General features: G+C 38.6%; 1 protein-coding gene across 1 annotated transcript; it reads right to left on the bottom strand.

Moving 5' to 3' along the window:
* Positions 1–29,063: 29,063 nt before the first annotated feature.
* CDX4 (caudal type homeobox 4) lies at positions 29,064–36,919 on the bottom strand. The gene is made up of 3 exons (XM_017642795.1): positions 36,421–36,919; positions 30,418–30,563; positions 29,064–29,252 (listed from the first exon to the last, which is right to left on the bottom strand). The coding sequence occupies exons 1-3, from the start codon at positions 36,917–36,919 to the stop codon at positions 29,064–29,066; spliced, it is 834 nt and encodes a 277-aa protein (XP_017498284.1).
* Positions 36,920–72,089: the final 35,170 nt, after the last annotated feature.

The following is a 72,089-nucleotide window of genomic DNA, read 5'->3' as shown; positions in this document are numbered from 1 at the left end:
CGCTCGCCAAAAAGAGAAAAAAAAGGGGGAAAACGCACGATTTCCTCCGTCCTCAGGCGCCGGTCTCAGGCACCCGCCCGCCGGTCCCGCAGGGAGAAATGCGGGATATTCTTTGTCCTCAGGCGCCGGTCCCAGGCACCTGCTCACCGGTCCCGCCACCCTGCCTCCCTAGGAACGGGGGCCCGTCCCTTTAAGGCTTCCAAAAAGCACTCGCCAAATAAAACCCGCTCCGGTTTCTTTCCACCCGCCGGGACCCGGGGGGATTGGCGTTTGGGTCCCGCCGGGCCGGGGCTTGTATCTTACCCCCTTCGCAAGGCGCTGGGTTCTTGCAGGTGTGGATGTGGTCTGGATGTTGTCCTGTGTCCTGTGGTCTCTATTTTAGGAAGATTTTTCTTTGTTATATTTTCATAGCTCTATGTGTTTTTGGGAGGAGATTTCCACTGCTCTACTCACGCCGCCATCCTGGCTCCGACCCCCACATTGTTTTTTCACGTGTAATTGTCAAAGGAGTGTATATCAATAATACCTTAATAAGAAGTTTTTAAAAAGTAATAATAATGTCCTTCCTTCTGCTAGCTTTCTTTCTTTCTTTCTTTCTTTCTTTCTTTCTTTCTTTCTTTCTTTCTTTCTTTCTTTCTTTCTTTCTTTCTTTTTTTCTTTCTTTCTTTTTTTCTTTCTTTCTTTCTTTCTTTCTTTCTTTCTTTCTTTCTTTCTTTCTTTCTTTCTTTCTTTCTTCTTTCTTTCTTTCCTTTCTTTCTTTCTTTCAACACTGCCTGTGTTCATTACCTAAAGAAAAGTTAGGTTATTGATTTGAGGTATTTTTTCTTAATGTGGGTATTTCAAAGTGTACATTTCCATTGAGCATTGCTTTTATTGCATGCCATTAGTTTTGGCATGTTGTGTTTTTGTTTTAATGTTTTTCAAAGTGTTTATTTACAAAAACACAGCTTTGACTTTATTTACTCATGTTTTTAAGAGTACGTTGACTAATATAATACATTCGTGACATTTACAGTTTTTCTCTTATTAATCTCTAATTTTTTTCCATTGTACTTAAGAAGATACTTTTACTTCAACATTTAAGTTTTACTGAAACTTGTTTTATGCCCTAACATACAGTCATACTGGAAACAGTTCTACGTATGTTTGAAAAGCATGTGTATTCTATTTTGTGGTGGTCTGTCTATTTCTGTTAGGTCTCATTGGTTTGTAGTTCCTTTCAAGTCCTCTGTTTCCTTAATGATCTATTTACTGGTTGTTCCAACTATTATTGTAAGCATATTGTTGAAGTCACCAACTGTTATTGTAGGACTTTTTATTTCTCCCTTAATTCTGTTAACTTTTGTATATTTTTGGCACACTATTATTAGGTGTGTATATAGTTATGTTATATCCTCTTGAGGATAGCGTTACAAATCAAAGTACATTGATACTGGCTTTTATATTTATCTATGTAGTTACTTTCACCAATCTTCTTTATTTACTTGTGTGGCTTCAAGTTACTGTCTAGTGTCCTTTCATTTCAGTCTGAAAGACTTACTTTAGCACTTTTTGTAAGACAGTTCTACTAGAGGTGAATTCCTTTAGTCCTTGTTTATTTGGAAATCTTTATTTCCTCTATGTTTTTAAAACATATTTTTGGTAGATATAAAATTCTTGGTTGATAGTTTTTTTTCCCTTTCAGTACTTTATGCCATCCCACTTCCTTCTGCCCTCTATGGTTTCTGAAGAAAAATTGACTTCTATCTAACTGAGGATACTTTATATGTGAAAAGTCTCCTTTTTTGTTGCTTTCAAGGTTCTCTTTGTGTTAGGCTTTCAGTAGTTTAATTATAATATGTCTCTGTGCACCTCTGATTTTATCATGCTTGGAGATTCATCTATTTCATTAAGTTTGGGAAATTTTCAGCCATTATTTCATAAAATATTATTTCTACCCCTTCTATCCTTCTGGAATTTCAATTATGAGAATTTTGGTATGCTTTATAATGGACCATAGTTCTCTGAGGTTCTGTTCATTTTTCTTCATTATCTTTGTTTCTCCTCAGTGAATAATCTCAATTGAGCTACCTTCAAGTTTCCTGATTCTCTCTCCTTTCTGGTCAAATTTGAAGTTGAACACATCCAGTGAAATTTTCATTTCTGTTTTTATGCTTTTTATCTCTGGAATTTCTATTTCATTTATTTAATAATTTCTATCTTTTAATTAATATTCTGTATTTTTTGAGATGTCATTCTCCTGATTCTTTAGTTCTTTGTCCATGGTTTCTTTAGCTTTTTGAACATACTTAATTTAACATCTTTGTCTAGTGTAGCCAACACTATGCTTTAGTCTGCAATGATTTCTATTAGCTTATTTTTCTCTGTGAATGGGGCTTATTTTCTTGTTTTTATGCATGTCTCATAATTTTTTATTGAAATGACATTTTGAAGATTTTAATGTTGTAAATCTGGAAATGAGACCACCCTCCCTGAGGTTTGTTGCTGATGTCTGTCATGTTTTGTAGTTTGTATAGTGACAATTATAAAATATTTTTATAAGACCCTGTACTTTGTTTTGTGTGGTTACTGACATCCCTGTTTTGTTGCTTTGTGGTTGCCTAGTGATTTGACAGATTTACTTAAATGACTGGAGTCTATAAAAATATCCTTCTCTGCTCATTTCATTTTGGCTCTGTGTCTAGGTATTCCTCTATTTAGCCAGGCCATTCAAAACTCTTCCTTCGCTTTAAAATACTAATTTGGAGCCCAAAGATCAATTGGATGTGATAACTTAGGGTCATCTAATATCTTTTTCTTTTTTGAGAAATAATGCATCCCTTGGCATGACCTGGCCTTGTAGATTCCCCAGTGAATTCAGGAACTTAAACTCTTATTCCACTATGTGTCTCCTTCCTTAGCCTCTTTCTTCCTAGCTTTTTCCATCTATTTTCTGCTTGCCTTATCTATTATACCTTTCTCCAGGTGGCTGAAGCTGGCAGAGTTGCTTTTAAGAGATTTAGAAAATACCACTCAGGAGGCCACTCTAGTCCTGAGAAATTTATGAGATGGGAAAAACAAAGGCAAGCCTGAGTTAATCCCTCAGGGAACCACCAGACAAGTAAAACATGCAATCAAAATTCTTTGACAAGTTCCATATCACCTAGTTTGGCATCAGTAAGTCAGGAAAGGAACACAAGACACCATCTTCAAGGCCCCCACCAAGCTGGGGTGTGGATGTGCTAGGTAGGTTTCTTATAATATCATAATACTCTCTTACTGAAAATTGGGAGCTTCTTTATTCACTAACCATTTTCTTAACTATTTTAAGGTTTTGGTTAGTTTCCAAAATGCCAAAAACTTGATTTTGACAGACTTTTGTCAATATAATCATTACTTTCATGGAGAAATGGGAGTTTTGGAGTTCCCTATTCCACCATTTTTGATGACATCATTTTGAAAAATAGTTATGCTAGATATGAGATTCTTAGTTAACAAATTTTCTTTCAGCACTTTGAATGTATCATTTATTACCAACTGTTTTCAATTATTTGTAATAAGGCAGCTTTTAATCTTACTTAGATTTCTTTCTTGATGAGTCATTGTTCTTTTACTACTTCAAAGGTTTTCTCTTTGTCTTTGGCATTCAACATGTTCACTAGGTGTGTCTAGGTGTGGATCTCTTAGTGTTTATTTTGCTTGGAGTTTATAGAGCCTCTTGGTGTGTTGATTAATGCTTTTAATCAAATTTAGGAAGTTTTTAATCATTAATTTTTCACATACTGCTTTTGCTCCTTTTTCTCTCTCCTCTCCTTCTGGTACTCTTAATGTGTTTGGTGCACTTTATGGTATCCCACATCTCCCTGAGACTGTTTATTTTCATAATTTTTTTCTGTTCTTAAAGTTGCATTATCTCTATTGATCTCTCTTCAAGTTTTCTGATTATTTCTTCTGATCTCAAATCTACTGTTGAGCCACTTTAGTAAATTTTCATTCTGGTTATTATATTTTTCAAATTCAAAATTTTATTTGATTTTTTAAAAAAATCATTTCTGTCTTTTTATTAGTTTTCTCTGTTTCATAAGGTATTGTCATGATGCCTTCCTTTAAGTCTTTAAACATGGTTTCTTGCAATTCTTTGACTATATTTATAATAGTTGCTTTTTAGTCCTGTCTACTCAGTCTAGAATAAGGGTTTGATAAAAGGAAATTTCTATTGTCTTCTTTTTCTTGTGTATGGGTCATATTTCTCTTTTTCTTTGCATGTTTTCTAATATTTTTTGATACCTGGCTTTTTGGACAGTTCATTTTAGCTAATCTGATACTGATTTTTATAGTTAATTCACTTGACTCTCTAAGAGATGCATAGATAGGTAGTAAAATATTATTTCTAGGTGTGTCTGTGAGTGTGTTTCCAGAAGAGATTAGCATTTTAATTGGTGAACTTAATAAAGCAGATGACCCTTTACAGTGAGGGTGGGTATCACTTATATACTGAGGACAAATGTATGGTTCAAAAAGCTAGAGGAAAAGAAAATTCACTCTCTTTCTGCTTTTGCTAAGGTATCCATCTTCTGCTGTCCTCAGATATCACTGTTTTTAATGTTTTTGGACCTAGATCTTGATTTGCACATCAGACCCTTGATTCTCAGGCCTTTGAACTTGGACTGAATTATACTACTAGCTTTCCTGTTTCTCTAGTTTGCAGATGGCACATTATGGGACTTCTCAACATCCATACCATGTGATCCAGTTCCTAAAACAAATCTCCCATCTCTCTCTCTCTATCCATCCTATTCATTCTCTTTCTCTAGAGAACCCTACTATATTGATTGAACAACCCCCATGCTTGTTATTGTTTCAATATGTCTATTTGTTAGAGACTTGGCTGAACTTAATCTCTGAATTCTTTTTCCTCCTGAATTGTCCAGCTTCTTATTTCCATGCTTACTTTTTTTCCTTGTAATTTTCATTTAGTCTTGGTACCTAGGGGGTCTCCATTAGTTTTTTTTTTCTCAAATGTTATGTTTATGATCCCTTTGCTAGTTAAATTTACCTTTATTATTAATTATGTCTGTGGCTTAAAGACGGCTTTTATAGTTCATAGAGTTTGCACTTTTGCCCATTATTTATTTACTGTCCAATTACTCCTGAGAGTGTGCTTGCAAGTAGTCTTCTAGTATTCCAGGAATGAGTGTGATTTAAGTTTGGATTTCTGTGAGTTAACACTGTGTCATAGTAGCTTATTTTTCAGCCAATGATTGGTCAGAGTTTGTGCTTAAGCACTTTGAGCTAGTATTGCTTCTGGCTTCCATCCTTTGCTAATGAATCTAAGTCTAAGACAAAGCTCTAAAGTGTTTCCTATGTCCCACTCTGATTCCTTTTGTGTGGGTGAAGCCTACCACATGTGCACAGCCTTCATAACCCCTAGATTTAAGCGCAATCCCTACAGTGATTTTATAAGTTCTTACTATTTCTGTTTCCATTAAACTTCTGGTTTCTCTTCCATTTTCAATTGTTACAAGTATTACAGAGACGTCAGTTTCCTCTTAATCACTCTCCTCCAAAATTTCCACTGTTTTTGAAAAAGCCCTAAGGCATGAAATCCCCTTGCTGTGTTCTAAAGTCAGGCAGATCTTCGGTGTTCATCATTAAGGCAGATCCTTCCCTTGGAAAGAAGCTTGTACCACTACACTGGATCTGTGGACATAGACAGTGGCCCACTTCTCACAGAGTGACACTCATTCTCTAAAAGTAGACACTGAGTAGGGATTATGGCCCTTGCATTTGTTGGCCCCTTAGGCTCTTTGATTTCTTCTTCCCAGTATTCTCCACTCCATGATCTAATTAGGTTTAGGAAATCAAAATACCAGTGTACTTGTGTTGCTATACCGGGGGTAAAGTTTTAGACCCACAGGTATGAGTTAGGTGGAGGAAGAAAAGATCTGTACTTTTTTTTTTTTTTTTAGAGGGCATCTCTCATATTTATTGATCAAATGGTTGTTAACAACAATAAAATTCTGTATAGGGGACTCAATGCACAATCATTAATCCACTCCAAACCTAATTCTCAACAGTCTCCAATCTTCTGAAACATAACAAACAAGTTCTTACATGGTGAACAAATTCTTACATAGTGAATAAGTTCTTACATGGCGAACAGTACAAGGGCAGTCATCACAGAAACTTTCGGTTTTGATCACGCATTATGAACTACAGACAATCAGGTCAAATATGAATATTCGTTTGATTTTTATACTTGATTTATATGTGAATCCCACATTTATCCCTTATTATTATTATTATTATAACTTTTATTTTTTATTTTTTTATTTTTATTTTATTTATTTATTTTTTTTTGAGAGGGACTCTCTCATATTTATTGATCAAATGGTTGTTAACAACAATAAAATTCAGTATAGGGGGGTCAACGCTCAATGTACAATCATTAATCCATCTCAAGCCTAATTCTCGTCAGTCTCCAATCTTCTGAAGCATAACGAACAAGTTCTTACATGGTGAACGAATTCTTACATAGTGAATAAATTCTTACATGGTGAACAGTACAAGAGCATTCATCACAGAAACTTTCAGTTTTGATCACGCATTATGAACTATAAACAATCAGGTCAAATATGAATATTCGTTTGATTTTTATACTTGATTTATATGTTGATCCCACATTTCTCCCATTATTATTATTATTATTATTATTATTATTATTATTATTATTTGTAATAAAATGCTGAAGTGGTAGGTAGATGCAAGATAAAGGTAGAAAACTTAGTTTAGTGCTGTAAGAAGGCAAATGTAGATGATCAGATGATCAGGTGTGTGCCTATGGACTAAGTATTAATCCAGGCTAGACAAGGGCAGCAAGACATCCACGGATGCAGAAGATTTCTCTCAAAGCAGGGGCGGTGAGGTTCTGAGCCTCACCTCTGTTGATCCCCAAATTCTCACCTGATGGCCCCCCTGCGACTGTGCCTGTCTTAGGTTGTTCCTCCCTTGAGGAATCTTACCCGTCTCTGGCTAACCAGTCATCTTCTGGGGCCATACAGGGAAATGTAAAGTTGGTAAGTGAGAGAGAAGCCATATTGTTTGCAAAGGTTAGCTTTTTACTTCTTTGCAGATTTATGCCCTGTGGCTTCTATGCCCAGCACTTGTCTCGAGGTATCTTTACCACCTGGAGGAATTATGATACTCGGTAAATTCGAAATGAGGCACGAATTCTATTTAAGGGTTGTAATGAGGGAGGAAGAAGAAAAGCTATAGAGGTAGCATATGAAGGAAACATGGGAGGATTGATTATTTCTTTGACATATCTTCTTGTATAGTACCTTAAGTATGTATAGGTTTTAAACTACTAACTAATTTGCACACACATATTAACATAATAGGAATACGGTGACATAATCAAAGCAAATCTATAATTACCATCCATCTCCAGTGAAGCCAAGAAAACCGTTTAGGCACCCTAGGCATTTGTGAAAATTTATCTATGATATGATGGATATTATCCATCTGTACTTGAACCATCAGACAAATTAAAGCAGCCCATTTCTGGGATCTGTTCACATCCCATATGTTCTTTTAACCATAGATAGTCTATAGTCATGAGATTTTGGAGTGCTACAACTTGCACCCCTCCCAACTCCTGATTGAGTTCCAACAGTACAGATCCAGTCAAATTCGTTGTCTCACTGTATGCACATGCCAGCCTAGACATCTCCCTCCTCATTCCTATGGCAAGTCCAGGAGACGGTGGGCTGGATGCAGCCACAACCACAGCATCGTCCGGATACCTGTGGAGGCTTTTTGATGATCATCCCCCGGCACAAGTCCTCCAGAGAGTGCTGATGCCGGAAGCTCCTCCTCATATCGTATCTTAGTTCATTTTCTGGGTATCCAAGCTAGGCCTTGATCTTCTGCATAGAAACAAACAGACCCTTTGCCCACACTTTGACATGCCCTCTATACCACTGTGCAGAACTCATTGGAGGTCAGCACACAGTAACTGCTTTTTTTTTTTTTAATTAAGAGAAAGGAATATTATCAGAAAGAGTACCTCCATAGCTGATCATCTGACACCCTTTAAGTGATCAACATTAAGGATATTTAAAGCATGCGTTGATCTTTGATTTACCAATAGTTTTATCCTGTCAAGGAGTAATCCTCCTTTTCTTTCTTTCTTTCTTTTTTTTTTTTAATTTTTAATCTACACTTACATGAAGAATACTATGTTTACTATGCTCTCCGCTATATCAGGTCCCCCTAACAACCAGATTACGGTTACTGTCCATCAGCTTAGCAAAATGTTGTAGAGTCACTACTTGTCCTCTCTGTGTTGTGCAGCCCACCCTCCACTTTCTCCCTCCCCCCCATGCATGCTAATCTTAATACCCCCCTTCTTCTCCCCCCCCTCCCTGCCCACCCATCCTCCCCAGTTCCTTTCCCTTTGGTACCTGTTAGTCCATTTTTGGGTTCTGTAATTCCTCTGCTGTTTTGTTCCTTCAGTTTTTCCTTTGTTCCTATACTCCTCAGATGAGTGAAATCATTTGGTATTTCTCTTTCTCCGCTTGGCTTATTTCACTGAGCATAATACTCTCCAGCTCCATCCATGTTGCTGCAAATGGTTGGATTTTTCTACTTCTTATGGCTGAGTAGTATTCCATTGTGTATATGTACCAAATCTTCTTTATCCATTCATCTACCGATGGACATTTAGGTTGCTTCCAATTCTTGGCTATTGTAAATAGTGCTGCGATAAACATAGGGGTGCATCTGTCTTTCTCAAAGTTGATTGCTGCTTTCTTAGGGTAAATTCCTAGGAGTGGAATTTCTGGGTCAAATGGTAGGTCTGCTTTGAGCATTTTGATGAACCTCCATACTGCTTTCCACAATGGTTGAACTAATTTACATTCCCACCAGCAGTGTAGGAGGGTTCCCCTTTCTCCACAGCCTCGCCAACATTTGTTGTTGTTTGTCTTTTGGATGGCAGCTATCCTTACTGGTGTGAGGTGATACCTCATTGTAGTTTTAATTTGCATTTCTCTGATAATTAGCGATGTGGAGCATCTTTTCATGTGTCTGTTGGCCATCTGTATTTCTTTTTTAGAGAACTGTCTGTTCAGTTCCTCTGCCCATTTTTTAATTGGGTTATTTGTTTTTTGTTTGTTGAGGCGTGTGAGCTCTTTATATATTCTGGACGTCAAGCCTTTATCGGATCTGTCATTTTCAAATATATTCTCCCATACTGTAGGGTACCTTTTTGTTCTATTGATGGTGTCTTTCGCTGTACAGAAGCTTTTCAGCTTAATGTAGTCCCACTTGCTCATTTTTGCTGTTGTTTTCCTTGCCCGGGGAGATATGTTCAAGAAGAGGTCACTCATGTTTATGTCTAAGAGGTTTTTGCCTATGTTTTTTTCCAAGAGTTTAATGGTTTCATGACTTACATTCAGGTCTTTGATCCATTTTGAGTTTACCTTTGTATATGGGGTTAGACAATGGTCCAGTTTCATTCTCCTACATGTAGCTGTCCAGTTTTGCCAGCACCATCTGTTGAAGAGACTGTCATTTTGCCATTGTATGTCCATGGCTCCTTTATCAAATATTAATTGACTATATATGTTTGGGTTAATTTCTGGGGTCTCTAATCGGTTCCACTGGTCTGTGGCTCTGTTCTTGTGACAGTACCAAATTGTCTTGATTACTATGGCTTTGTAGTAGAGCTTGAAGTTGGGGAGTGAGATTCCCCCTACTTTATTCTTCTTTTTCAGGATTGCTTTGGCTATTCGGGGACTTTGGTGTTTCCATATGAATTTTTGAATTATTTGTTCCAATTCATTGAAGAATGTTGCTGGTAATTTGAGAGGGATTGCATCAAATCTGTATATTGCTTTGGGCAGGATGGCCATTTTGACGATATTAATTCTTCCTAGCCATGAGCATGGGATGAGTTTCCATTTATTAGTGTCCCCTTTAATTTCTCTTAAGAGTGACTTGTAGTTTTCAGAGTATAAGTCTTTCACTTCTTTGGTTAGGTTTATTCCTAGGTATTTTATTCTTTTTGATGCAATGGTGAATGGAATTGTTTTCCTGATTTCTCTTTCTATTGATTCGTTGTTAGTGTATAGGAAAGCTACAGATTTCTGTGTGTTAATTTTGTGTCCTGCAACTTTGCTGTATTCCGATATCAGTTCTAGTAGTTTTGGAGTGGAGTCTTTGGGGTTTTCTATGTACAGTATCATATCATCTGCAAATAGTGACAGTTTAACTTCTTCTTTACCAGTCTGGATTCCTTGTATTTCTTTGTTTTGTCTGATTGCCGTGGCTAGGACCTCCAGTACTATGTTAAATAACAGTGGGGAGAGTGGGCATCCCTGTCTGGTTCCCGATCTCAGAGGAAATGCTTTCAGCTTCTCGCTGTTCAGTATAATGCTGGCTGTGGGTTTATCATATATGGCCTTTATTATGTTGAGGTACTTGCTCTCTATTCCCATTTTGCTGAGAGTTTTTATCATGAATGGATGTTGAATTTTGTCAAATGCTTTTTCAGCATCTATGGAGATGATCATGTGGTTTTTATCTTTCTTTTTGTTGATGTGGTGGATGATGTTGATGGATTTTCGAATGTTGTACCATCCTTGCATCCCTGGGATGAACCCCACTTGGTCATGGTGTATAATCCTTTTGATATACTGTTGAATTCTGTTTGCTAATATTTTATTGAGTATTTTTGCATCTACATTCATCAGGGATATTGGTCTGTAATTTTCTTTTTTGGTGGGGTCTTTGCCTGGTTTTGGTATTAGGGTGATGTTGGCCTCATAGAATGAGTTTGGGAGTATTCCCTCTTCTTCTATTTTTTGGAACACTTTAAGGAGAATGGGTATTATGTCTTCTGTGTGTGTCTGATAAAATTCTGAGGTAAATCCGTCCGGCCCTGGGGTTTTGTTCTTGGGTAGTTTTTTGATTACTGTTTCAATTTCTTTGCTCGTAATTGGTTTGTTTAACTTTTGTGTTTCTTCCTTAGTCAGTCTTGGGAGGTTGTATTTTTCTAGGAAGTTGTCCATTTCTTCTAGGTTTTCCAGCTTATTGGCATATAGGTTTTCATAGTAGTCTTTAATAATTCTTTGTATTTCTGTGGAGTCTGTCGTGATTTTTCCATTCTCATTTCTGATTATGTTGATTTGTGTTGATTCTCTTTTTCTCTTAATAAGTTGGGCTAGAGGCTTATCTATTTTGTTTATTTTCTCGAAGAACCAGCTCTTGGTTTCGTTGATTTTTGCTATTGTTTTATTCTTCTCAATTTTGTTTATTTCTTCTCTGATCTTTATTATGTCCCTCCTTCTGCTGACTTTAAGCCTCATTTGTTCTTCTTTTTCCAGTTTTGATAATTGTGTTGTTAGACTATTCATTTGGGATTTTTCTTCCTTCTTCAAGTGTGCCTGGATTGCTATATACTTTCTTCTTAAGACTGCTTTCGCTGCATCCCACAGTAGTTGGGGCTTTTTGTTGTTGTTGTCGTTTGTTTCCATATATTGCTGGATCTCCATTTTGATTTGGTCATTGATAAATTGATTATTTAGAGCGTGTTGTTAAGCCTCCATATGTTTGTGAGCCTTTTTGCTTTCTTTGTACAGTTTATTTCTAGTTTTATACCTTTGTGGTCTGAAACGTTGGTTGGTAGAATTTCAATCTTTTGGAATTTACTGAGTTTCTTTTTGTGGCCTAGCATGTGGTCTATTCTGGAGGATGTTCCATGTGCACTTGAGAAGAATGTGTGTCCTGTTGCTTTTGGATGTAGAGTTCTATGGATGTCTATTAGGTCCATCTGTTCTAGTGTGTTGTTCAGTGCCTCTGTGTCCTTACTTATTTTCTGTCTGGTGGATCTGTCCTTTGGAGTGAGTGGTGTGTTGAAGTCTCCTAGAATGAATGCATTGCATTCTATTTCCTCCTTTAGTTCTGTTAGTATTTGTTTCAGATATGTTGGTGCTCCTCTATTGGATGCACATGTATTTATAATGGTTATATCCTCTTGTTGGTCTGATCCCTTTATCATTATGTAATGTCCTTCTTTATCTTTTGTTACTTTCTTTATTTTGAAGTCTGTTTTGTGTGATACCAGAAATGCAACACCTGCTTTCTTCTCTCTGTTGTTTGCATGAAATATCTTTTTCCATCCCTTGACTTTTAGTCTGTGCATGTCTTTAGGTTTGAGGTGAGTCTCTTGTAAGCAGCATATGGATGGATCTTGCTTTTTTATCCGTTCTATTACTCTGTGTGTTTTAATTTGTCTATTCAGTCCATTTACATTTAGGGTGATTATTGAAACGTATGTACTTATTGCCATTGCAGGCTTTAAGTTTGTTGTTACCAAAGGTTCAGGGTTAGCTTCTTTACTATCTTACTGTCTAACTTAACTCACTTGTTGAGCTAGTATAAACACTGTCTGATGATTCTTTATTTCTCTCCCTTCTTACTCCTCCTCCTCCCTTCTTCACATGTTGGGTGTTTTGTTCTGTGCTCTTCTTAGGAGTGCTCCCATCTAGAGCAGTCCCTGTAGTATGCCCTGTAGAGGTGGTTTGTGGGACGCAAATTCCCTCAACTTTTGCTTGTCTGGCAATTGTTTAATCCCTCCTTCATATTTAAATGATATTTGTGCTGGATACAGTAGTCTTGGTTCGAGGCCCTTCTGTTTCATTGCATTAAGTATATCATGCCATTCTCCACTGGCCTGTAGGGTTTCTGTTGAGAAGTCTGATTATAGCCTGATGGGTTTTCCTTTGTAGGTAACTTTTTTTTTTCTCTCTGGCTGCCTTTAATACTTTGTCCTTGTCTTTGATCTTTGTCATTTTAATTATTATGTGTCTTGGTGTTGCCCTCCTTAGAACCCTTGTCATGGGAGTTATGTGTACCTCTGTGTTCTGAGAGGCCATTTCTTCCCCTAGTTTGGGGAAGTTTTTGGCAATTATTTCTTCAAAGACACTTTCTATCCCTTTTTCTCTCTCTTCTTCTTCTGGTACCCCTCTAACGTGGATATTGTTCCATTTCGATTGGTATCTCAGCTCTCAGCATTCTTTCATTCCTGGAGATCCTTTTATCTCTCTCTGCATCAGCTTCTCTGTATTCCTTCCTGTTCTCTGTTTTCTAGTCCATTAATGGTCTCTTGCATGTCGTCCATTCTGTTTTGAAGTCCTTCCAGAGCTTGTTTTGTTTCTGTATTCTCCGTCCTTAGTTCTTGCATATTTCTCTGCAAGTTCATCAGCATGGTTATGACTTTTGTTTTGAATTCTTTTTCAGGAAGACTGGCTAAATCTATCTCCCCAGGTTCCTTCTCAGGGGAAGATGTAGCAGATGCCGAAGCTGTCTGGGTTAGTCTTGTCTGTATCATATTTTTTTGCCTTTTCATGTTGACAGGTGCTATTGACTGTCAGCTGGGAGAGCCAAACTTTTCACTTGCTACTGGCCTTTCTTTACTGGGACAACTGCTACCCCTAGTGGCTTGTGTTGAGTAATTGCGTGTAGTCTGGGTCTTTGTGTCTTGCCCGCTGGTAAGGAGGAAGTTCCCTTCCTGAGGGTGTGGCCTACCTTAGGCTGCTTCTCTCCTTTCGCAGCACCTAGAGGGGCAATGGACGGGGGTCTGTTTGGCTGCTTACCTCCGTGAGGGGTCTCAGAGCTGTTGCCCAGGGGGTTAGTGCACCCGGTTTTCCCTGTAATTTCCAGCCACTGGGCTGTGACCTGTGTTGTTTCCGTCCAGCTGTTACATCCCTGTCCCTTAAAGACTTTCAAAAAGCACTTGCTTTTCTTTGTCACAGGGGCATCAGCTTCGGAACCCGCTCAGAGGTCTTCCTGCCTTGTTTCCCTAGTTTCCAGCCCTCCACGCATGCACTGTGTCTGCGTTCTGGTGCGGGTGGCTGGGGCTGGGTGTTTAGCAGTCCTGGGCTCCCTCTTCCTCCCCGCTCTGACACCTCTCCTCCCACTGGGAGCTGGGGGAAGGCATGCTCGGGTTCCGCCAGGCTGGGGGTTGTATCTTACCCCTTTCACCAGGCGCTGGACTCTCGCTCTTGTGAATGTAGTCTGGCTGTTGTCCTGTGTCTTCTGGTCTCTTTTTTAGGATTAGTTGTATTTGTTGTATTTTCAAAAATATATATGTTTTTTGGAGGAGATTCCCACTGTCCTACTCATGCCGCCTAACAGATGGAACACAGCTCTGCCCCCTGTATCCTCATTTTTAAAATTATTTTCTTTTTGCTGTTCAGCTTGAGTGTTTCCCCTACCCTGTCTTCCAGATTAGATCACTGATTCATTTTTCTGAATCCTCTAAGGTTGTTAATGACCTCTATTGTATTTTTCATTCATATATTGTATTCTTCAACTGTAATTTCTTTCTCTTTTACCATTGTTGAAGTTTTCTCTGAGTTTGCCCACTCTTTTCTCAAGTCCAGTATGTATCTTTATAAGTATTTGAGGTCTTTATCAGGTAGATTGCTTAATCCCTTTTATTTATTTCTTTATCTGGAGTTTTGTCTTGTTCTTTTGTTTGGAACATATTCCTTTTGCCCCCTCATTTTGTTTGCCTTTCTGTGTTTGTTTCTATGAATTAGGAAAGAGAGTTATCTTTCTGTTCCTGAAATAGTGGACTTGTGTAGAAAGGTCACCTGGGTAGAGTGTGCAGCTTTGGATTGCTCACTGGGGTCCACGTGGACATGTACTGGGGTTTCCTGTGGCTTCTCATGCAGGATGCACTCAGGCAGGGGACCAGAGGCTAATAAAATGCAGGCTGTAAGGGGTGTCTTGGTTGTTGCTTACTGGGGGCCTCCTCATCAGTGTGTGCTGGTGCCTGAGCTAGCAGAGGTCTGGGACTTCAGTCTGGTTTCACCTTTGATGGATTGGCCAGATGACAATTGTTTGGGGACTGGTGGGGTGCTGGGGTGCTTGCCACGCTGTTGCCATGTATGGGTAGCTAAAGTCTGAGTGATCATGGTCAAGGTCAAGATCACAGGAAAAAATGATGATTTAAAAGTTAATTAGACTATAAGTGAAGGAAGCCATCTCACTATCTTTAACCTCTGACAAATGGCATGGAAATTGCTGGAACTGTCTGGAATCAGAGGTGGTCATAAGTGCCATTGTTTATGTTTCCCCTCTACCTTTGCAAGCTCCACATCCATAGCCCAAACCAGCTCCAGAAATCCCCCAAGGCACCTGCACCACTGGTGCCATAGGCGTCTGAGTGATATCTGGCAGTTCTGCTATGGACAAACTAGCACTGAGTGCCCCAGGAACCACTGGGCTATGCTGCTTGCAGGTCCATCAGTGATATTCATCCCTATTGCAGGTCACTGTGTTAAGGGTGGGGTTCCCATTGTTACTTTATGTCGATCTCTCTTATCATTTTCTGTGTGGTCTCTGTATACTTTGTTGTATAGAAACTGTTCATTCAGCTCTCAGTTCTTCTTCAGGAGAAATTGCTCTCTATGCAGGTATTTATTCTGTGTGTACATGGGAGGAGGTGAGTTCACGCTATTTTTCTGCTGCCATTTTGCCTCACTCTTAAGCTAAGTTAAAGAAGCCAGTCACAGGAGGACAAATATTGCAGTATTTCATTTATATGATATTTCTGAAATAGTCAAACTCATAAAGGCAGAGAATAGGATGGTGGGTTGCAGGGGTGGAGGAAGGAGAAGTGGGGAGTTATGTTCAATTAACAGAAAGTTTTAATTATGTAAGATGAGCAAGTTCTTGTGATCTTCCATGCAACATAGTACTTACAGTTAACAATACTGTATTGTACACTTAAAATTTTAAGAGGGCAGGTCTCATAACTGTTCTTACAAGTGAAACAGTCAAATAAAACATACAAGGAAAAAACAAGGATAGCAGTTTCCCATTCTGCATGTAAGGATCTTGAAAATTTCCATCTGTCCTAAACTCAACTGAAAAACTAAACAGAGCAGAAAAATCAACAACTCTTCCTGGATCTGTAAGAGACAGGAGGACACAGGAAAAACTGCTACCTCAGAGTTTTGAGAGACAGGTGAATAAATGAATCACAGCTTACAGAAGGAGAGACTCATGAATAGCAACCACCAGAGGGCCAGCGCTGGGATAGGGAAAACAACTATAATTGGTGAATTGCTGGTGTCTCAGTATAGACAAATATAAGAGCTAAGAACTCCAAGGGACCCAGTTATGGGAGGGGCCCACAATATTGCAAGATTTATCTCCAAGAGCTAAACCAGATTCCTACAGCAAATTCCAGAGAAAAATTCCCTCCTGCTTCTGTTGGGAGGGATTTGGAGGATCCATGTAGTAGAAAATTTCAGAGAAAAATTCCCTCTTGCTTCTGTTGGGAGGGGGTTTGGAGGAACCATGTTGAAATACACAACAATGATGTTCTTAACAACTCTTGCCCTCAGGAGAAACTAGTTAATCAGATCCTAACCTGTTGGGGTATTATCAGAACTCAACTGACCTGGGGAAGAGAAATACCCAACTACATCCCACTGTGACCATCCTGTCCTATCTAAGGGGGAAGAACAAGACTGAGAAACACTTGGGAAGTTCATGGTCCAGAGGCACAGAGTCACTAAGGAATGAGACCTATTAATATGACTGTAGAACACTTCCACTTCCCCCTCACCTGGCCAACACATTACAAAAAGTCTATTTGCATCAATTCCTTTCACTCAGTACATCATGTCTAGCTATCAGGAAAAAAAATTGTAAGGCATACCAAAAGCAAAAACACATATTTTGAAGAAACAGAGCAAGCATCAGAACCAAACATGGCAGGAATGTTTGAATTATCAGACTAGGAATTATTTACAACTTTGATTAATATGCTAAGGGCTCTGATGGATGGACAGCACTGAAAAACATTGGCATGGTAAGCAGAGAGGTGGATATCAAACAAAGTAACAAAAATAAATATGAGAGGTAAAAAACACAGAAATAAACAATGCCATTGATGGGCTCATTAACAGATGGAACACAGCTAAGGAAACAGTCTCTGAGCTAGAGGGTATATCAACAGGATCACTGAAAATCAAAAAGCAAAGAGAACAAAGACTAGAAACCAGTACAGAATATCCAAGTACAGACATACCACATTTTATTGCACTTCACTTTACTGTGCTTTGAAGATATTGTATTTTTGTTTCAACAATTTGAAAGTTTGTGGCAACCCTCTATCAGAGTCTATTGGTGCCACTTTTCCAATAGCATTGGCTCACTTCATGCATCTGTGTCACATTTTGGTAATTCTTGAAATAATTCAATCTTTTTATTATATTTGTTATTGTGATCTGTGATTAGTGATTAAGACACTGAAAGTTCACATGATGGTTACAACTTTTCAGCAATAAAGTATTTTTAAATTAAGGTATATATACTCTCTTTTTAGACATTATGCTGTTGCACACAGTGCACTGCAGTGTGTTGTAAATATAACTTTTATATGCAGAAGGAAACCAAAAAATTTATTTGATTCACTGTTGTGGTATTTATGTTATTGTGGTGCTCTGGAACTGAACCCACAATATTTCCAAGGTATGACTGTACTGTCAGACTATAAAAGGTATAACATATGCTAGAAGGAGACAAAAGAGAAAAGGAAGAGAAGACATATTTGAAACCTAAGAATCTGCACTGGGAGCACAGACACACATTGCATGGTGTACTGAATATTAGAGAAAAGTTAAAGTAAAATCCAAGACTGAGACTGCAAGCAGGTCCCTACAGTCGGCTCCCCTGGACAAAGGAAAAGTGGGTGATTTAAAAGTCTTAAAGGGACAAAGGTTTAACAGGTGGACAAAATCATCCTGGCACACTCAACCCAGCAGGCTGGGAATTTTAAGGAACTTCAGGTGCCCTAACCCCCTGGGTGGCAACGTAGCTCTGAAGCCCCTCATGGTGATAAGCAGCCTGCCATTCATTACCCCCCACCAGCACTGTAAGCAAACTGGCTAACCTGCTATTGCTGCAGAGGAGCCGGGGAGCAGCCCACCCACAGCAACCACATAGTTTTCTCCCACCATGCAGCTAACCGGCCAGAACCAGAGGCTGCTCTCAGCACACAGCTGCCTGGCACAGGCAGAGGAAGCTGGTGCAAAATCCAGAAGGCAAGAAGGGGAGCCGTTCTCACAGGAGAACACACGCCACTCATCTGCAATCCCTGCCAGGGACCAACGCTATCCCAAGGACCACCTCACCCATGGCACCTCACGGGATTAACTCAGAGACTGCTCCTTGTGTGCAGTTAACTGGCACAGGCAGTGGAGAAGGGCAAAGAGACCAGCAAGCAGGAAGGGACTTTGTTCTCCAAGCTGACACATGTGCCACTTGCCGGCGATCACTTCTATCACCATTAAAAGGCAGAGGAACCTGCTCCAGTCAAAAATCACACAAACACCAGAGAGAGGGCCTGGTGAGATGATATAATCAATCTTCCTAAGAAAGAATTGAAAATAAAAGTCATAATCATGCTGATGGACATGCAGAAAAATATGTAAGAACTAATGGATGAAGTCTGGAAGGAGATAACAGAAATGAAACAAACAATGGAAGGATTTAAGAGCAGACTGGAAGAGGTGCAAGAGACTGTTACTGTAATAGAAATCAGAGAACAGGAATACAGAGAAGCTGAGGCACAGAGAGATAAAAGAATCTCTAGGAATGAAAGAATATTAAGAGAACTGTTTTACCAATCCAAACAGAACAATATTTGCATTATAGGGCTACCAGAAGAAGAACAGAGAGAAAAAGGGATAGAAAGTGTCTATGAAGAAATAATTGCATGAAACTTCCCCAAGCTGGGGAAGGAAAAAGTCTCTCAGACCATGGAAGCCCACAGATCTCCCAACACAAGGGACCCAAGGAGGACAATAGCAAGACATATAATAATTAAAATGGCAAAGATCAAAGAAAAGGAGAGGATATTAAAAGCAGCCAGAGAGAGAAAAAAGATCACCTACAAAGGAAAATCCATCAGGCTATCATCAGACTTCTCAACAGAAAACTTACAGGCCAAAAGAGAATGGCATGATATATTTAATGCAATGAAACATAAGGGCCTTGAACCAAGAATAAGGAGGGATTTGAAGGAAGGAGGGATTAAACAATTCCCAGATAAATAAAAGTTGACCAAATTTACCTCCCACAAACCATCTCTACAGTGTGTTTTAAAGGGACTGCTCTAGATGGAAGTATACCTAAGGCTAAAAAGATGTCACCAGAGAAAATAAAATGACAGCAAAGAATGCAGACCAACCAAATACTAACTAAAGGCAAAAAATAAAATCAGCTATCCACAAAAGCACTCAAGGGAAACACAAAAGGGTACAGAATAAAACACCTAACATATAAAGAGTGGAGGAGGAAGAATAAGAAGGGAGAGAAGTAAAGAATCATCAGAGTGTATTTATAATAGTGTAATAAGTGAGTTAAAGTTAGATGGTTAGATAGTAAAGAAGCTACCCTTGGACCTTTGGTAACCATGAATCCAAAGCCTACAATTGCAATAAGTACATATCTATCAACAATCACCCTAAATATAAATGGACTGAATGCACCAATCAAAAGACACAGAGTAATACAATCAATAAAAAATCAAGACCCATCTATATGCTGCATACAAGAGACACACCTGAAACCCAAAGACATGCACAGACTAAAAGTGAAGGGATGGAAAAAGATGATTCATGCAAACAATAGGGAGAAAAAAGCATGTGTTGCAGTACTTGTATCAGACAAAATAGACTTCAAAACAAAGAAAGTAACAAGAGATAAAGAAGGGCATTACATAATGATAAATGGGACAGTCAAACAAGAGGATATAACCATTATAAATATCTATGCACTCAACACAGGGCACCGACATATGTGAAACAAATACTAACAGAATTAAAGGAGGAAATAGAGTACAATGCATTCATTTTAGGAGACTTCAATACACCATTCACTCCAAAGGACCAGTCAACCAGACAGAAAATAAGTAAGAACACGGAGGTACTGAACAACACACTAGAACAGATGGACCTAACAGACATCTACAGAACTCTATACCCAAAAGCAGCAGGATACACATGCTTCTCAAGTGCACATGGAACATTTTCCAGAATAGACCACATACTAGACCACAAAAAGAGCCTCAGCAAATTAAAAAAGATTGAAATTCTACCAACCAACTTCTCAGATCACAAAGGTTTAAAACTAGAAATTAACTGTAGAAAGAAAAAAAGAAGGCTCACAAACATGTGGCAGCTTAACAACATGCTCCTAAACCATCAATGGATCAATGAACAAATCAAAAGAGAGATTAAGCAATATATGGAGACAAATGACACTGACAGCATAAAGCCCCAGCTTCTGTGGGACACTGCGAAGGTAGTTCTAAGAGGAAAGTATACAGCAATCCAGGCCTTTTTTAAGAAGGAAGAACAATCCCAAATGTATAGTCTAAAGTCACAATTATTGAAAGTGGAAAAAGTAGAATAAATGATGCCCAAAGTCAGCAGAAGGAGGGAAATAATAAAGATCAGAGAAGAAATAAATAAAATTGAGAAGAATGAAACATTAGGAAAAGATCAGTGAAACCAAGAGCTGGTTCTTTGAGAAAATAAATAAAATAGATAAATCCCTAGCCAGACTTATTAAGAGAAAAAGAGTATCTATACACATAAACAGAATCAGAAATGAGAAAGGAAAAATCATGACAGACACCACAGAAACACAAAGAATTATTAGAGAATACAATGAAAATTTACATGCTAAGAAAGTGGATAATCTAGAAGGAATGGACAACTTCCTAGGAAAATACAACTTCCAAGACTGACCAAGGAAGAAACAGAAAATCTACAGAGACCAATTACCAGCAATGAAATTGAATTGATAATCCAAAACCTACTCAAGAACACAATCCCTGGACCAGAAGGATTCACTGCTGAACTTTATCAGACATATAGAGAAGACATAATACAAATTCTCCTTAAAGTTTTCCAAAAAATAGAAGTGGAGGGAACACTTCCAAATTCACCCTATGAAGCCAGCATCACTCTAATACCAAAACCAAGCAAAGACCCCACAAAAAAAGAAAATTCAGACCAATATCCCTGATGAACATAGATGCAAAGATACACAACAAAATGTTAGGAAACCAAATTCAAAAATACATCAAGAGGATCATACACCGTGATCAAGAGGGATGCATTTCAGGGATGCAAGGATGGTACACCATTCGAAAATCCATCAACATCATCCACCACATCAAAAAGAAGGACAAAAACCACATGATCATCTCCATAGATGCTGAAAAAACATCCAACAAAAATTCAACATCCATTCATGATAAAAACTCTCAACAAAATGGGTATAGAGGGCAAGTACCTCAACATAATAAAGGCCATATATGACAAACTCACAGCCAACATTATGCTTAACAGCAAGAAGCTGAAAATTTTTCAACTAAGATTGGGAACAAAACAGAGATGCCCACTCTCCACACTTTTATTCAATATAGTACTGGAGGTCCTAGCCATGGCAATCAGACAAAACAGAAATACAAGGCATCCAAATGGATAAGGAAGAAGTCAAACTGTCCCTGTTTGCATATGACATCATATTGTACATAAAACCCCTAAAGAATCCACTCCAAAACTACTAGAATTAATATCTAAATTCAGCAAAGTGGCAGTATACTAAATTAATACACTGGAATCAGATGCATTTCTATACACTAACAATGAACTAGTAGAAAGAGAAATCAGGAAAACAATTCCATTCACAATTGCATCAAAAAGAATAAAATACCTAGAAATAAACCTAGCCAAGAAAGGGAAAGACCTATACCCTGAAAACTACAAGACACTCTTAAGAGAAATTAAAGAGGACACTAACAAATGGAAATTTATCACATCCTGTTGGGTAGGAAGAATTAATACTGTCAAAATGGCCATCCTGCCTAAAGCAATCTGCAGATTCAATGCAATTCCTATCAAAACACCAACAACATTCTTCAACGAACTGAAACAAATAGTTTTAAAATTCATACGGATCCACAAAAAAACCCAAATAGCCAAAGCAGTCCTGAGAATGAAGAATAAAGCAGGGGAGATCTCACTTCCCAACTTCCAGCTATATTACAAAGCCACAGTAATCAAGACAATTTGGTACTAGCACAAGAACAGACCCACAGACCAGTGGAACATAATAGAGGGTCCAGATATTAACCCAAATATATATGGTCAATTAATATATGATAAAGGAGCCATGGATATACAATGGGGAAATGACAGCCTCTTCAATAACTGGTGTTGACAAAACTGGACAGCTACATGTAGAGAATGAAACTGGATCATTGTCTAAGTGCATACCAAAAGTAAACTCGAAATGATCAAAGACCTGAAAGTAAGTCATGAAACCTTAAAACTCCTAGAAAAAAACATAGGCAAAAATATCTTGGACATAAACATAAGCAACTTCTTTATGAACATATCTCCCCAGGCAAGGGAAACAAAAGCAAAAATGAACAAATGGGACTATATCAAGTGGAAAAGCTTCTGTACAGCAAAGGACACAGAGACCTAATAATAGAAAGGCATCCTACAGTGTGGGAGAATACATTCATAAATGACAGGTCCAATAAAGGGTTGACATCCAAAATATATACAGAGCTCTCACACCTCAACAAACAAAAAGCACATAATCCAATTAAAAAATGGGCAGAGGATCTAAACAGACACTTCTCCAATGAAGAAATTCAGATGGCCAACAGATACATGAAAAGATGCTCCACATCACTAATCATCAGAGAAATGCAAATTATAATCACAATGAGATATACCTCACACCAGTAAGGATGGCCACCATCCAAAAGACAAACAACAACAAATGTTGGAGAAGATGTGGAGAAAGGGGAACCCTCCTACACTGCTGGTGGGAACATAAGTTAGTTCAACCATTGTGGAAACCAGTATGGAAGTTCCTCAAAAAGCTCAAAATAGAAATACCATTTGACCCAGGAATTCCACTCCTAGGAATTTACCCTAAGAATGCAACAGCCCAGTTTGAAAAAGACATATGCACCCCTATGTTTATCACAGCAATATTTACAATAGCCAAGGAATGGAGACAACCTATGTGCCCATCAGTAGATGAATGGATAAAGAAGACATGGTACATATACACAATGGAATATTATTCAGCCATAAGAAGAAAACAAACCCTACCATTTGCAACAATATGGATGGAGCTAGAGGGTGTTATGCTCAGTGAAATAAGCCAGGTGGAGAAAGACAAGTATCAAATTATTTCACTCATCTGTGGAGTATAAGAACAAAGAAAAAACTGAAGGAGCAAAACAACAGCTGACTCACAGAACCCAGGAATGTACTAACAATTACCAAAGAGAAAGGGACTGGGGAGAATGCGTGGGAAGGGAAGGATAAGGGGGGGGAAAGAAAGGGGGCATTATGGTTAGCATGTATAATGAGTGGGGGCACGTGGAGGGCTGCACAACACAGAGAAGGCAAGTAGTGACTCTATAGCATCTTACTACGCTGATGGACAGAGACTGTAATGCTGTATGTGGGGGTCACTTGGTGATGGGGGGAGTCTAGTAAACGTAATGTTCCTCATGTAATTGCAGATTAATGATACAAAAAAAAATGATACTGAGAAAGCTCCTCTACCCCTTCCATCATGTGAAGACATAGCAAGAAGTCAGGAGTCTGCAACCCTGAAGAGGACCTTCAACAGAAATGAACCACGCTGACAACTTAATTTTGGATTTCCAATTTCAAAAATTGTGAGAAATAAATTTTTGTTATTTAGAAGCCACACAGTCTGTGGTATTTTTTTTATAGCAGCCTGAACAGACTAAGATATATTTGAAATCTCCCTGTTCCTCTTATATGGGAACATTTGATTGCACTTAGGGTCTACACAGATAATCCAAGGTAAGATCTTCCTATGAAGTTCCTTTATTTTATTGCATTTTTTGTCATATAAGAGTTTATTCATTCTTTTGCCATATAAGGTATTATTATTCAGAAAATTTAGGGATTAAAAAGTGAACATACCTTTTGTAGGGGCATTTTATTGCCACTTTTCTTTTTTCAAGGCTAGTAGAGAATCAGAAGTTATGCTGGATGAAGAGAGAGGGGAAATATTTTCCACTTTATTCCTGGAGGCATCTGACTTGCTACTTCTCTCATCCATAGAGGCAAATCAGAAATGTGTGCACAAGCACAACTAAAGACAAATTTATAAAGTCAAAATAATGTCTGTTTATTATTTTGTGCTTTCCTTCTCCTGTTTTAGGGGATTTATTCTGATTTAGGGGATCATTTCTAAGCAATCTATTTTGAGCCAGCCTTTCTAAGGCTTTTCTGGTTGGAAAGGGTTTAGAGCAATGACTGATAGCAGCTTAAATGCCTTCCCTCTTCCAGCAACATTTGAATTTTAATTAGATATTCACAGCCCTAGAATTTCAGAGATTGGTGAGAGTAAGCTCAAAATCTATATTTTATGGGTGGAGACATGAGGACTCTGAAAGGGTAAGTAAAGAGTAAGGTAAATTCTTAAAGACAGAAAAAGTCTTTGAGAGCAAAAAGACTGAATACTGTATCAGTGATACTTTAACCCGTGACAGATTGTGTGTGTGTGTGTGTGTGTGTGTGTGTGTGTGTTATTTTGTGTGAGTAGTGGGGAAGGGGACAAGTATATGGGGTCTTTCTGAGATGTCATGTGGAAATTAGAGCTGGAATAAACCCCTAAAGCCAAGTCAAACCCCTAGATTGTACAAATGAAATTGCAGAGAACCTTATTGGTAAAGTAACTTAACCAAAGATTACACAGCTATTTAGTTGTAGAATTAGGTAAAAGTAGAATGTCATATCTTATTTTCCAGTTCAATGCTTCTTTTTCCATACTATGTGAATATCTACTTTTATTACCAACTCACTATATTGGTCCTGAAAGCACATAGTAGAGTATCTCTTTGCTTTGCATTGGTACTTATACTTGAAGATTGATTCAATGATCACATATACCTGGTTTCCCTTTACCCTCCAAACCCATTCCCATGGTACAAAAGACCCACTGATTATCAATTATTGGTGTTTCTCCTCAGTAGCACATTCAGAACATGAATATACAAGAAAGTAATCCCCACCTGGGGATGCCAAACCTAAATGATCTGAAGTGACTATCTCCATAGACTATATCCTCTAGTGAGTTCCTCCCTTCTGTATTGTTATCAGAGTTGCAAACACTCTGCTGTATTTGTTTGCAGCTTTCTTAAGGTGTAATTGACATACAAGGAACTGCATTATTTAAAGTATAAAAGTTGATTTTTGACATATATATACACTCTGGATATGAAACCATCACCAGAATTAAGATAAGAAACATACTCACCACCCCTCAAATTTCCTCATATCCTGTTGTAATATATTCCTCCTTCTATCCTTCTCCCCCGTTGCTGGCTCCTCCTGCTCTTCTTGACTTGGTTTGGTAGTATTAAAATGTTCCAACCCAAAAAGACAGCCAGACTCTTTGCATCTGAGCCAAGAACAGAAAACTTCCCTTGAGCCTGGTTTGCTTCCTCCTTTGAAAAGAAGTCAGATCCTCCCAAGGACCTTTCTTTGTAGCTGTACAAGAACAATTCCCAGACTACATCAAGGGCCTTAAGAAAGGAACTGGAAGATTGGAACACTTCTGTAAGTTGCAAGGAGGATTTTAAAGTGGGAACGTACTTGAGGATAAACTAAGTATAGATTTTGGGTGAAAACGTGTTCATTATTAGTGTTTCTCCTCAGTACATTCAGTAATCCCCAGGTGGGGATTACTTTCTTAAGGAAACATTTTTTTCTTTTATAGAACAGCATGAATTTGGAAAGTGGTGAATAAAAGAAAATCCCATTACCCTATCTGAACACTGTCAGTTATTTTGCATATTTTCCTTCTGCCTCCTCTCTCATCAGAAAAATGAATTACTTTATTAAAATTTACTTTGAATACAGCTTTGAATTTTGGTGTTTAACCTTTTCTCTACATACCTCCAGCACGCACCACCATAACATAGCAATGAAAACACGGGGTGTACATTTTTCTCAGGCCCCAGAGAAAGAATCAACATGTCTTCCTTTTTTTTCTTTTAGTTTTACTTATTTATTTATTAAAATATCATTGATATACAATCTTAACATGTCTTCTTAGAGAAAGTAGCTATAACATGTTAAGAACAAAAGCTTCATAATGTGGTTCTGTTAGCAGGTTCTAGAGAATTTGAACCTATAAAAATAGAGAAATATTTCTTCTCTGTGGAGCAAAAGTTTACAGCAGAAAAGAACAATCCCTGGGAAAATCCAATGGCTTAGCCAAAGGTATATGTTTGTGTGTGTGTATTGTGGTAGGTGTTAGGGATAAGGAAGCTTGTACTTGTCTATGTACACTCAAGAGTTAGCTTCCTCATTCCTAAAATCCCCACATTACCCTCACTAGATTGGAAGGACTCATTTTAGTGCTGATTTTCTATGTTTAGCACTCTGGCACTCTAGATAGTCACTCTAGGTGGAGAGTCTGCTGGTCAATTAGCATGCTGATATCTGATTAACTTTTGAAGTTGCACACAGTTCCCTTAACACCAACCAGTGAGTAATTACTAGCTAGGAACACAGCCTTAACCCTTTGTTTTCCAGCTCACCTACCCTGCACATCAGTGAATGTGGGCCTTCTACCAATATTCTTAATAATGTCTTACATGTGTGTAATACTTTATGTTTTTCAGTGCCTTTTCACACCTGTTGTATTATTTGACCTAATACTCTCATGATATAAGCAACAATTGCTGTCTCCACTTTGCAGCTTAAGAAACTATAGAAGGGCTTAAGTATCTTTAATTAACCAATTCATTTTTCTTAGACTAGGTCTATATATTGGGGGATGCTGAAAAGGGTATCCACCCCATATTTACTGGAGGCAGTGAGGTGTAATAAAATGTGTACAGTGTTGGGAGTCAACAAACCCTAGCACAGTGCCTGGCACAGAGTAGGCACTCAATAAGGATTCTGGTAAACCTGGGTTCTAGTCCTAAATTTTTCTATTAACTTACTGAAAAGTTGGTAACTTTTGAAGAGAAAGAGAACTTAAATTGATCTATACTTATCACCATCCCCCAATGTATAGACTTAGGCTAAGAGAAAGGAACTGGTTAATTAAACATGCTAAAGCCCCTCTAGTCTCTAGTTTCTTAAGCTACAAAGTGGTGATAACAACTTTTCCTTATATATGAGGGTATTAGGTCAAATAATATAACAGGTGTGAAAGTGCATTGAAAAATATAAAGTATTGTACACATGTAAGGTATTGTTAAGATTATTGGTAAAAGGCCCACATTCACTGATGAGGAAGGTAGGTTAGCTGGAAAACAAAGGGTTAAGGCTGCGTTCCTAGCTAGTAATGACTTACTGGTTGGTGTTTAGGGAGCTGTGTGCAACTTCAATGACTAATCAAATATCAATAGAATAGAGAGAGGTGCTTTCAGTTTGAATCTATCACTAGAGACGGAGGATAATCATTCTTATGTAACTAGGGGTTCTCATCAGCATCGATGGTTGCTCACTGTGTGTCTCTGGAAAATAATCTGATTGCTTACATCTCCAATTCCCTATCAGCAAAATGGGACAGTTGATTTCTTTCTCACAAAAGTGTTGTGAAGATGCATGAAGGAAAGGCAGAATATAATTTCAAGAGGCTGGATCAAAGTTAAAAGGGTTTTTCCCTAAAATCTTTTGAAGACTAAATTGTGTACCCTCAGGAACAGCCATATAAAGTAAACCCTCTTTCTGAGATTTTCACAAGGAAAGGGAGGATAAATTTTTTATTCTCAACCCAAAGGCAGGTAGGTAATTATGCTCAAGATCCTAATTTTTAAAATATGAAGATGTATCTTGAAAAAGAAAGGAAAGTTGTACTCTGATTGCATTCCTATTTTAGTGAAACTTTCTTTTAAACCATTTCAATTTAAAATGATTCAGAGTCCAGCTTTTTAGCCACTTTGATATGCAAACAGTACACTGGACCAACAGTCAGAACTCCAGACAACTCTGCTCATTGCAGTCCAAGTTGCGGGTTTGTAATCTGCAAATTGCAGCTCCTTGGGCCGCACTGCATTGACATGACCTAATGTAGGTAAAATTGAACAGGTTAAAGGTGATGGCAAGGAGAACCTATAGACTAGTAGTACACTATCCGTGTGCTCATCTTAAGTCTGACAGCCATTGAACTATAGCAGCAAATGGAGTAAAAGGACAGAAATGGGGAAGAATTTACTCTGTATGTTGGAGATCTGTCTTCCTAATGACTCCACTAAGATGACCTGTATTGTTCTGGTCTGATTTCATTCTTTGGGCAAGATTTGAAATTGACACTGCAGGCTGGAAGTTCTAAGATAAGATCATTGATGCCAGACAAGTATGATCAAGAGACAAAAATGGTCTTTTTTATTTATTATTTTTATTAGCCAGTGACAATGGATTCAGAATCATCTCCTGCTTATTTTTAAACAACTGTCTTCATTATGAAAATGTTGCTAGCTGTTGAATTCAACACCTGAAAGGGTAGCTAGAAATGGATAAATTTCTTACCTTTTTCCCATTCCCCAAAGACAGTATATAAGAACACACCCAGCATCAAATAACAAACACAAGAACACCTACACAAATGTGCCTCCTGGCAGAACTATTTTTTGTAGTTTGTTCACAAGCAAGTTTCTGAAATTGTGACTAGAGTTGCAAGGGCCTCTGATTTTAGCTTTTAATTATATAGCTTATCACCAAGCTTCCTGAATGACTGACATATAGTTTAGCACATAACAAGAATTTTCTGGGGATGATTTCTAACAGTAAGTGACTCCTGACTTATCTTCAACTGCGCATCCACTTGTTCTAAGTATTGCCTTAGAAGGAATTACATCCTGTCCCAACTCCTCTGCTATTGTCTTAGAGACCAAAAAGACAAAGCTAAAGGAAGGACACTTTCCATTTCTCTTTGCCTTTCTTTCATTCAGATACTATGACCTATTGTATCTCAATAGGCTGAAATCCATGGATAGCAGAAGAGGTGGTGAAAAAAGTGTTAGGTAGTTCCCCAGGGCTGATGGAGCCAGAGTCACTTTGCACCGAGCTTCCACTGTTCTCAAACTGGGAGATTTTCTTTTTGATCATTTTTCTCTCCTTTGCTCTGCGATTCTGAAACCAGATTTTCACCTGAAACACAAAATGCTTTGGATTTAATGGGGCAACATACTGAATTCAATTTTCTAAGTTACTGCTGATATTGTTCAGGGACTTTAAGCATTTACAAAACGTTTTCACATGCATCACTTCATTTGAGCCTCACGATGATGTTGTAAGGTATGCTCATTTAACAGGCTAAAAAAATGCTGAGATTAAGAGAGGGAAAGCATCTTGTATGAGACTAAACTGAGATCATGTCCAGGGCTGCTGATTCTGAATGCAGCACTCTTTGTATTACACCTCACCCACTATATCTGTTGCACAGGTAGAAATAAATAATAATAGAATGACAGATGCTGAGGTGTAGTGATAAAGAGGGAGGGATTTAAATAACAAAGGTGATTACGAACTGTCATTAAAAGAAACTTCCTAACAGTAAGGTTAGAGAAACAGAACTGGGTGAACAAGTTGATGAACTATTTTATCTCTTGCTGTGATAGTGATGTGCCTTCATACATGGTTGAAATACAAGCTGCATGGGATAAGGCAATACATTAATAGGCTTTACAATTCTAGAATTCTATGATTCTAGGGTTACTCCTAGACTTAAGTGAAAAAATATCAGGTAGCTATGAAAGTCAAAGATCAGATGAATGGAAACCAATGATCCTTGCCATGATTTAATCTTCATTGAATACCCAGTCAGCTTAATTTCAGGCAGGCATTGTAGTACTATGCAGACGATAGAAAATTAAATTTTGCTGCCCAGAGTAAAATAAAAACTTGGTTCACTTAGCAACATTGCTGTTCACTTTCTGCTGTAATTTGACTGATAGGAACCAGATAATTGCCGTAATTGCCAATCTCCACTTCATACATTGGTTGTGATTACTTGAGGGAACCAGATCAAGGTTTGACTTGACTGATCAATCCTATAAGAGTTTTTAATCCGCCTGTGCCTCCTATGTCCCCACCCCTTTGCTTCCACACTACACAGTGCCCACCATATTCAATTATTAATAAACCCACCAGCCAATGAAACTAAAGTAGGAGGTCTAGTAGGATGAATGTGGGCTTCAGGAGAGCTTGGAAAATACCTTGGTCTTCTGTTTACCTTCCATTCTTACAGACTTCCCTAAAACTTCGGCCTATTGAGATGACTGTATGAGACATATTGGATGAACTTGTGGTGTACCTGTCTTTCAGAAAGGCCCAAGTTGACTGCCAGCTCTGATTTTCTTCGAATTGTGATGTATCTATTGCAGTGGAATTCCTTCTCCAGCTCCAATCTTTGATGATCGGTGTAAACCACACGATACTTCTCTTTTGTCCTGGTTTTCCCTATTAGGGGAGAAAGCAGTACATTCAGATAGTATTTTGCTTATTTGGAGATTGTTTTGGATGAAGGAATCATAGCCACAGTTCCCATCCTCATCTATTACTTTCAAATATGAAACAAGTACATTTTTTGAACCAAATATGCCATAAGTCCATTTGTCCATTAAATACTTTGTTATTCGTGGCTATTACACACACACACACACACACACACACACACACACACACACACACACACATGTATATATATCCAACTCACCTATCACACCACCAGTGACCTCCTGTAACACCAAAGTTTATTTTATTTTATTTTATTTAACACCAAATTATTTTAAAACAAACACTTAACCCATCATTTTCATTTCTTCCTCACTCACATAGTAGCAACATCCATTACACATGCACTTCCCTTTATATTTTATGCAGTTCATTCATACTGTTTCATATTGAACCTCTCACCTACCCTTTCAAATTATGCAGAACATGTCTTATCCCCACTTACATATAAGGAATCTGAGGCTTAGTGTAAGTAAATGGCCTTATGCTAGTAACCTGAGAAGTGGGGACCCAAACATATACCTTTGACTCCCAGTCCTGTGTACTGTCATTCCCAGTTTAAACATATTGGGAAGTATAAGAATGGCCCAAGTGTGGCAAACTACCTGTGATCCTAACATTTTTAGTTATATGTATTCTAGTTGTATATACATTTCAGAAAGAATTTCATTTGGATAGTAATTTTAAAAGAAAACATTTATTGTCACTTAGATTCAGTTCTAGGATAGCTCAATTACTTATTGGAAAAAACTAGTGTAGTTTTTTTCATGGGATCTTAAACCAATTTTTATTCCAAAGTAGATAATGAATGGGGGAAGGATGAGTTATTGACTTAGAAGAATAAAATAAGTATTCTAGTATCCTTTGAAAGGATATACAAACATTTGCTTTGTGTTACAACATTTAGCTAATTTTTCATGCTCTCCTTCAAATAGAGTTTTATTCCTCTTTCAAATTTTCCAAAGGTGATTTGGAAGTTTCCCCTTCTTTTCAATTTTTCTAACCCCGTCTAGGATCTACCTCCTTTTCCCTATGGCTTTTGGCAAGTTCCTTCTGATCTTCCTTGGTTGTTTTTGATGTAAGGTTTTGGGGAGCGATCTGTAGGACAAAGGTTTCTTTAAAGTAGTTCCCTAAACTCCATTGAGGTGTTAAGATGCAGCACAAGCTTAACAAAGGAGCTACATAGCATAAGATCCCATCCTGAACCCTCTTTACATTCAGGAACACCAGCCAAGTGGCCTGGAATTTACAAGCCCTAAACAAATGTCAGACACCCTTTCATCTCCAAGAAAAAAAAAGTTGGGGGGGGGGACGTGAATGTAGAAACAAATTTTAGATGCGAGGTATAGTTTAGGATTAAACTATATAGCTAAATAACTTATAGACTAACGAACTAACAAAACATTCCACCTTGAAAATGGAAAATGATGAGCCCCAGTCAGTTAACCTATCTCAAAGGCCCAAACTTTGAGCTGGTTTTATGAACCCAAACAGAAACCCAGGAAACCAGGAGTCTGGCATTTGGTATGTTAACAAAGGCCGAATGTAATATTTGAGGTCACAATGAAAACTCTGAGGTTTAGTTTATTTCCAGAACCTCAAATCTTAGGGTCAGAATATATCTTTGAAGAAATGTTTCCTAAAAGCCTTCCTAATCCCAAAGTGGCTGAGCGTTTGGATTCTAACTTGAGGCAGAAGTTAAAATTCAACTAGTGTGTGTCTGTGTTTTCCGCTGTTTGGTAATCAGTAAATATAACCAGACTTCAAGAACTCTGGAAGGATGCAGTCCTTCCCCTCCCCCGTTGGTCATAAATTCCCCTCTTGCAGTTTCTTCTGAGGACAATAAAGTCAAGACCAGGCCTCTTTATTTGCCATGAAAATCCTCACCCTTTCCGGCAATATAACCCCTGAAGAAAGGAGGGATGAGGGAGAGCCCGGCTGCATATCAAAGCCATAAGAAGTGTTAAAAACGGTCTGTTGCCCCAATCTGACAGATAAGACCTTAAACCTCAAGAAGATGTAGCTTAGGGGAAAATATTGACTGCACAGTTTACAAAGAGAAATGAATTCCCATTTGCTGGTGCTCCTCTTGTGTCCTTCCCCCTAAGCTATTTTCTCTCCATCCCAACCCCCACTCCAGTCTCATTGCCTCTCCCCCTTAAATGATGATATTCGATTAAATGGAATTTGGACATTTTCTAATAGAGCATAACGTCCATATTCGCACACCAAAACACCAACAAAGCACTAACAATACTGGCTTTTATTGTTGAAACTGTTCTCTTTTCCTAGAGACTACAACATTTCTGAGGGTGAGGGATTTTCTTCTCTGGTGCTATTCTGGACTAATTTAGCACAGTAACAAAGATTAACATGTATTAAAAGGCTGCTTCTATTCTTCCGTAGTGGGTATTTCATTGCCTTACCTCACCACTCTGCGGCCCCCTCATCCCCCAGCTAAGACTCATACAAACCTCTGTAGTTCAGGATGGATGGACTCCTTCTCATTACCCAGGAGATAGTATTCCCATAGAGTCTGCAAGCCAATGTTATCATATATGATGACTTTTATCACTCTAAGTGTTCTCATTTGAGAGACTGGCTGTGAAAGTGTTGTTAGGCAGAAAAGCACTCTCCAAACCTAGGGGTTATGATAATGATGACAGTAAGGGTAAAGATGGAAACCAATTTCCTTCTATGGGGAGTACAGTGCAGTTGACCTCATCATGATGCCTTTCCATTTTATGGTAATCCTTTGCTGCTTTTAGTTAAAAATTGCATCCAAATTCATTTATAAAAATTATCCAGTGAAATGATCAAAGCTAAGAAGACAATGATAAGCTTCAAGAATTATTAAGCAACTCATTTTTTGAAGTGTCCTAATTGAATAAAACCTTCTAAGTATAAATTTCTGTGTTTTGTCCAGTGGCTTAATCAGAATTACTCAAAGTCACTTCTTTCCCTATTTCCCACCTCTAACCATAAAGCCTCTCTCCAATATTGCTTAGGTTACCACCTTGCCAATACTCATCCAGGGCTACAACTTTGGTTAAAGAAAAGATGAAAAAATAATTCTCAGCTGTAATGCACTGACAATGTTTAAAATATGAAAATACTTAACTTTTCACAACTTTCCTGTTAGGTTCCCTTTCATATAATCTTTAAATTGAATATCTCACCTGATGTGTATTGGAACAGACCATTTAGGGAATGAAATGGAAATAAAACTCTTTTTAATCAATTCACCTAGGGGACAGTCATTTACTCCATATGTCGGTCCCCTTTCTCTCATTAGAAAATCAAATGTGATAATAATCACTATGAAATGTTTTCTGATAGTCATCTAATATGTGTATTTTTCTTCCTATAACTATTTAAAACATTCTTCAGTAATGGAAAAAGCTTAATCAGGGAGGGGTTACTTCAATGTTTTAGTTCATCTATTTTCTTCTCAGCCATAAGCCAAATGTTGTCCCACAATACTACAGAGTGAAGTAGAAAATTTAGGACGCTCTGACTCATTCATTCATTTAATTAATAAGTAAATATTTGTCTAATACTCATTATGAACTAAGCATACAAATGGATGCATTTTCATTTGCAGTGATCCAGTGAGGTAAGCAGCTTAACTTTTTTGTGGCATTTATAATCTGAGATCCCTGGAAGGGCTTCAGTGGGTTCATGAATCTCCTACAATTTTCATTTTTTAAGGGCATGTCTTGTGTGTGTGTGTGTGTGTGTGTGTGCATGTAGGTGGATTTTTGTCCATTTTTCCTGGGTAGAGGGTCCATCCTTTTCATCATATTCTTAAGTTGTTGCTAAAATATGTACCTTGGGCTACAAAAATATAGCAAAGATGTAATTTTAATTTATAAGACATTAAAATGAAACAAAGACGGAATTTAATAAAACCTCATCTATAGGATAGGCCACCAGGAGTCAAAGGTTTCCAAAATCACTCATTTTAAATTTCTCATAGAAGTTGGAGAGAAAAATTTTGTGAAAGTGGCATTGTACAGCCTGGTTTGAAGCCTCAGCTAATGATGAGGATACTACAAACTAAGGAGACCCTTTCTAAACTTCTCCTGGCATGGGGATTATCCAAGAAAGAGACTCTGGTTCATAAAGCAACTGCAGATAGAAGACATTTAAGCAGAGAAACCTGTCATATTTTTTCTTATAAACAAAAATTCATGACTCAGGAAAATTTCTTTTATCTTGTTCATCCCCCACCCTCCCCACTCCCGCACTATTATTTTCTCTTCTGAACAACATACTAGTGATTTTCCTCTTCTAAAGTATTTCAAAACATAATCCTGGACTGTGAGCAGTGACTTTTCTGGCTACTGTATCTTTTGCTAATAGTTAGGGTTTAGTGAATTGATGTTAATTACAACCTGAAGATTAGATGTAATAACAGCCTTGGGAGTACTAACCTCATATTCTATTCTATTGAGCCAGCTGACTCACCCATATTTCAAAAAAAAGAAAAAAGAAAAATGCAGCTTTACTTCCAAAAGCTTTAAAGCCAAGTATCTAAACTCCATTTTAAATCTGGGACTGCTACCCTAGTAATGTCCTAATCAACTGGAACTGCCTCCTGGTTAAGAGTCCTGCTGGTAAAAATTGGTCCCTTCCCACGCTGCTTCCTTTGCTTTTTGGAGGGGAGAAAAAGTGTGGAACTCTGAAAGAAACATAATCATTGTGGACAAACGCTATTGAAATGTCATTTCCTCCCCAGAGGGATGAAAGTGATAGAGTTGAATTTTACTAATTTTCTCTAATGACAGGGAGCGACGGATAGGAATAATAAGAATGTGATAAAAGAACAACTACAGCTGAAAACAAACATCTCCCCGCCTCCCCCAGTCTAAGACTAAAGCGGAGTGCCCACTTCTCCCGCCCTGACTCCCAGTAGTCGCCCACTGGCTTGCTGGTATGAGCGTGGGTGAGAATTAGGCTGAGATTCCCGGGCCTTTCCGCGCGCCGTCACAGACCTGCATCTAGCCACTGCGCCTCGGGACGCCTGCTTGCGTAGTCATAAGGGCTTTAACCACTTACTAGTGCTGGGGCTGATACTTGTAAGAGCTCAGCGGATTTTAGGGTTGAGTAGATTATAATGTCCCAGGGGCGTGCTGTAGCCTTCTCACCTGCCTTAACCCTTCCATTGGAGGAAAGGACATTTGAAGAAGGCAAAGGGTTCTAGTCCAGCTGGCTTATGCCAGCTTGAGTGAAGGAAGCTGGAGCTTCCTTGAGAGGCCAGGTGATGAGGCCACTTTGCCACTGGGGCTAACCTGGAAGGGTCCGTTGCCAGCCAAGCACCGTGAACTTAAATAGAGCATCACAAGTTTTTTGGGGAAGCCGACCCGCCCAGAAAGGGAAAAGGTTTGAAATCAAACGGCAAGCGGCTGTGACTGAGTGAGCATCGGGACACTGTATCTTCTTGACTCATTCAATCATCTGTCTTTCCCATGCATCTATTTTCCCAACCGCAGGGTTGGATCCTGATCCTTGTAGTTCAACATGCCCATTGTACACAGCTGGCTCCTTCGACTGATCCAGCGAATTGTGAAAATCACCCCTAGAGTGGATATAATTCCCTACGCCACACTCTGCGAGCTTTGAGCAGAGGCACATTCGAGGGAGGCCACTAATGGGCGGGGACCCTGGGCAGTCAGCCACGCAGTTTCTTCAGCTAAGCTGTCCCCGGGAGAGGCCTTGAGAAGTAGGAGGGCGGGTGGGCCAAGAAAAGTAGAGAAGTGAAGGAAGGAAAGGTGTGAGGGCATTGGAATCGATTACTCACCCGTCACCTGCACTGTCTTGCGCATCCATGCATAGGGGCTGTGGCGGCTTCTGCTGGGCGAACTGGCTTCAGCTGCGCCGACGTCTATGGGGAACAGCGACCCGCCGGCAGGGGCTGGCAGGCTGCCACCGCTGCTTCCACCGCCCGCGGGACCCAGGTTGCTGTATTCCGGTGAGCCAAAAGCGGTGGGGCTCGAAGTCACGTCGTTCATGGGCACCGCGCCCATTGTACTGGAAGGCCCAGGGTACGCACTCCAGTCTTCCCGAGGGGCACTGTAGTGTGAGCCCCAGGCCCCCAGCGATGACCCGTGAAGATCCATGCTGGGCATATGGGGATACCCCATGTAGTGAGTGTAGGCGGGGGCCACTGAGAAGTTGGAGGCTGGGGGATTCCCACCGTCCCCAGAGCCGCCAGTCCCAGCGGTGCCGCCTCCCACGGGGCTCCTTAGAGTGCCCGGGTACATGCCCGGATCTTTTTCCAAAAGGCAGCTTCTGTACATGGTGGCTTGGGTATGAGGAAGGTGCTCCCTAAGCCATTCTGAAGTCCCTGCAACACCCCAAACCGACTTTGAGAAGCAGCCGGGAATCAGTCAGTCTGGAGTTGTACTGCACGCTCTCCCGTGCACCTCAGACTACATCCAGCGTTTCCTACCCTGACGGTTTCCAGGTGACTGGTAGCCCGGTATAGAAGGGCCACCAATGGCTGGGCTGACGTCAAGGAGCTTCAGGCTTTTACATAACATTTGCATTCAAATGAAGAGCCATTTCACTTTCACAGGGACTTGTTCACTCTACGCTCCCTCTCCCAGAGCTGCCAGGTCTGTCTGTCTCATCTTTCTCACTTTTGTCCATCTGGTCCACATAGCGCTAGTCTTATGCCTTTGAAGGCAGGAAGCTACAGGGGTTTCTGACCAGCTCCCTCCAAAGTGAGATGGAGACATGCAGAAGCAGGGCCAAGTCCTGCTCTTTGGGATTCAGTCCTTACTCTGGGGCCTTTTCTCTTTTGGCTGATCTTGCCTTGCCTGAATCCCTGGTATCCTCTTTTCCCACATTCTCTGGCAGGGGTACTCCACATGGTACTGGTCCATGATACCACCGAAAAGTGCTTTACCTTCTCCTCATTGCCCCTTCCCCCAGGAGGAGGGCTTTGTTTCTAAGGATATTCATTTTACAACTATACATTGTATGCTCACTGTGTGTCAGGCACTGTTGTAGGCACTGGGTATAGAGCAGTGAACAAGAGACAAACATTCCTGCTCTGCCTTCCTAAGGTTATATTCTAGTAGGTGACAGGCTGGATTAAATCGATGTTTTACAAATATGCACAAATTAAAGAGAACTAAAGAGAATAGGTTATGAAAGAGGAGAGGAAAGAGAGAAGAGAACTATGTGGGTAGTGGGCTTTCTTATTTTCATTTCAGTTCACTGATTTCTGGTGTCTCTTTCTGCTAGGTATGGCTTCTGCCTCAAAAAGCTAGTGCTCAAAGGTGCCAATTTCCTGCAATTTTAAATCCAGGGCAGCTGCAGTTTCCAACTTTCTTTCATACTTGAGATTTCCTTTGTAGAGTTCTAATTCTTGAAAAAGACATGGGCTTGCCAGTGGATGCCAAACAACTCAAGATTTTGGGTTAAGATTACCTCCTGACCACAAAATCAATCTGTGACCCAGTGTTCCTTCCCAGCTCCACCCTCTCCCACCCCTTCTTCCTCTCCCCAAACCTACAAACCTACCACAACCTTTAGCCAAGGCTGTGCTCCTACTCAGGGAATGTGCTCCTTTATAAAGTCCAACCTGACTTGGCACCCATATTAACTGATCCCTCTTTGGCTTTGGGAATGTCACTTCATCTCTGGGAGTTTCAAGGTTTTTCACTATGTAAAATAAGGTTCCTAAGAGTGCATTACTAGACAGGATTTACTAAGAATGTGTGCAAACTCCTTAACTTGGTACACAGTATGGGACCATTGTATTCATTAATTCCCTCAACAAATATTTATTGAGTGATAGGTGCTGTACTATGTGTGGAGACATCAATAGTGAACAAAGCCCTTGACCTTATTAAGCTTATATTCTAATGGGGAGACACTAAAAAGTAATTAAATTTTGGGGTATGTCAGATGGTATTAGTGCTGTGAAGGAAAAGAAAGCAGGAAAGAGGATAGGGAATGCAAGGAGGTGTTCCAACTTTAAATGTGGTGATCTGGGAGGACCTTACTTAGAAATGACATTTAAATAAAATAAAGAAGAGGTAATGGTGTGAGCTATGAGGAAAGAATCCAGATAGGGAGAACAAGTGAAAAGAGAATGTCTTCTAAAGGAAGACAATGTGGCTAAAGAGTAGAGGAGGTCCAAGAGTTAAGGGGGTGTGAGACATTGTAAAGATTCTAGTCTTTGCTCTAAGTGAGATAGGGAGACATTGTAGGGGTTTGAGCAGAGGAATGACATGATTTAAGTTTTGAAAGGATCATTCTAGCAGTTGGATTAAGAACAGAATGTAAGTGGGCAAAATAGATCAGGTTAATTAATTAAAGGGTTATTGCAATAATTCAGGTAAATGGTGTTGAGGATGGAGAGAAGTTGGATTCTGGATATATTTTGAAGCCTTCTTTGGAGAAGGAGAAGGAATAGAAGTAATTGTTTAGCAAAGACTAATTAAAGCCTGGCACTGGAGTGAGGGGCTAAGGAGTAGGAAAGTAACATGCCTATAGACACTTTGTACACATGGTCTCAGGTAATCTTCACAGCAGTCCCATGACTTATATATTATCATTCCTGTTTTAAAGATGAAGAAAGTGAGGCTTAGAAAGAGGTGGCATAACTATCTAAATAAACCACTGCTGTGTAGTAAAGCTAGAGTCCCATCCTAGGTTTCCTTGACTGCAAAGTTCATGTTCTTAAATTGGAACCAGGCTAAATGTGCAACCTCAGTGATTAAACCTGGTGCTGGGCTTCTATTTCCTTTCTCTGCTCAGGCTTCCAAGTCTGGCATTCAATACTCTTCATAACACAGATCTAATTACCTTTGCATTATTCTCTTTCACCAATTCTATCCTGAAGTAAAGTGGTCTACTTCATGCTTGAAAAATTATGTCCAGATGGAAGCACATGGAGGATCTTTAAAAGTTAGCTAACCCAATATTATCCTTTCACTTATGAGGAAACTGAGGGCCTGAGAGGGGAAGGTATTCTTTTATTTATATTAATGTTTTAACTGAAATATAGTTGATATACAATATTACATTGGTTTCAAGTATACAACATAGTAAATTCAACAGTTACATACATTATTAAATCCTCACCCCAGCTAGTGTAGTTACTGTCAACACAGAAAGATGTTACAGAATTATTGACTATATTGACTATATTCTGTATGCTGTACTTTCATCCCTATGACAAATTTATATTACGATTGAGATTTTGTGCCTCTTTATCCCTTCACCTACTTCACACTCCCACCCTAACCCCTCCCCCATGGTAACCACAAGTCACTTCTCTGTTGTCTTTGTTCATTAGGTTTGGTTTTGTTTTTAGATTGTACATGTAAGTGAAATAATATGGTATTTGTCTTTCTCTGCCTGGGTTATTTCACTGAGCATAGTACCCTCTAGGTCGATCCATGTTGTGGCAAATGGCAAGATTTCTTTCTTTTTTATGGCTGAATAATATTCCATTGTATATATATATATACAACATCATCTTTATTCATTTCATCTATTGATGGACACTTAGGGTGCTTCCATATCTTGGTAATTGTAAATTGTAAATAATACAGCAATAAACATAGGGGTGCATATATCTTTTTCAATCAGAGACTTTGTTTTCTTCAGGTAAATTTCTAGAAGTGGAGTTACTGGGTTATATGGTATTTGTATTTTTAGTTTTTTTTGGAATTTCCATACCGTTTTCCATAGTGGATGCACCAATTTACAATCCCACCAACAATGTAGGAGACTTCCCTTTTCTCCACATCCTTGCCAACACTTGTTGTTTCTTGTCTTTTGGATAGTGGCCATTCTGACTGGTGTGAGATGATATCTCATTGTGGTTTTGATTTGTGTTTCCCTGATGATTAATGATAGGGAGCATCATTTATGCACCTGTTGGCTGTCTTTGTCTTTGGAAAAATGTCTATTCAGGTACTCTGTCCATTTTTTTAATCAGATTATTTGTTTTTTGGTGCTGAGGCATATAAGTTCTTTATATATTTTGGGTGTTAACCCCTTATTGGATATATCAATTATGAATATATTCTCTAGTAATGTAGGTTGCCTTCCTTTTTCTTTTGTTGATGGTGTCCTTTGCTGTACAGAAGCTTTTCAGTTCGATGTAGTCCCACTTTTCATTTTTGATACTGTTTCCTTTGCCTCAGGAGATGTGTCCAGAAAAAAATTGCTCATGATTATGTTCAAGAGATTTTTCCCTTTATTTTCTTCTAAGAGATTTATGGTTTCATGTCTTATATTTAGGCCGTTAATCAATTTTCAGTCTAGTTTTGTGCATAATGTGAGGGAGTAATCCAGTTTCATTCTCCTGCATGTAGCTGTCCATTTTTTCTAACTCCATTTATTGAAAAAGCTGTCTTTTCCCCCATTGTATATACTTGGATCCTTTGTCAGATATTAACAGACCATACATATGTGGGTTTATTTCTGGGCTCTATTCTCTTTCACTGATCGGAGTCTATTCTGGTGCCAGCACCATACTGGAGCTTTGTAGTATAGCTTGAAATCAGGGAGTGTGATACCCCCAACTTTGTTCTTTTTCAAGATTGCTTTGGCTATTTGGGGTCTTTTGTGGTTCTATATGAATTTTACAACTATTTTTTATAGTTCATTGAAGAATTTTATTGGTATTTTGATAGGAATTACATTGAATCTGTAAATTGCTTTGGGCATGATGGCCATTTTGACAATATTAGTTCTTCCTATCCATGAGCACAAGATAGAGTTCCATTTATTAGTGTCTTCTTTAATTTCTCTCATGAGTGTCTTTAATTTTCAGAGTAGAAGTCTTTCACCTCATTGGTTAGGTTTATTCCTAGATATTTAATTGTTTTGGATGCAATTGTAAATGGAATAGTTTTCCTGATTTCTCTTTCTGCTAGTTTGCTGTTAGTATATAGGAATGCAACAGATTTCTGTATATTGATTTAGTATCCTGTTATTTTGCTGAATCCAGTTATTAGTTCTAATAGTTTTTCAGTGGAGTCTTTAGGGTTTTCTATATATAGTATCATGTCATCTGCAAGTAGTGACAGTTTAACTTCTTCCTTACCAATTTAGATGACTTTTATCTCTTTGTGTTGTCTGATTGCCATGGCTAGGACCTCCAGTACTATGTTGAATAAAAGTGGTGAGAGTGGGCATCCTTGTCTTGCTCCTGATTTTAGAGGAAAGGCTTTTAGCTTTTCACCGTTGAGAATTATGTTAGCTGTGGGTTTGTCATATACGGCCTTTATTATGTTGAGGCATGTTCCCTTTATACACATTTTTGAGAGTTTTTATCATGAAGGGATGTTGAATTTTGGCAAATGCTATTTCAGCATCCTTTGAGATGATCATATGGCTTTTATCCTTCCTTTTCTTAATGTGGTGTATGACATTGGTTCATTTACTAATATAGTGCCATCCTTGCATCCCTGGAATAAATCCCACTTGTTTGTCATGGATGATCCTTTTGACATATTTTTGAATTTGGTTTTCTAATGTTTGTTGAAGATTTTTGCATCTATGTTCATCGTGGATATTGGTTTATAATTTTCTTTTTTTGTAGTGTCTTCTTCTGGTTTTGGTATTAGAGTGATTCTTGCCTAATAGAATGAGTTTGGAAGTATTCCGTCCTCTTCTACTGGTGAAGTATTCTTTAAGGAACTGAGTAAGAGAACTGAGATCAAACTCAGGTCTGTTGACTCCCATATCAACACTCTTTCCACTAAAAAGTATATCTTTGCTGATGCATTTCCATTTGTCTAGACTGTTTTTCTCTATAAGAATTGTTCAAATTCTCCCTATTCTTCAAGGTTCAGCTCAAATGCACCCTCCTTTCTATAGTCCTAAGTGATAATGCTCATCTGAGAAAGCGCTTGTGTGAATCTGAGAATTCCTCTTGTGTGTATGCTGTCATCAACTCCCCTCCACCACTAATACTATTCTTTTCCATCTTAGAATTATTTGGGGTCTTATCTGAATCTTTTGGAATTTGAGTGTCTTGAAGATGTTTGAGGAGGCACATTTGAGCCCAGCAGAGTTATGCACATGGATGGTTTTCAGGAAATATTTGTGTGCTAAATCAATGAATGACTTTGGAACTACAGATTGGAAATCAGCATTTTGACCCAGTCCCAGGATGCTTGGAAGAGAAGTCACTAAGAACATTGTGTAGTGGTTGGCATGGCTTGGCTTTAGGATTACTATGGTTTTGTGTTTTTGTTTGCTTGTTTCCAGGGGACTGAGAGTGAGATGGGGACAAGGGAGGTGGGAGGAGGAGGCAGACAGGTAGGGAAATTCCTCTAGTTTATTTGACTGGAAATTTTGATTTCCTTCTTCACCTGGAGATTAACCAGAGAAGAGGCCTTACTGTAGGAAGCAGAGTGGCCAGCAGCAGAAGTCAAATCCCACAGGCTGAAGATCAAGGCTCAGGACATGCAAAGGTTACTTAGTGTCCCTATGGAGTCATTTTAGTTTTTCTGAGACTTAGAGAAACTTTAGTCAAACGGAGCCTCTGTTAGACTCCCTGACACTGCCCAGATCTAGGCTGACCCTTATAGACCAGGTTAATTTTAAGATTTAAAGGAGATAATGAATGGGAAATTGCTTTGTAAACAACACAGTTCACCGGTGATGGACAATGGGTGTCTGGGTAAGCCTTTTCTTTAGGAGGCTTATTTTGGAAGGCTCTCTGATAAATATTTTTCTAAGCCTTGTCTGGCCTCTCAGGGCTCTCAGAGTAGGCCAGGGCTACTCTTCACTCCCTCTAACCCCCCCTCTGCCTCCCTGGTCCAGATTTTAGCTTGGTTCAGCCTCTGCAGAGAGACAATGAGAGGGGAAAGAATATTTTTGTGCTATGGAGCCTGTCTTTGGTAGTCACTGGTTGGGTGCTTACTGCTACTGGGAGGGAGATGAGGACTGCCGATTAAGTCCTTATTACTGACATGGTAACTGAGGCTGAGAGAAGGCAGGGACTTACACAAGGCACACAGTAGTAAATGACCGGTGGAACTTGGATTAAATCCAAGCATAACTGAGGAATTGTACAAGGTACTCTGCCTATCTTAGCCTCAGTTTCCAACAGGAAAAGTACGGCTTAACAATAGGAATCACTCTATACAGATCTTAGGAGAATTCAGTGCACCAGTGGTGTGCTCAACAAATGGTCATTATTATTGTCATCCCCAGAGTGGCTGGAACTTCCACAAGGGTCAGGCCTACTGTGCCTCCACTAGCCCACATACATGCACAGATATCACTGAGAGATTAGTGAGAAGACCCAGAGAAGTTTGGACATCCCTTCCTGTAGCCTCTCTACTCAACCTTTGTATCATGGGCTCCAAAAACAGCCCTCCTCCACCCACTCATCCCCATATAATCCTCTGAATTCCTTACAGTCTTAGTGATGCCAGAACTTCATCATTGTGATGGGCTTTGTACGTCCAGGGCCAGACACCCTGGAGAATGAGCACTGCTATGCTCCAGGGCTGTCCCAAAGAATCATGGTAGGGGCACGACCAAGGTATATTTTGAAGAATGATTAAGGTTCTTTTTTAGGAATGTGAGTAGTTAGGACAAGTACCCATTGGGGTGGTGGAGGGCCAGGCCTCTGTGCCCACCTTGCCACCATGACTGTTTCTGGGTTAGGAGAATGAGAGGAATGAGGAAGGTCCTAGGATATGCCATCCAAAATACATAGTGAAGAAACAGACTTCTTGGACATCCAAGGGCATACTTGATTTTGACAGAGCTAGGAAGTGTGTTTAAACAGGAAGTTGGGACCAGTGCCTGCAAGAACAGACACATAGATCAATGGAACAGAATAGAGAATCCAGATATAAACCCAAGCATATATGGTCAACTAATATATGATAAAGGAGCCATAGACATACAATGGGGAAATGACAGACTCTTCAACTGCTGGTGTTGGCAAAACTGGACAGCTACATGTAAGAGAATGAAACTGGATTACTGTCTAACTCCATATGCAAAAGTCAAATCGAAATGGCTCAAAGACCTGAATGTAAGACATGAAACCATAAAACTCTTAGAAGAAAACAGGCAAAAAACTCTTGAACATGAGCATGAGCACATGAGGTTTTCCTGGATACATCTCCTCAGGCAAGGGAAACAAAAGGAAAAACGAACAAGTGGGACTACATCAAACTAAAAGGCTTCTGTACAGCAAAGGACACCATCAGTGGAACAAAATGGCCACCTACAGTATAGGAGAATATATTTGTAAATAATTTATCCAATAAAATATATAAAGAACTCATATGTCTCAATAGAAAAAAAAACCAATTAAAAAATGGGCAGAGGACCTGAACAGACATTTCTCCAGAGAAGAAATACAGACAGCCAACAGGCACATGAGAAGATGCTCCACATCACTAATTGTCAGGGAAATGCAAATCAAAACCACAATGAGATATCACCTCACACCAGTTAGAATGGCCACTATCCAAGAGACAAGAAATAATAAGTGCTGACAAGGATGTGCAGAAAAGGGAACCCTCCTGCACTGTTGGTGGTAGTGTAAATTGGTGAAGCCATTATGGAAAGTAGTATGGAGGTTTCCCAAAAAACTAATAAGAGAAATGTCATTCAACCCAGTAACTGCACTTCTTGGAATTTACCTGAAGAAAACAAAATTCATGATTTGAAAAGACATATACACCCCTATATTTATCACTGCACTATTTGCAATAACCAAGATATGGGAGCAATCTAAGTGTCCATCAGTAGATGAATGAATAATGAAGAGGTGGTTCAATACACAATGGGGTATTATTCAGTCATAAAAAGAAAACAAATCCTGCCATTTGCAAAAATATGGATGGATCAAGAGGGTATTCTGCTCAGGCAGAGAAAGACAAGTATCATATGATTTTACTTATTTGTGGAATATAAAAACACAGCAAAATGAAATGAGAAAATAGCAGTAGGCTCATAGATGCTGAGAAGTGACTGGTGGTTACCATGAGGGAGGGTTTGGGGTGAGTGGGTGGAGAAAGTGAGAGGGATAAAGAGACACAAAAATTCTCAGTCATATAAGTTGGTCATGGGGATAGCAGTATGGCATAGAGAATATGGCCAATGATAACATAACATCTTTCAATGTTGACAGGTAGGAACCACACTCGTTGGGGTGAGGATTTAATAATATGGGTAACTGGTGAACCACTGTGTTGAATATTTGAAACCAATATAAGATTGTTTATCAATGATACTTCAATTAAAAAAACAAAAAGCTCTGCATATAACTTTTCAAAGTATCACTGATATACAACCTTATGATGGTTTCGAATATACAACACAGTGGTCAACTTTCACGCATATTATCAAGTCCTCACCCCCTCCATTACAGTCACTGTCTATCAATCTTATGGAGTCATTAATTGCTGTACTACATCCCTGTGACCTACCTATATTGTGATTGAGAAATTTTGTGCCCCTTAATCCTCTTCTTCCTCACCCACTCACCCCCTTCCCCTTTGGTAACCACTAGTTCCTCTGTCTACCTGCCAGCAAAGTCTGACTCCACTGCTGGCTGTCCACAAGCCACATTTGTCAGGGAGGAGTCTCAGGGCTGCATTGCCAGTGAGGGGGATGGAGCTCTGGGGCTCCTGAGATTTCCTAACCTGTTGGGCTGAGGGTGGGCTAGGGAGGTACTGTCTACCTGCCCTGTCTCTTGAGCAGAGAGCTCCATATAACAGTTGCCCTCTGGCATCCCTCCCACTGCTGGGAAGTCTTTCAAAACTGCCCACTTCGCTTTTGTCTCAGGAGGCCAGTAGAGCATACCCGTTCTCCACAAGCAGCTGGAATCTCAGCCTCACCAAGTGTTCCACCTGTCTTTGTTGTCCAGCCCCACTAATTACCAGAGCACCATGTAATGTGGGTTCATGTTACTGGAGCAGATCTCTAGGGCCAAGTGTTCAGTGGTCCTGGGCTCCTACTCCATACCCACTCTGTTCCTCTTCTTCTTGCCAGTGGGCTGGGGTGGGGGGAGAGCTTGGGTCCTGCTGGCTCTCAGCTTTGCCACTTTACCGTTTTCTGTGAGGTTTGCTCTTCTTCCCCAAGTGTAGGTGGTCAGTTCTCAGTCTTCAGGTCTTTTTCAGGTTTAGTTGTATTTGCTTTATTTTCTTGTTTTAAGTGTTTTTGGGAGAAGGTTTCTGCCTTCCCTTCTTACTCCACTGTCTTTTTCCCAGAATCCCTGCATATAACTTTTGACTCCCCAAATACTTAACTACTGATAGCCTATTGTGGACCAAAAGTCCTACAGCTAACAAAAAGTCAATTAAAACATATTTCATATTTTATATGTATTATATATTGTATTCTTACAATAAAGCAAGCTAGAGAAAAAAAAAGGAAGTAGGGGCCAGGGCCTAATGCCATGATTCTACACTTAGGAAGAATGGGTCAGGGAGGGGTTTTACAGAAGAGAGAGGGAGGAGGAAGGCAGAGAACCAATCAAGAATGTCGCTACTGCAAACCCAATACCCTAGCCTAAGGGAAGTCTCAGAGTGAGTCTGAGAGGAGAGGATAGTTTGATTCTCTGAAGGAAATAGAGAAATGCAAGTCCTAGCCATCTTCTTTGGGAAATAGAATCACAAACCCAGTTCACAGATCATGTATTCCAGGGAAGGACCAGGGCTTGTTCCGTTCTGGTGTGAACTCCCATTAAGCTCACTACAATCAAAAGGGATAGATGGTATCAGATTCATTTTATAGTGGTGTGGGTTAAGGGTGAGAATTGGAAGCTTAGTGAGGTTTAGTAAATGACCCAAGGCCAAACATCCAGTAAGGAACAACCAATAAGTCATGGGCATCAGGACTTGGAAAATAATGGCCCAGTTGTTATGCTCATATTCTCTAAACACAAGATAAAAGGGAAAATTGGCATAAACTAACTAGGGAGAGATTTACATTAGTTCTGAAGAAGAACATGCCCCATTATGAGGGCCAGGAAGCACTGGGGTGAGTGAACAGGTTGATGAAAGAAATGAGTGACCTTTATTAGAAGGCTGGGTGGAACTCTGTGAGCGATTGTTTCAGAACAGTTTGATTTTGAAGCCAAAACATTTTGTGTTTGACATTTGATTTTGTGGTGAACATTTTCAATCTGAAAGGTTTGCTTTTACTTTTACTTTGCTTCAGCTCATTTTCTTTATTCTCTCCTACTCAAAAATACCTTTCACATAATCTCCCCTTACTATTTTTTGTTTGTTTCCTCATTGAAAAATTTCTCCACTGAATTTTTATACTCTCCCAAACATCTCAAATTCATTATCTTTTACCTAAACAAGAGCAAAGAACAACATCATTGAGGCTTTAGTTTAGGGACTGATGAACTGTGGCCCTTGGGCCAAATCCAGTCCTCCAATTATTTTTGTATGGCATGATTTAACAAACATATATTTGTGTATATATACACACAAATATATTTTTTATTAATTAATTTATTTTAGAGTTTTAGGTTCACAGAAAAATTCATATTATAGAGAATTCCTGTATACTCCTGTCCCCACATACCCACAACCTTCTCCACTATTAACAACCACTGCCACAGTGTTAAATTTGTTACAATCAATGAACCTAATTTGATACATTATTATCACTTAAGTCCATAGCTTACATTAAGGATCACTCTTAGTGTTTGTATATTTTATGGGTTTTTAGCAAGTGTATACTGACATATATCCATTATTGTAGTATCACACAGAATATTTTCACTTCCCTAAATATCCTATGTGCTGTGTCCATTCATCTCTCCCTGCTGCTACTGTCTGGCAACCACTGATATTTTTACTGTCTCTACAGTTTCACCTTTTCCCAGAAGGTCAAATAGTGAAATCACAGAGTATGTAGCCTTTTTAGATTTCCTTCTTTCAATTTAATATCCATTTAGAGTTCCTCCATGTCCTTTATGGTTTGGTTGCTCATTTCTTTTTAGCACTGAATAATATTCCATTGTCTGGATATACTATGGTTTATTTATCCATTCACCTAATGAAGGACATCTTGGTTGCTTCCAAGTTCTGGAAATTATGAATGAAGCTGCTATAACATCCATGGACAGGTTTTGTGTGGATAGAAGTTTTCAATTCATTTGGGTAAATACCAAGGAGCATGGATGCTGGATCATATGATAAGAGCATATTTAGTTTCAAAAAAAGCTGCCAAACTGTCTTCCAAAATGGCTGTACCATTTTTCATTCCCACCAGCAATGAATGAGAGTTCCTGTTCCTACATTTTGCTGCAAGTCCTTGTCAGCATTTGGTTTTGGATTTTGGCCATTCTGATAGGTATATAGTGGCAAATGATTTGTTTTTTAATTTGCAAATTCCTAATGATAAATGATGCTGAGCATCTTTTCATATGCTTACTTACCATCTGGATATCTTATTTGTTGAGGAAACTGTTCAGATCCCTTGCCCATTTTAAAAATCAGATTTTCATTTCTTACTGTTCAAGTTTTGTATATTTCAGATAAAAGTCCTCTATAAGACATGTTTTTTGCAAGTATTTTCTCCCAGTCAGTTTGTGGTCTGGCTCACTATCTTGACATAGTCTTTTGCAAAGCAAAAGTTTTCTTTCATAGGTCATGCCTTTGGTGTTGTATCTAAAAAGTCATTGCCATACCTAGGGTCATATAGGTATCCTTCTACAATATCTTCTAGGAGTTCTGGAGTTTTGCATTCTACATTCAGATCTATGATCCATTTTGTGGCAATTTCTGTGAAGTGTGTAAGGTCAATTTCTTCTCTTTTTTTTTTTTTTGCATGTGAATGCCCAGTTGCTCCAGCACCATTTGTTGAAAAGACTATCTTTTTTTTTTTGAGAGGGCATCTCTCATATTTATTGATCATATGGTTGTTAACAACAATAAAATTCTGTATAGGGGACTCAATGCACAATCATTAATCAACCCCAAGCCTAATTCTCAACAGTCTCCAATCTTCTGAAGCATAACGAACAAGTTTTTACATGGTAAATAAGTTCTTACATAGTGAATAAGTTCTTACATGATGAACAGTGCAAGGGCAGTCATCACAGAAACTTTCGGTTTTGATCACGCATCATGAACTATACACAATCAGGTCAATTATGATTATTCGTTTGATTTTTATACTTGATTTATATGTGAATCCCACATTTCTCCCTTATTATTATTATTATTATTTTTAATAAAATGCTGAAGTGGTAGGTAGATGCAAGATAAAGGTAGAAAACATAGTTTAGTGCTGTAAGAGGGCAAATGTATATGATCAGGTGGGTGCCTATAGACTAAGCATTAATCCAAGGTAGACAAGGGCAACAAAACATCCACGGATGCAGAAGATTTCTCTCAAAACAGGGGGGGGGGGGTGAGGTTCTAAGCCTCACCTCTGTTGATCCCCGATTTCTCACCTGATGGCCCCCCTGCGACTGTGCCTGTCTTAGGTTGTCCCTCCCTTGAGGAATCTAAAAAGACTCTTTGCACTGCTTGTATTGTCTTTGCTCTTTTGTCAAAGATCAGCTGACTATATTTATGTGGGTCTAATACCTAAGTATCCAGTGTTTTGGATGATAATGTAAATAGCAATACATTTAAAAATTTCAAATTCTGCTTGTTTACTGCTGATATATGACTGACTTTGGTATATTAATCTTGCATCCTGCAATCTTGCTGCAATCATTTATTATTTCCAGGAGTTAAAAAATTATGATTCCTTCAGTTTTCCTACATAGTGGTTATTTCTTTTTTTTCTTAATTAAAGTATCACTGATATACAATCTTATAATTTTCAAATGTAAAACACAGTTGTTCAAGAGTTATCCATATTATTAAATCCTCAATCCTTCTAGTGCAGCTACTATCAATGTAGAAAGATGTTACAGAATCATTGATTATATTCTCCATCCTGTACTACCATCCCATGACCAACTTATATTGTGATTGTGAATTATTGTGCCCCTTTATCCCCCTCACACTCCCCACCCACCCCAACCCCTCCCCGTTGGTAACCACTAGAGTCATTTCTCAGTGTCTAAGTATACTGCTTTTTTTTCCTTCTATTTTACTTTGTTTTTATATTCCACAAATAAGTGGAATATAAATCATATGGTATTTGTCTTCCTCTGCATGGCTTATTTCACTGAGCATAAACACCCTCTAAATACATCCATGTTGTTGTAAATGGTAGAATATCTGTTCTTTTTATGGCTGAATAATATTTCATTGTGTATATGTACTACTTTGGGTGTTGAGGTGTGTGAGTTCTTTATATATTTTGGATGTAAACTCCTTATCAGATGAGTCATTTGTGAATAAATTCTCCAATGACATAGGATGCCTTTTTGTTCTGCTGATGGTGCCCTTTGCTGTACAAAAGTTTTCATTTTGAAGTAGTCCCACTTGTTCATTTTTGCTTTTATTTCCCTTGCCCAAATAGATGTTTTCAGGAAAAAAATTGCTCATGCTTATGTTCAAGAGATTTTTGACTGTGTTTTCTTCTAAGAGTTTTATGGTTTCATAAGTTATATTCAGGTTTTTGATCCATTTTGAGTTTACCATTGTGTATGGAGTTATACAACAATCCAGTTTCATTGTCTTCCATATTTCTGTCCAGTTTTCCCAACACCAATTGTTAAAGATGCTGTCTGTTCCCCAGTGTATGTTCAAGGCTCCTTTATTGTATATGAATTGACCATATATGCGTGGGTTTATGAATGGGCTTCCTATTCTGTTCTACTGATGTATGGGTCTGTTCTTGTCCAACTACCAAATTGTTTTGTTTAATATGGCTTTGTAGTAGAGCTTGAAGTGAGGGACCACAATCACCCCAGCTTTGTTCTTCTTTCTCAGAATTGCTTTGGTTATTCAGGGTTTTTTTTGATTCTATGTGAATTTTAGAACTGTTTGTTCTAGTTTATTGAAAAATACTGTTGGTATTTTGATAGGTATTATATTGAATGTGTAAATTGCTTAGGGCAGGATGGACATTTTGAGAATATTAATTCTTCCTATCTATGAGCATGGGATGTGTTTCCATTTATTCGTGTCTTCTTTAATTTGTCTCATCAGTGTCTTATAATTTTCAGAGTAAAGTCTTTCATCTCCTTGGTTTGGTTTATTCCTAGGTATTTTATTAATTTTGATGAAATTGTAAATGGGGTTGTTTTCCTGATTTCTCTTTCTGCTAGTTTATTGTTAATATATATGTGTAACAGATTTCTGAGTATTAATTTTGTGTTCTGTGACTTTGCTGAATTCAGTTATTAGTTCTAATAGATTTTTGGAGTAGTTTTTAGGGTTTTCTATGTATAGTATCACGTCATATGCAAATAGTGACAATTTAACCTCTTCTTTATCAATCTGGATGCCTTTTATCTCTCTGTGTTGTCTGATTGCTGTGGCTAGGACCTCCAGTACTATGTTGAATAAAAGTGGGGAGAGTGGGCATCCTTGTCTTGTTCCTGATCTTAGAGGAAAAGCTTTCAGCTTCTCGCTGTTAAGTATGATGTTGGCTGTGGGTTTGTTGTATATGGCCTTTATTATGTTGAGGTTCTCAAAGAGACTTTCTATCCCTTTGTCTTCCTATTCTCTTCTGTTACCCCTATTATGCAAATATTTTTTTCATTTGGATTGGTCCCATAGGTCCCTTATCATTCTTTCACTCCTAGAGATCCTTTTGACTCTCTGTTCTTCATCTTCATTGTGTTCCTGTTTTCTAATTTCGATCTTATTCACTGTCTCCTCTATTTTCAGTAACCTACTCTTACATCCTTCCATTGTATATTTTATTTCAGACACTGTATTCATCAGCTCGTGGCTCATTTTCAGATCTTTTATCTCTTTGTTGAAGTCCTCCCTGAGATACTCTATGGAAATCTGTGAGCATTTTTATTACTTTTACTTTGAAATCTTTATCAGGAAGATTTGTCATCTGTGTTTCATTTAGCCCTCTTTTTGGTGTCTTGTCCTGTAGTTTTGTTTGGAATATAATCCTCTGGCTTCTCATTATTTCAGGATTTCTGTGATTCTTCCTTTGTATTAGAGGCTCTGCTATGCTTCCTGGCCTATAGAGTAATAGCTTTATGAAGGTGGCATCCTATGGTGCTCAGAAGCTCAAGATTCTTTACTCCCAAGTACCTGGTTCTACTTTGTGGGGATCCCAGCTGCTGGCACATAGTGGGCAGGGTTGCCTTTCTGTCTGTTTTCTATAGTGGTCTAAGACCACATCAGCAGTTTTCTTCAGCTCCATCTTTGTGACCTCAGCAGAAGTCTCTGCTGGGATTGCTGTGGGCAGAGTTGTCTTCTTCCTGCCCTGCAGCAGTGGTGGGATTGCAGGGTTAATGAGGTGAGTATACTGATGTGCAGCTCTGCCTGGGCCTGACACACAGCACTGGACTTGGACACCCATGGGGAGGAAGGAACTCAAGGCTGGTTCCTGTGGGCATCTCTCTTGTTTGGCTGAAATGGAGCCAAGAAAGCTAGGAGAGTCTCCCTCTGCCTGCCAAGCAGCTAAGTCTGCTGCTGCTGCTGGGCCAAGCGGGTTGGCTTGCTGGCAGTGTGCATAAGACTTTGCTCAGGGTTGTATTTCAAGCAAGGGGGATAGAGTGTCTGGGTTCCCAAGAGTTCCTGACCTGTTCAGCTAATGGAGGGCTGTGGAGGTATCATTCACTTGCCCTTTCTCCTGATGAGAGAACTCCGTCAAACCTTGTCCCTCTGGCATTCTCCCACTACTGGCTATTCTTTCAAACTGCAGTCTCTGCTTTTGTCTCAAGGAGACTGGTGGAATTTGCCTTTTCTCCACATGTGGGTGGAGTCTCAGCTTCCCAGAGTGATCCACCGCTCCCTGGTGTCCAGCCCCACTAATTCCCAGAACCCAGTGTAATGTGGGTTCATGGTTCAAAGCAGAATTCCAGGCCCAGGTGTGCAGAGATCCTGGGCTCCTGTCTCCTCCCTGCTCTGTTTCTCTCTCACTTGTGGGCTGGGGCTCAGGGAAAGCTTGGCTCTGCCACTTTACCCTTTTCTGTGTGTTCTTCTCTTCTTCTGCACGTGAAGGTGGTCTCTTCTGCATTCTTCAGGTTGTTTTCAAGTTTAGTTTTTTTACTGTATTTTCTCCTTTTATGTGTTTTTGAAGGAGGTTTTTGCCTTGCCTTCCTACTCTTCCATCTTTTTTTCTCATGGAGTTAATTCCATCTGAAAAAAATTATTTGTTTATTCTACATTCTTGTATGTATTATGTTAGATTTATACCTAAGTATCTATGTCTTTGGATGATAATGCTCTTATATTTTAAAATTTCAAATTCTACTTGTTTACTGCTGCCATACGATTGACTTTTGTATATTAATCTTGTCTTCTGCAGTCTTGCCACAATCATTTGTTAGTTTGAGTTTTTGAAAATTATTATCCTTTCAGATTTCCTACATAGAGTAATTTCATCTGAAAAAATTATTTCTTCCTTCCCATTTTGTATCCTTGTTTTTCTTTTTCCTTTCTTTCTGCATTAGCTAGATTTTACAGTCCAATGTTGAAACTCAATTGTAAAAGGGGTTATCCATGACTTGTTCTTAATCTTTGTGGGAAAGCTTTTAGTTTCTTACCATTAAGCATGATACTAGCTGTCAGTTTTTGTATATTTTTAAAATTATTTTTAAATGTTTCACTTTATTCTTATTTTATGAGAGTTTTTATCATGCATGGGTGCTGGACTTAAATGTTTTTCTCCATCTATTGATGTGATCATGTGATTGGCCTGTTGATGTAATGAATTATAGTAAATAATTTTCTAATATTGAACTAGCCTTGCATACCTGGAATAAATCCAACTTGGTCGTGGTTATAATTCTTTTTATACATGGTTGGATTCAATTTACTAATATTTTGTTGAAGATCTTTGCATCTATGTTCATGAGACACATTAGTCTGTAGTTTTCGTGTAATGTCTTTGTCTAGTGTTGGTTTAGGGTAATGCTGGCCTCAGAGAATGAGTTAGGAAGTATTCCATCTGCTTTTATCTTCTGGAAGAGATTGTAGAGAATTTTCTTTAAGTGTTTGATAGACTTCATCACAGAATGCGTCTGGTCCGGGTGCTTTATGTTTTGGAAGCTTATTAATTATTGATTCCATTTCTTTAATAGATGTAAGCCTATTCAGATTGTCTATTTCTTCTTTTACGGGTTTTGGCAGATTATCTTTTTAAGGAATTGGTTTATTCATTCAGGGTTATTAAATTTGTGGACATACAGTTACCCCTAATACTACATTATTTTCCTTTAATGTCCATGGGCTCTATATTTATTTTCCTGCTTTCACTTTTTTATATTACTAATTTGTGTTCTCTTTTTTTCCTTAGTTAACCTAAGCTTAGTAGAGGCTTACCAATTTAATAGATCTTTTCAAAGAACCAGCTTCTGGTTTTATTGGTTTTCTTTATTGTTTTCCTGTTTTCAATTTTCTTGATTTATGGTCTGATTTTATCATTTCTTTTCTTCTGCCTACTTAATTTGTATTAATTTTATTAGTGAATAACTGACAAATAAAATTGCATACACTTAAATTGTACAATGTGATGATTTCATATCCATATACATTGTAGAATGATTACTACGATCAAGATAATTACACATCTATAACCTCACATAGTTAACTTTTTTGTGTGTGGGTGCTGAGAATGCTTAAGATCTACTCTTAGCAACTTCCAAGTTACAATACTATGTTATTAACTGTAGTAAAAATGCTATATATTACATCCTCAGAATTTATTCTTAATACAACTGAAATTTGTACCTTTTGACTTAATTACTCCATTTCCCCTCACCCCAGGCCTTGGCAACCACCACCATCATTCTATTCTCTGTTTCTATGAAATTGGTGACAGCTGCTGCTGCTGCTGTGTCCTTTAAGATTCCACACATAAGTGATACCACACAGTATTATTTCACTTAGGAAAATATCCACCAGATCCATCCATGTTTTCACACGTGACAGAATTTCCTTATTTTTTATGGCTATGTAATATTCCACCGTGCACATTTCTTTATCCATTGTTCTGTCAACAGGCAGTTAGTTTGTATCTATGTCTTGACTATTGTGAATAATGCTGCAATGAACATGGAGTGCAGCTATTCGTTTAAGGTCATGATTTCATTTCACTTGGATAAAAAAACAAAAATGGAATTTCTATATCATATGGCAGTTCTATTTTTAATTATTTGAGTACCTGTCATGTTATTTTCCATAATGGTTGTATCAATTTACATTTCCACCAACACAGCACAAGGATTCCCTCTTCTCCAACACTGGTCTCTTGTCTTTTTGACAATAGCCTTCCTATCAGGTGTGAGGTGTTAGCTCATTGTGGTTTTGATTTTCATTTCCCTAATAATTAGTGACACTGAACATATTTTCATGTATTTGCTGGCTATTTTTATGTCTTTGGAAAAATGTTTCTAAAGTTTCCTTGCCCAGTTTTTTTTTTTGTGTGTGTGTTCTTTTGCTGTATTTCAGGTGTATTTTTTTTATTAAGGTATCATTGATAAACAATCTTATAAGGGTTTCACATGAGCAACATTGTAGTTATTACATTCACTCATATTATCAAGTCCCCCCACACCCCATTGCAGTCACTGTCCTTCAACGCAGTAAGATGATATAGAATCATTACTCGTCTTTGTGCTATACTGCCTTCCCCGTAACCCCCCTATATTATGTGTGCTAATCATAATGCCACTAAACCCCCTTCTCCCCACCACCCTACACAGCCTCCCACCCTCTTTCCTTTGGTAACCACCAGTCCCTTCTTGGAGTCTGTGAGTCTGCTGCTTTCTTGTTCCTTCAGTTTTTTTCACTGTTTTACTCCACAAATGAGTGAAATCATTTGGTCCATGTCTAGAATTCTCCACCTGGCTTACTTCACTGAGCAGAACACCCCCTACCTCCATCCATGTAGCTGCAAATGTTAAGATTTGTTTTCTTCTTATGGGTGAATAATATTCCATTGTGTATATGTACCACCTTTCTTTATCCATCTATCTACTGATAGACACTTACTTTCCTTCCATATCTTAGCTATTGTAAATCGTGCTGTGATAAACATAGGGGTGCTTATGTATTTTTGAATCTGTGATCATGTTTTCTTTGGGTTAATTCTTAGGAGTGGAATTTCTGGGTCAAATGGTATTACTATTTTTAGTTTTTGGAGAAACCTCCATATTGCTTTCCACAAGGGTTGAACTAATTTAAATTCTGAACAGCAGTGTAGGAGGGTTTCCCTTTCTCTACATCCTGATCAGCATTTGTTGTTCCTTGTCATCTGGATTTTGGCCATCCTAACTAGTGTGAGATGATATCTCATTGTGGTTTTAATTTACATTTCCCTGATGATTGGTGATGTGGAGCATCTTTTCCTGTGCCTGTTGGCTATTCAAATTTCTTCTTTGATGATGTGTCTGTTCAAATCCTCTGCCCATTTCTTAATCAGGTATTTCTTTTTTGAGTGTTGAGGTGAGAAAATTCTTTATATATATATATGTACCTTTATCATATACATCATTTACAACTATATTCTACCACACTGCAGGAAAACGTTTTATTCTACCGATGGTGTCCTTTGCTGTATGGAAGCTTTTTAGTTTGATGTAGTCCCATTTGTTCATATTTGCTTTTGTTTCCCTTTCTCGAGTAGATGGGTTCAAGAAAAAGCTGCTCATGTTTATATTCGAGAGATTATTGCCTAGGGTTTCTTCTAAGAGTGTTTTGGTTACATGACTTACATTCAGGTCTTTTATCCATTTTGAGTTGTCTTTTGTATAGAGAGTTAGACAATCCAGTTTCATTCTCTTACATGCAGCTGTCCAGTTTTGCCAACACTAGTTGTTGAAGAGTCTGTCATTTCCCCATCGTATATCCATGGCTCCTTTATCATATATTACTTTGCCATATATGTGTGGGCTTATATCTGGGCCTCTATTCTAATCCATTGGTCTATGGGTCTGTTCTTGTGCCAGACCCAAATTGTCTTGGTATTTGTGGCTTTGTAGTAGAACTTGAAATTGGGAACTGTATTCCCCCCACCTTTATTCTTCTTTCTCAGGATTGCTTTGGCTATTCAGGGTCTTTTGAGGTTCCATATGAATTTTAGAACTATTTGCTCTAGTTCATTGAAGAATGCTATTGGAATTCTGATAGATTGCTTTAGGCAGGATGGCCATTTTGACAATATTAATCCTTCCTATCCATGAGCACAGGATGCATTTCTTTTATTGGTATCTTTAATTTCTCTCATGAATGTCTTGTAGTTTTCAGGGTATAGGTCTTTCATCTCCTTGCTTAGTTTTATTCCTAGGTGTTTTATTCTTTTTGATTCAATTCTAAATGGAATTGGTTTTCTGATTTCTCCGTCTCCTAGTTCACCGTGAGTATATAGGAATGCCAAAGATTTCTGTGTATTAATTTTGTATCTTGTGACTTTGCTGAATTAAGTTATTAGTTCTAGTAGTTTTGGAGTGGATTCTTTAGGGTTTTTTATGTACAGCATTATATCATCTGCAAACAGTGACAGTTTAACCTCATCCTTACAAATCTGTATGCCTTTTATTCCCTTGTGCTGTCTTATTGCCATGGCTGAGACCTCCAGTACTGTGTTGAATACAAGTGGTAAGAGTGGGCATCCTTATCTTATTTCCAATCTTAGAGGAGAAGCTTTCAGCTTTTTGCTGTTAAGTATGATGTTGGCTATGGGTTTGTTGTATATGGCCTTTATTAAGTTTAGGAACTTGCCCTCTAAACCCATTTTGTTGAGTTTTTATCATGAGTGAATGATGAATTTTGGCAGATGCTTTTTCAGCTTCTATTGCGATGAACATGTAATTTTTGTCCTTTTTGCTGATGTGGTGTATGATGTTGATGGATTTTTGAATATTGTACCATCCTTGTGTCTCTGGAGTAAATCCTACTTGATTATAGAGGATGATCTTTTTTTTCATAATTAAGGTATCATAGATATACGTTCCTGTGACAGTTTCACAAGAAACATAACTTGGTTGCTACATTCATCCACATTGTCGAGTCTCCCCACATACCCCACTGAAGTCACTGTCCATCAGTGTAGTAAGATGGCACAGAGACACTACTTGCCTTCTCTGTGCTATACTGTCTTCCCCATGAACCCCCCACACTGTGTGAACTAATAATACCCCTCAATCCCCTTCCCCTCACTCCCCATCCATCCTTCCCCATCCCTCCCCTTTGGTAACCTGTAGTCCCTTCTTAGAGTCTGTGAGTCTGCTTCTATTTTGTTCCTTCAGTTTTGCTTAATTGTTATACTCCACAAATGAGGGAAATCATTTGGTATTTGTGTTTCTCTGCCTGACTTATTTCACTGAGCATAATACCCTCCACCTCCATCCCTGTTGTTGCAAATGCTAGGATTTGTTTATTTCCTGTGGCTGAATAGTATTCCATTGTGTATATGTATCACTTCTTCTTTATCCACTCATCTACTGATGGACACATAGGTTGCTTTTGTATCTTATTTATTGCAAATAGAACTGCAATAAACATAAGGGTGTATATGTCTCTTTGAATCTGAGACCTTGCTTTCTTCGGGTAAATTCTTGGAGTGCATGGAATTCCTGGGTCAAAGGGTACTTCTATTTTTAGTTTTTGGAGTAACCTCCATATTACTTTCCACAATGGTTGAACTAGTTTACATTTCCATTAGCAGTGTAGGAGAGTTCCTCTTTCTCTGCATCCTCACCAGCATTTGTTATTCTTAGTCTTTTTGATGCTGGCCATCCATCCTAACTGTTGTGAGGTGGTTTCAATTTGCATTTCCCTGATAATTAGTGATGTGGAACATCTTTTCATACACCCGTTGGCCATCTGAATTTCTTATTTGGAGAATTGCCTGTTCATATCCTCTGCCCATTTTTTAATCGAGTTATTTGCTTTTTGGTTGTTGAGGTGTGTGAATTCTTTATATATTTTGGATGTTAACCCCTTGTCAGATATATCATTTACAAATATATTCTTCCATACTGTAGGAAGCCTTTTGTTCTGTTGATGGTGCCCTTTGCCATACAGAAGCTTTTAAGTTTGATGTAGTCCCATGTGTTCAGTTTTGCTTTTGTTTCCCTTGCTCGAGGAGATGTGTTTAGGAAGAAGTTGCTCATGTTTATATTCAGGAGATTTTTGCCTATGTTGTTTTCTAAGATTTTTATGGTTTCATGACTTAAACTCAGGTCTTTGATACATTTCAAGTTTACTTTTGTGTATGGGGATAGACAATAATTCAGTTTCATTCTCTTGCATGTAGCTGTCCAATGTTGCCAACACCAGTTGTTGAAGAGGCTGTCATTTCCCCATTGTATGTCCATGGCTCCTTTATTGTATATTATTTGACCATATGTGCTTGGGTTTATATATCAGCTCTCTAGTCTGTTCCATTGGTCTATGGCTCTGTTCTTATGCCAGTGCCAAATTATCTTGATTACTCTGGCTTTGTGGCAGAGCTTGAAGTTGGGGAGCCTAATCCCCCCATGTTTATTCTTCTTTCTCAGGATTGCTTTGGCTATTCGGGGTCTTTTGTGGTTCCATATGAATTTTAGAACTATTTGCTCTAGTTCATTGAAGAATGCTGTTTGTATTTTGATAGGGATTGCATCGAATCTGTATATTGCTTTAGGCAGGATGGCCATTTTGACAACATTAATTCTTCCTATCCAAAAGCATGAGATGTAGTTCCATTTATTGGTATCTTATTTAATTTCTCTCATGGGTATTTTGTAGTTTTCAGGGTATAGTTCTTTCACTTCGTTAGGTTTATTCTTAGGTATTTTATTCTTTTTGATGCAATTGTTAATGGAATTGTGTTCGTGATTTCTCTTTCTGCTAGTTCATCATTAGTGTATGGGAATACAACACATTTCTGTGTATTAATTTTGTATCCTGCAACTTTGCTGAATTCAGATATTAGTTCTAGTAGTTTTGGAATGGATTCTTAGGATTTTTTATGTACAGTATCATGTCATCTGCAAACAGTGACAGTTTAACTTCTTCTTTACTGATTGGGATGCTTTTTATTTCATTGTCTTGTTTGATTGCTGTGGCGAGGACCTCCAGAACTATGTTGAATTAAAGTGGGAATAGTGGGCATCCTTGTCTTGTTCCTGATCTTAAAGGAAAAGCTTTCAGCTTCTTGCTGTTAAGTATAATGTTGGCTGTGGGTAGGTCATATATGGCCTTTATTATGTTTAGGTACTTGCCCTCTAAACCAATTTTGTTGAGAGATTTTATCATAAATGGATGTTGAATTCTGTCGAATGCTTTTTTTTGGCATCTATGGAGATGATCATGTGGTTTTTGTCTTTTTTGTTGATGTGAATGATGTTGATGGATTTTCTAATATTTTACAATCCTTGAATTCCTGGAATAAATCCTACTTGATCATATGGATGATGTTTTTGATGTTTTTTGAATTTGGTTTGCTAATATTTTGTTGAGTATTTTTGCATGTATGTTCATCAGGGATACTGGTCTGTAATTTTCTTTTTTGTGGTGTCTTTGCCTGTTTTTGGTATTAGGGTGATGCTGGCCTCATAGAATGAGTTTGGAACTATTCCCTCCTCTTCTATTTTTTGGAAAACTTTAAGGAGAATGGGTATTATGTCTTCACTAAATGTTTGATAAAATTCAGCGGAGAAGCCATCTCGTCCACGGGTTTTGTTCTTAGGTAGTTTTTTGATTACCAATTCAATTTTGCTGCTAGTAATTGGTCTATTCAGACTCTCTACTTCTTTCCGGGTCAGTCTTGGAAGTTTGTATTTTTCTAGAAAGTTGTTCATTTCTTCCAGGTTATCCAGTTTGTTATCATATACTTTTTCATAGTATTCTCTAAAAATTCTTTTATTTCTGTGATGTCTGTAGTGATTTTTCCTTTCTCATTTTTTATTCTGTTTATGTGCGTAGACTCTCTTTTCTTCTTGATAAGCCTGGCTAGGGTTTTATCTATTTTGTTTATTTTCTCAAAGAACCAGCTCCTGCTTTCATTGATTCTTTCTATTGTTTTATTCTTCTCGATTTTATTTATTTATAGTCTAATCTTTATTATGTCCCTCCTTGTACTGACTTTGGGCCTCATTTGTTCTTCTTTTTCTACTTTCATTAATTGTGAGTTTAGACTGTTCATTTGGGATTGTTCTTCTTTCTTTAGGTAGGCCTGAATTGCAATATTCTTCCCTCTTAGTACTGCCTTCCCTGCATTCCACAGATTTTGCAGTGTTGAATTATTCTTGTCATTTGTCTCCATATATTGCTTGATCTCTGTTTTAATTTGGTCATTGATCCGTTGGTTATTTAGGAGCATTTTGTTAAGCCTCCATGTGTTTGTGGGCTCTTTGGTTTTCTTTGTAGAATTTATTTTTAGTTTTATACCTTTGTGGTCTGAGAAGCTGGTTGGTACAATTTCAATCGTTTTGAGTTTACTGAGGCTCTTTTTGTGGCTTAGTATATCATCTAATCATGAAAATGTTCCATGTGCATTTGAGAAGAATGTGTATCCTGCTGCTTTTGTGTGTAGAGTTCTGTAGATGTCTGTTAGATCCATCTGTTCTAATGTGTTGTTAAATGCCTCTGTCTCTATACTTATTTTCTTTCTGGTTGATCTGTCCTTTGGAGTGAGTGGTGTGTCAACGTCTAAAATGAATACATTGCCTTCTATTTTTCCCTTTAATTCTGTTAGTATTTGTTTCCCAGATGTAGGTGCTCCTGTGTTGGGTGCATAGATATTTATAATTGTTATATTCTATTGTTGGATTGACCCCTTTTTAATTATGTAATGTCCTGGTTTGGCTCTTGTTACTTTCTTTGTTTTGAAGTCTATTTTGTCTGATACAAGTACTGCAACTCCTGCTTTTTTCTCCATATTGTTTGCATGAAATATCTTTTCCATTCCCTTCATTTTTAGCCTGTGAATGTCTTTGGGTTTGAAGTGAGTCTCTTGTAGGCAGTATACAGTTGGGGCTTGTTTTTTTTTATCCATTCAATGACTCTATGTCTTTTGATTGGTGCATTCAGTCCACTGACATTTAGGGTGCTTATCAATAGGTATGTACTTACTGCTATTGCAGGCTTTAGAACCGTGGTTACCAAAGGTTCAATGGTAACTTCCTTACTAAGAGTCTAATTTACCTTTCTTATTATGCTATTACAAACACAATGTAAATGTGTTTTTTTCTTCTCCTTTTACTTCCTCCTCCATTATTTATATATTAGGTATCATATTCTGTACTCCCTGTCTATTCCTTGCCTGATTTTGAGGTTAGTTGATTTAATTTTCCATGTGCTTAGTAATTTACTGTTCTATTTTCTTTTCTGTGGGTTTACTACCTCTGGTGACAAGTATTTATCCTTAGGAGTACTTGCATCTAGAGCAGTCCCTTTAAAATACACTGTAGAGATGGTTTGTGGGAGGTAAATTCTCTCAGCTTTTGCTTCTTTTGAAATGGTTTAATCCATCCAAATTTACATGATAATCTTTGTGAGTAGAGTATTCTTGGTTTGAGGTCCTTCTGTTTCATTGCATTGAATATATCATGCCACTCCCTTCTGGCCTGTAAGGTTTCTGTTGAGGAGTCTGATGATAGCCTGATGGATTTTCCTTTGTAAGTGATTTTTTTCTCTCTCTAGCTGCTTTTAATACTCTGTGCTATTCCTTGGTCTTTACCATTTTAATTATTATCTCTCTTGGTGTTGTCTTCCTTGGGTCCCTTGTGTTGGGAGATCTGTGCACCTGCATGGCTTAAGAGACTGTTTCCTTCCACAGATTGGGAAGTTTTCTGCAATTACCTCCTCAAAGACACTTTCTATTCCCTTTTCTCTCTCTTCTTCTTCTGGTACCCCTATAATGCAATTATTGTTCCATTTGGATTGGTCACACATTTCTCTCAATATTCTTTCATTCCTAGAGATCCTTTTTTCTCTCTTTAGCTCAGCTTCTTTGTATTCCTGTTCTCTAATTTCTATTCCATTTACCATCTTCTCCATGCTTTTAAATCACTCCATTCTGTGTTTCATTTCAGAGAGTGTATTTTTCAAAGTTTCTATCTTACTTGAATTCCTCTCTGACATATGGAATGTTTTCTGTAGCCATTTGAGCATGTTTATGATTTTTATTTTGAAATCTTTATCAAGAAGATTGGTGATTTCAGTTTTACTGAACTCTTTTTCTAGTGTTTGCAGGATTTTAGTCTGAACAAGGTTCTTTTACCGTTTCATATTTCTAAGGAATAATATGGAATAATAACTTTGTGTTGGCAGCGCCCTCTAGTGCCCAGAAGTTCTTCTCTCTGGAGCTTCCCAGCACCTGGAGTGATGATCGGGGTCACAGGCAAGCAGTGCTATTGCCTGCCTGGAGCAAAGAGCTCTTTCTTGCTTCCTGGCCTCAGTGCCTGCCTCCACTGCAAGGGACAATAGGCCCACCATGCTGGAAGGAGCCTCTGTCTTAGGCCCTGTAGCTGCTTTAGGTGGGGCTGCCCTCCAGTTGGCATGGCACAATGTGTTGGCACTAGGTTTGTGAATAGGTGCTGGCCAGGAGGAAGGATTGCCAGGCTGCATATTGCAATGTAGGTTCTTGGTGCTGTGTTGCCAGCCAGGGGGATGGAGCCCCTGAAGCTCCTGAAAGTTTCCAATTTGCTGGGCTGAGTGTGTTGGGATGATTTTGTTCAACTGTCCTTTCTCCTGAGCAGCAAGCTGTGTGCAATCCTTTCCCCTTCAGCAGCCCTTTCACTTTTGGGAAGTCTTCTAATGTGCCAGCCTCTGTTGGCCCAGTGCAGCCATTTGTGGGTAGCTGTTCTCCACAAGTGATTGGAATCTCAGTCTCTTCAAGTATTCTGCTTGTCTTTGCTTTCCAATCCCTCTTATCTCCAGAGCAGTATGTGATGTGTGTTTGTCCTCATGGAGTATATCTCCAAGGGTGGGTATTTAGCATTCCTGTGCTCCTATTCCCTCCCTATCCCATTTCTCTTCCTCCAGCCAGTGAGATGGGGTGGGGCAGTGGGCTTGGGTCCTGCTGGATCATGGCTTTGCTGCTTTACACTTACTGTGAGGACTTCTCTTTTCCACAGATGTAAGCCATCTGTTGCAGTCTTCTTTCTGGTCGCTCTTTCAGGAATAGTTGTATTTGCTGTATTTTTGTGTTATATGTGGTTTCAGGAAGAGGTTTCTGCCTCAGTTCTCATGCCACCATCTTTTTTCCAATGGGTTTACTTAGTTTTATACTTTTTTTTTTTTTTAACATCATGCTTGCTTTTAAGTGTTCTACTACCTTTAGTGTAGGTTTATTTTCACTGATGAAAAATTTTAGGCTTGACATATCGGTCTACAGAAGTTCCCTTAACGTATCCTGCAAGGTTGGTTTAGTGGTGTTGAATTCTTTTGACTTTTGTTTATCTTTAAACTTTAATCTCTCCTTCAATTTTGAATGATAGCCTTGCTGGGTAGAGGATTCTTGGTTGTAGCTTCTTCCTTTTCAATATAATAAATACTTCATGCTATTCTCTTCTGGCTTGTAAAGTTTTTGCTCAGAAATCTGATGAAAACCTTATGGAGTTTCCTTATAGATACCTGTCTGCCTCTGTGTTGCTGCTTTTAAGATTTTCTCCTTATCGTTAATCTCTGCCATTTTAATTACTATGTACCTTAGTGTTGTCTTCCTGGGGTTCATCTTCTTAGTGGCTCTCTGTGCTTCCAGGACCTGAGTGTCTATTTCCTTCCCCAAGTTGGGGATGTTTTCAGTTATTGTTTCTTCAAAGAGACTTTCTACTCCTTTTTCTATCTCATCTTCTTCTGGGACCTTTATTATGCAGATTTTGTTTAATTTGGAATTGTCACATAGCTCTCTTAGCATCTTCACAGTTTTAGAAATTCATTTTTCTCTGTGTTCCTCAGCTTGGTTACTTTGTTGGTGTATATCTTCTCTATCCCACAGATTCTTTCTTCTTCTTCCAGCAGTCTATTATTCATTCCCTCTATTGTAATTTTCATTTCAGTTCCTGTATTCTTCAACTGAGTGACTTTTTTTCATATTTTCTATCTTTTGTTGATGTTCTTGTTGAGATCAACAGTTCTTTTCCCCAGTTCACTGAACATATTTTTACTGTTTATTTGAAATATTTGTCAAGATGATTGCTAATATACATTTCATTTAGCTCTTTTTCAGGTGTCTTATCTTGTTATTTTATTTGTAACATATTCCTCTGCCTCCTCATTTTGTCTGGTTTTCTGTTTTTCTTTCTTTGTATTAGATCAGCTATACCTTCTTGTGGAGAATATAAGTAGGTCTCCTGTGGTGCCCAGAAGCTTTAGACTATTTGTTTACTTGTTTCTGGTTCTCTTTCCTACCAGAACCACAGTTGCTATGGTCAGGGCCTGCCTTCCTCCCTGTGTGCTGGAAATGGCTGATCTCTGTTAGCAGAGGCTGACAGCATGCATTTGCATGCCCTTTGTGTGACATGTGCTTCTGCTGGGTTTTGTTGTGTGTGGGGCTGTACTCTGTTGCTGGTCAGCCAGCATAGTCAGTGCTGGGCCAAATGTGCTGGGCAGGACAGAATTGAGCTACTAGTGAGGGAGATGGAGCATTTGGAGCTTGCTCCCTTGAGCACTTCACCAGTTGGGCTGCGGGCTGCCTGGAAAAGTGCTGTTCTCCTGCCCTTTCTCCTCTCAGGAGGGCTCCCTTCAACTCCTGCCCTTCTGGTACACTTCCTATTGATTGTAAATCTTTCAAAGTTCTGCCTCTGTATTGGATCTCTGTGGGACCAATGGAACATGGCTGTCCTCCACAAGCAACAGGAATCTCAATCCCCTCAGCATACTCCAACTCTCCTTGGTGTTAACCCATGTTAATCATCACAGCTCAAGACAATGTGGACTCATATTCCTGGTGTATATTTCCAGGACCAGGTATACAGAGTTCCTGAACATCTATCCCTTCCAGAGTTCATTCTTCTCCCTCCTTCTTGTGTGTTGGGATGGTGGGAAGATCCTGATTGATCACAGCCAGATCTGCCACTTTACTCTTCCCAATGTGGTCCTCTGCACCTAACTAGGTATAGATGTTATGTTATGCAGGCTCCATGTCATTTTCAAGGTTAGTTGTATTTGCTGTAGTTGCTTCTTTGCTGTATATATAGGGGAAGATTTTCACCTTGCCACCATCTTTTCACCTCAGCTTCTGCTCTATACCTTCTTATGATGGAATGAAATCCATTTATATTTAGAGAAATTAATTATGTGGAAGCACTCACTAATGCCATCTTATTCATTGTTTCTTGGCTGTTTTGATACCTTACTCATTTTTTCTCTCTTGTTGACTTCATATGTGAAATTGCTTATTTGCTATGGTGATTACTCTGATTCTTACCTTTGTGAATCTACCGTGGGTTTTTATTTTTCTGGTTAGCACAAAGTTTGTGTGAAACATTTTAGAGATATAAATCTATTTTGTGCTCATAGCAACTTAACTTTTCACACCAAAAACTTTACCCTTTTACTACTACCCCTTCCCCTTTTACGTTTAATATCACATTTCACCCCTTTTTATATTGTGTGCTTGTTAACATATCATAGTAAGTGGAGTTACTTTTATTTTTTAATTTTAATTTATTTTTATTTTGGTATCAATCTACAATTACATGAAGAACATTATGTTTACTAGGCTCCCCTCTTCAAAAAGTCCCCCCCACATACCCCTTCAAATTCACTGTCCATCTGCGTAGTAAAATGCTGTAAAATCACTACTTGTCTTCTCTGTGTTGCACAGCCCTCCCCGTACCCCCCATGCACTATACATGCTAATCGTAATGCCCTCTTTCTTTTTGCCCACCTTTATCCCTCCCTTCCCACCCATCCTCCCCAGTCCCCTACCCTTTAGTAACTATTAGTCCATTCTTCAGTTTGTGATTCTGCTGCTGTTTTGTTCCTTCAGTTTTCCTTTGTTCTTATACTCCACGTATGAGTGAAATCATTTGGTACCTGTCTTTCTCCGCCTGGCTTATTTCACTGAGCATAATACCCTCTAGCTCCATCCATGTTGTTGTGAATGGTAGGATCTGTTTTTTTTCTTATGGTTGAGTAATATTCCATTGTGTATATGTACCACCTCTTCTTTATCCATTCATCTACTGATGGACATTTAGGTTGCTTCCATATCTTGGCTATTGTAAATAGTGCAGCGATAAACATAGGGGTGCATCTGTCTTTTTCAAACTGGAGTGCTGCATTCTTAGGGTAAATTCCTAGAAGTGGAATTCCTGGGTCAAATGGTATTTCTATTTTGAGCATTCTGAGGAACCTCCATACTGCTTTCCACAATGGTTGAACTAGTTTACATTCCCACCAGCAGTGTAGGAGGGTTCCCCTTTCTCCACAACATGGCCAACATTTGTTGTTGTTTGTCTTTTGGATGATGGCGATCCTTACTGGTGTGAGGTGATATCTCATTGTGGTTTTAATTTGCATTTCTCTGATGATTAGCGATGTGGAGCATCTTTTCATGTGCCCATTGGCCATCTGGATTTCTTCTTTAGAGAACTGTCTATTCAGCTCCTCTGCCCATTTTTTAATTGGATTATTTGCTTTTATTTTGTTGAGGTGTGTGAGCTCGTTCTATATTTTGGATGTCAATCCTATATTGGATCTGTCATTACTGAATATATTCTCCCATACTGTAGGATACCTTTTTGTCCTATTGATGGTATCCTTTGCTGTACAGAAGCTTTTTAGCTTGATATAGTTCCACTTGTTCATTTTTGCCTTTGTTTCCCTTGCCCCGGGGAGATATGTACATGAAAAAGTCACTCATGTTTATCTCCATGAGATTTTTACCTATGTTTTTTCTAAGAGTTTTATGGTTTCATGACTAACATTCAGGTCTTTGATCCATTTGGAGTTTGCTTTTGTGTATGGGGTTAGACAGTAATCCAGTTTCATTCTCTTACATGTAGCTGTCCAGTTTTGCCAGCACCATCTGTTAAAGTGACTGTCAATTCCCCATTGTATGTCCATGGCTACTTTATCGTATATTAATTCATATATGTTTGGGTTAATGTCTGGAGTCTCTATTCTTTTCCACTGGTCTGTGGCTCTGTTCTTGTGCCAGTACCAAATTGTCTTGATTACTGTGGCTTTGTAGTAGAGCTTGAAGTTCGGGAGCGAGATCCCCCCCACTTTATTCTTCCTTCTCAGGATTGCTTTGGCTATTCTGGGTCTTTGGCGGTTCCATATGAATTTTTGAAGTATTTGTTCCAGTTCATTAGAGAATGCTGTTGGTAATTTGATAGGGATTGCATCGAATCTGTATATTGCTTTGGGCAGGATGGCCATTTTGATGATATTAATTCTTCCTAGCCAAGAGCATGGGATGAGTTTCCATTTGTTAGTGCCCTCCTTAATTTCTCTTAAGAGTGTCTTGTAGTTTTCAAGGTATAGGTCTTTCACTTCCTTGGTTAGGTTTATTCCTAGGTATTTTATTCTTTTTGATGCTATTGTGAATGGAATAGTTTTCCTGATTTCTCTTTCTATTAGTTCATTGTTACATGTATAGGAAATCTACAGATTTCTGTGTGTTCATTTTGTATCCTGCAACTTTGCTGAATTCCAATATTAGTTCTAGTAGTTTCGGAGTGGAGTCTTTAGGGTTTTTTATGTACAATATCATGTCATCTGCAAATAGTGACAGCTTGACTTCTTCTTTACCAATCTGGATTCCTTGTATATCTTTGTTTTTTCTGATTGCTGTGGCTAGGACCTCCAGTACTATGTTAAATAACAGTGGGGAGAGTGGGCATCCCTGTATTGTTCCCGATCTCAGATGAAAAGCTTTCAGCCTCTCGCTGTTCAGTATGATGTTAGCTGTGAGTTTATCATATATGGCATGTATTATGTTGAGGTACTTGCCCTCTATGCCCATTTTGTTGAGAGTTTTTATCATGAATGGATGTTGAATTTTGTCGAATGCTTTTTCAGCATCTATGGAGGTGATCATGTGTTTTTTGTCCTTCTTTTTGTTGATGTGGTGGATGATGTCGATGGATTTTCGAATGTTATACCATCCTTGAATCCCTGGGATGAATCCCAGTTGGTCATGGTGTATGATCCTCTTGATGTATTTTTGAATTCAGTTTGCTAATATTTTGTTGAGTATTTTTGCATCTATGTTCATCAGGGATATTGGTCTCTGGTTTTCTTTTTTGGTGGTGTCTTTGCCTGGTTTTGGTATTCCCTCCTGTATTCCCTCCTCTTCTACTTTTTGGAAAACTTTATGGAGAATGGGTGGTATGTCCTCTCTGTATGTGTGATAAAATTCCGAGGTATATCCATCTGGCCTGGGGGTTTTGTTTTTGGGTAGTTTTTTTTTTACCGATTCAATTTCATTGCTGGTAATTGGTCTGTTTAGATTTTCTGTTTCTTTCTGGGTCAGTCTTGGAAGGTTGTATTTTTCTAGGAAATTGTCCATTTCTCCTAGCTTTTCCAGCTTCTTAGCATATAGGTTTTCATAGTATTCTCTAATAATTCTTTGTATTTCTGTGGGGTCCGTCGTGATTTTTCCTTTCTCGTTTCTGATTCTGTTGATGTGTGTTGACTCTCTTTTTCTCTTAATAAGTCTGGCTAGAGGCCTATCTATTTTGTTTATTTTCTTGATGAACCAGCTCTTGGTTTCATTGATTTTTTCTATTGTTTTATTCTTCTCAACTTTATTTATTTCTTCTCTGATCTTCATTATATCCCTCCATCTGCTGACCTTAGGCCTCGTTTGTTCTTCTTTTTCCAATTTCGATAATTGTGACATTAGGTTATTCATTTGGGATTGTTCTTCCCTCTTTAAATATGCCTGGATTGCTGTATCCTTTCCTCTTAAGACTGCTTTTGCTGCATCCCACAGAAGTTGGGGCTTTGTGTTGTTGTTGTCATTTGTTTCCATATATTGCTGGATCTCCATTTTAATTAGGTTGTTGATCCATTGATTATTTAGGAGCATGTTGTTAAGCCTCCACGTGTTTGTGAGCTTTTTTGCTTTCTTTGTACAATTTATTTCTAGTTTTATATCTTTGTGGTCTGAAAAGTTGGTTGGTAGAATTTCAATCTTTCGGAATTTACTGAGGTTCTTTTTGTGGCCTAGTATGTGGTCTATTCTGGAGAATTTTCCATGTGCACTTGAGAAGCATGTGTATCCTGTTGCTTTTGGATGTAGAGTTGTGTAGATGTCTATTAGGTCCATCTGTTCTCGTGTGTTGTTCAGTACCTCTGTGTCCTTACTTATTTTCTGTCTGGTGGATCTGTTCTTTGGAGTGAGTGGTGTGTTACAGTCTCCCAAAATGAATGCATTGCATTCTATTTCCTCCTTTAATATTGTTAGTATTTGTTTTGCTTATACTTGTGCTCCTGTATTGGGTGCATATATGTTTATAACCGTTATATCCTCTTGTTGGACTGAGCCCTTTATCATTATGTAATGTCCTTCTTTATGTCTTTTTACTTTCTTTATTTTGAAGTCTATTTTGTCTGATACTAGTATTGCAACACCTGCTTTTTTCTCTCTGTTGTTTGCATGAAATATCTTTCTCTGTCCCTTGACTTTTAATCTGTGCATGTCTTTGGGTTTGAGGTGACTCTCTTGTAAGCAGCATATAGATGGGTCTTGCTTTCTTATCCATTCTATTACTCTGTGTCTTTGGATTGGTTAATTCAGTCCATTTACATTTAGGGTGATTATTGAAACGTATGTACTTATTGCCATTGCAGGCTTTAGATTTGTGGTTACCAAAGGTTTAAGGTTAGCTTGTTTAGTACCTTACTGCTTGACCTTACTCGCTTATTGAGCTGTTATAAACACAGTCTGATGATTATTTCTTTCCCTTCTTTTTCCGCCTCCTCCATTCTTCATATGTTGGGTGTTTTGTTTTGTGCTCATTTTAGGAGTGCTCCCATCTGGAGCAGTCCCTCTAAGATACCCTGTAGAGGTGGTTTGTGGGAGGCAAATTCCCTCAACTCTTGCTTGTCTGGGAATTGTTTAATCCCTCCTTCATATTTAAATGATAGTCTTGCTGGATACAGTATCCTTGGTTCAAGGCCCTTCTGTTTCATTGCATTAAATATATCATGCCATTCTCTTCTGGCCTGTAAGGTTTCTGTTGAGAAGTCTCATGATAGCCTGATGGATTTTCCTTTGTATGTGACCTTTTATCTCTCTCTGGCTGCCTTTAATACTCTGTCTGTGTCCTTGATCTTTGCCGTTTTAATTATTATGTGTCTTGGTGTTGTCCTCTTTGGATCCCGTCTCTTGGGAGTTCTGTGTGCCTCCGTAGTCTGAGAAACTATTTCCTCCCCCAGTTTGGGGAAGTTCTCAGCAATTATTTCTTCAAAGACACTTTCTATCCTTTTTTCTCTCTCTGCTTCCTCTGGTACCCCT

This window comes from Manis javanica, chromosome X, assembly GCF_040802235.1.
Source record: "Manis javanica isolate MJ-LG chromosome X, MJ_LKY, whole genome shotgun sequence".
NCBI lineage: Eukaryota > Metazoa > Chordata > Mammalia > Pholidota > Manidae > Manis > Manis javanica.
The sequence above is the reverse complement of the archived record's forward strand: the minus strand, read 5'-3'. Positions and strand labels throughout refer to the sequence as shown.

Bases quoted from the DNA above. Each gene is read 5' to 3' on its own strand.
- CDX4 (XM_017642795.1), bottom strand. From the start codon at position 36,919: ATGTACAGAAGCTGCCTTTTGGAAAAAGATCCGGGCATGTACCCGGGC. The intron at 30,564-36,420 runs GTGAGTAATCGA...CTCCCCTAATAG, and splicing joins CAAGACAGTGCAGGTGACGG to GGAAAACCAGGACAAAAGAG. The intron at 29,253-30,417 runs GTACACCACAAG...TTTGTGTTTCAG, and splicing joins TGGGCCTTTCTGAAAGACAG to GTGAAAATCTGGTTTCAGAA.